At 34.4% G+C, this 72,089-nt stretch overlaps 2 protein-coding genes across 3 annotated transcripts; one reads left to right on the top strand and one right to left on the bottom strand.

Moving 5' to 3' along the window:
• The first annotated feature begins 11,122 nt into the window (after positions 1 to 11,122).
• LOC18430818 (polygalacturonase At1g48100) lies at positions 11,123 to 14,467 on the top strand. Its single transcript, XM_088862158.1, has 8 exons — positions 11,123 to 11,487; positions 11,684 to 11,812; positions 11,913 to 12,070; positions 12,165 to 12,204; positions 12,543 to 12,750; positions 12,936 to 13,017; positions 13,141 to 13,249; positions 13,848 to 14,467. The coding sequence occupies exons 1-8, from the start codon at positions 11,176 to 11,178 to the stop codon at positions 14,253 to 14,255; spliced, it is 1,446 nt and encodes a 481-aa protein (XP_088718284.1). The 5' UTR covers positions 11,123 to 11,175; the 3' UTR covers positions 14,256 to 14,467.
• Positions 14,468 to 38,470: 24,003 nt separating this feature from the next.
• On the bottom strand, positions 38,471 to 54,187 carry LOC18430817 (uncharacterized). Of its 2 annotated transcripts, XM_006840958.4 has the most exons (5): positions 53,668 to 54,187; positions 52,727 to 52,793; positions 52,036 to 52,434; positions 39,143 to 39,483; positions 38,471 to 39,045 (listed from the first exon to the last, which is right to left on the bottom strand). In XM_006840958.4, exons 1-5 carry the CDS (start codon positions 53,782 to 53,784, stop codon positions 38,827 to 38,829), a joined length of 1,143 nt encoding a protein of 380 aa, XP_006841021.2. In that variant the 5' UTR covers positions 53,785 to 54,187; the 3' UTR covers positions 38,471 to 38,826. The 2 variants fall into 2 exon arrangements, with proteins under 2 accessions (XP_006841021.2, XP_088719725.1); XM_088863599.1 differs by lacking the exon at positions 52,036 to 52,434 and having other exon boundaries at positions 53,668 to 54,181.
• Positions 54,188 to 72,089: the final 17,902 nt, after the last annotated feature.

Below are 72,089 nucleotides of genomic sequence, written 5' to 3'. Positions count from 1 at the left end.
CCTCAAACAGATGGTCAGATTGAAATAGTGAATATGAGCCTTGGTAACCTCTTGAGGAGTATTGTTGGTGATAGCATATCTCAGTGGGACCTCGCGTTGTCTCAGGCTGAGTTTGCTTACAACAGTTCAATAAATCGATCTACAGGAAAATGACCATTTGAGATTGTTAATGGGCGGACGCCTAATCATGTGTTGGACCTAGTGCCATTACCCATGCCAGGCAAGATAAGTGATGATGTCAATACTTTTGCTGAGCATATTCGAGATTTGCAAGCCCAAATCAAGAAGAAAATTGATGAGAGTAATGCAAAGTACCGAAAAGCCTCAAATGAGGATAGAAGAGCGAAGATTTTCAAGGAGGGTGACTTAGTAATGGTGTATTTGTGAAAAGAAAGGTTTTCATTGGGAAACCTATAATAAACTCAAGTCCAAGAAAGTGGGTCCCTACCGCATCTTGAAGCAATATGGGAACAATGCATATAAGGTAGAATTACCGAAGGCATTAGATATCTCCCCGATATTTAATCTTGCTGACTTAGTTAATGTTTCATGGAGACCCTCTAGAAGTCGCAGAAGATGTAATTGATATGATGAAGAAATTACCAAGAAAGAAGGATGATGAAATTGAGCAAGTTTTGAAGACTGAAAGCTTTCAAACTCAAACGGGTTCCTATCGTCAATTTCTAGTCTAATGGAAGGGCAGGCCATACTCTGATAGCACGTGGATTTCTGAGCCAGAGTTCAAAAGACTGAAATTGAGCAAGTTTTAAATACTGAAAGCTTTCAAACTAGAAAAGGTTCCTATTGCCTATTTCTAGTCAAATGGAAGGGCAGACCATACTCTGATAGCACGTGGATTTCTGAGCCAGAGTATCCAAACTTATATCGTATATATACTGAAGCCAACTCGCCCGAGTCAAGTTCCTTTCAATTGAGGGGAATGATGCAGCCATGCCCTTTCGTGACTGGGTCAAAGAAGGGTCGCAGAACCCAAGAGGGAAAGAAAGTGCAATGATGTAATAAGGGGAAATTATTAGGGTTATTTATTATGATTATTTTAATTATTCTTTTGTTTAGGGAGTGTGCATGGATAATTAGCAGGGCGACTTTAGAGTTTACATTGTGTTTATCTTGTATCAATTGGATTAGTTTAAGGGATATAATTAGGTTAAGGGTAAATTTATAAAAGAGTTTATCTTTATCAACAATAACCAACTTGGGAGGTCTTTTTTGGGTATAACATGAGAGGGAACATGTGGCTATTTAGAAGCCCGTGGATATGAGAGAGAGAAAATAGGGATAGGTGTAGAGAGAAGCTTTTTATTAGTTATTTTATTTTAGTTAATTTAAAGGGACATCTCCTTTCATTGTAAATCAGTCTATGAATTGAATAAAAATTGGTCTCTTGAAAGAGATTGTTTTGAGGGTAAATTTCTTTGCAGACATTTGAGAGAGGGTATTTTTCTCTTAACTTTCCTTCTTTTTATTATCAATTTTCTGGTTTTATTCTCTCCCTGCATCAGTTTTGTGGCCTTTAAATGCTAAGAATGCTTATAAAAATATTATTTCATAGTTAAATATGTACTTCAATGGGAGTGTGTATATTGACTGACTAAGGATTGGGCAGTTTATGGCCCTAGTCATGTACAAAACCCTTTTACCTGGGCATATGGTACTATCAAGAAAGGTTTATAGTGGGTCATCCCTTGTTGAGGTAGGAGAGATGCTCAGGAATCATATTTATCAGCTAGGAAAACAATGTGGTCCCTTGTGTGTTGTTGTAGTCCCATGAAAGTAAAAACCAAAACCTCAACAAACTTCCGTACGACATGTACATATGACAGACAAGTTACTGAGAAGCAACTCTATAGAATGATATGTGTACTTGTACATGGAGAGATCCCCCTTTGCACTGTAGTGACAAAGTGCTAGACTTTGTTTATGAAAATAGAAAATGCAATCCACATTCCAGGACCATGGTCCCACTGTTTATTTTCTAACTTTGACAAAGTCAATCATGAGCTCTTGCTTTGAGACTATGGGTCATACGTCTTTGTTGGGTTGGATAATAAAACAGTATTGGATCATGATCTCTAGGGCAAGTGGAGTTTCGTTATTGTTGTTATTTTGGACCTATTGGTACCAGTCCACTCTTAGTATATTTTATTTTGGTACTATCAATGTTTTTGTAATTTTAAATATTTTTAAATTTTTAAATTTTTTTGTAGTATATTTTTTAAATGATTATTTTTGAAAATTTTCAGGACTTGTTTAGCAAATGTGGCGACCAAGGATTTAGCTCCCACATGTGTGTGCCACCCATGTGAGACCCCCATAACTTTTAGGGTGGCGCCCAATTTTTTTAGCACAAAGGAAGCACACCACCTTTTTTGCAAAAAGGTGGCACTCTATATTTTTTTTTTTAAACCAAATCCTCCACGCCACTTTTAAAGGTAAATGGCTCCACGCCTTTTTTTGTAGGAAAGGGGCACACCCCACTTTCATGATATAATTTAAAATTTAAAATTAGTTAAAGATAAGATGGGAAATGTTTTATTTCAAATTAGATTTGGTTTCCTATCCTTATAGGAGATCTATGATAAAGATCGATTATAGATCTCTAATAAATATTAATTATATATCAATTTTAAATAGGAGTTGGATTTAAGTCAAAGTCTAAAAGATAAGATTATTATTTTCCACTCAAAATCATGATGGGTGAATTTTTACCTACAAGAGTTTTTCTAATTATCCGAAAAGGTCTAGCTGAAAATTAGATAGGGCATACTAAAGAAATCTTATTCAACTTGAGTTATAGTTTTTCTTCTATTTAAAGAACAAGTTTGAACATCTTTCAAACTAACAAGATCTTTCTCTCCCATAGATAGGATCTCTCTCTCTCTCACACCCATGATCTCTTTCTCCATCAAGCTAAAATTCTCTATCCCTTTTTCTCTTATGCCACTCTCTCTCCTATTTGCCTCCATGTCACACTTTCTCTAGCCTAGAGAGAGTCACGCTACTCTCTCTCTCTTGTTTTATTTTGAGTAGCTTCTATTAAAAAAAAAGAAAAGGACAAACTTTAAAAATTAGGCTTGCTGTGTTTTGGAGAAAAATGAGATAACCCACCTTAGAGAGAGATAAACTCCAAAGATCGGGCCTATTTTATTCACACTGAGTTTTTATAAAGGGTGTGGTTTGTATAAAGTTGTAACCTTAAACAATCCAATTAAGGTACACCTCTAAATTTTATCATAAATGTAATTTTGTTACAAAAAATTCTTAGGATGTCTTGAGAATCTATTTTTATCTCTATATAAATTTTTAAACTCTAAAAATGGTTCAAATCAAGTAGATCTATAAACACATGAAAATCTTGAAAATAGACGGTCCAAATACTGTGTTACAAGATACACTATTTCGCAAACTCTAAATCTTTTTTTATTTTCATATTCATACCTCTTGATGTCGAGATGATCAATTAGAGGGTTTTCTAACATCCAAATAACATTTTATGATGGATTTTTAAGGTGCACCATTAGTTCTACATTTTAAGGTTGCAACCTCATATAAACTTTTTTCCTTAATAAATCCTAGTTTTTTTATAACTCTTTAAAATTCTAGAAAAAGAAGTATTACCTATAAAGCTTTTTTATTTCCGAATTTCTGGCAACACCTAAAGGAGTAAAAGTACGACATCGATCAGGGAATCGGGTGTGGGATGTATCAAGTCCTGGTAGGGTAACGTCAAACATCTTCCAATAAGTCTTTACAGTAGTTTTAATTAATTTTCAGCATTATTTCCTATTTACTGTGAATTTTCAAGCACTTATTTTGTACAAAAAATTACAGTGAAAGTTTGTTTTAAGCTCTTGGATAGTTTATATTTCTCTTGCCAGTTACAATAAAGATCCTAAGTTGTATGTAGGGTATTATCTTAATTTTACAATAACATATTGTAGCCTATATAAATAGAATTCGGGTATTTAGAATAAAAGTAACAAAAAAAAAATTATAATTTAATATCTTGAGTTCTACATAGCCACACTTTTTATGGTTAACATCATTTCAAAACCCAACCATAGTCATCATAGGAGCATCTAAGAAAAAAGCTTCAGATAACAATACCTACAAGTTGTTCCCTAGAATGAATGAGCATAGGGCTATCCGAGTGAAATCTAAGTCTGATCAATGACACAATGTCAGTTGTTGTGGACATGCATTCCTTTTTCTCTTTCGATGTCTTTTTATTGGATGTACATCTAAATAGATTAAGATATAGATTGAATCTTTTTTGTTGTGAATCTCTCTTTATAGTAAGTTTTTAGATTGAGACTTGTTATAAGTGTATTCTACACTATTCTCACATTACCCAAAGAAAAAAACAAAAAAACAATTTCAGTTTTTCAAGAACCTCCAAAGTCAAGAGGGGCACTAGCTCCCAGAGTAAGGAGTGCACAAATTTAATGTGATCACCCTACTGATATTCCTTCCTCCAAGAGCAGCCATATAAGAGTAGCATATAAGAGTAGGACCTCATAGCATGACTCATAACGGTTGGCTCGAGACTTGGTTGAGCATACCAAAACCTGGCCACATGTTAGACTTTTCTAGTTAGGAACCCTAACCCCACCTTGAACCTTACCCTTACATATCTAGGGTAAATTTTCAAACATTTTTTTTAGTGGTGTCTGCCTAGTTAGGAATAGACCTTATATCATGATGTCCCAAGACTAAACCAGGGTGAGGTCCGGTCTAAACACTTCTGTTAACCCACTTCAGAAGAAGCATAAGAACGGTTTCGATGGATATGAAAGTCAATATGGATGTGGGACTGCAATGAGAAGTGAGAGCTGGTTGAATCTAATTACATTTGTAGCAATACCGATTTGCATCTCTACTACATTGTATTGTTAAAATGTCATGGAGTCATGAAGCCATTTTCGACATTGACAGTTATCTCTCTTTAGACTTCAACATGTTTTGTTTTAAGTTTTGGTGGCTAGTTCTCAATGTTGTTAAAAGACCTTGTTCATATGGAACTGGTCGAAAATTATTCACGAGTTTTATTTTTGTTGAAATGGATTAAGGACTATTGAGATATTGAGAGGATGTTGTTTTTCATAATAGTTGCTTACAATTTTGTTTTAAAGGTGTTGATATATCCTTTTACCCTGAACAATTACTTTGCTTTCCGATTTCTCATTAATTCGGAATGGGATTTTGTTGTTCAAAATGCAGACGTGTGAAAATCGCAATGGGAAGACACTGCAATGGACTCACGAACATGATGATGCACTGCTGGAAATCGTTGTAGCATGGATAGAAGTAAGCTCCATTAGGTATGTCCATCATGGTCATGGTTTTAATGAGGATAGGTTAAAAAAATACATTCATATGATTGAGGGTAATCTATAGAGTGACATTACCAAAACCGGTTTTCAATTTGCTGAGAAATGGAGAAGGATGATTAGGACAGTTTGGTAGGAGCATGTAAAGGTTATTTTCTTCTATGAAAGATATTGTGTCATGGCATTATGATCCATTAGGCTTTTCTTTTTCTTTTTTTTGGTACTTGCATAGGAGAACGAATGGGCAGCCAAGAACATGAATAGATGTCTTCCTCCTATATATATCATGGATATTATTTGCGGAGATGGATTGTACAATTAGCATCCTATTGGAGGGAATCAACCAAACAAGGAGAATTAGGTTCAATTTGTGTTTTTAATGAGATTTTATGGAAATATGGATGTGGAGAGTTATCTGAGATGACTTTGGAGAATTTTATACGACAACAAAGTTTAATGTTTATTATTCCTTCAACATTTTCTTTACCATTTTCATTCATCAATTCCTTGAATACCTGCAATCATTCAATATAGAATATTTTTCATCATTTTGAACTATATACTTTAGTAATTATGATGGAAAATGAAAAGGAGAGGAACTATGAAATGAGTAATGGTAAATCTTGAATTACGAAATGTATGACGACCATTTCATTAGCAATTAGAATATTAACTAGGCCATATTTTTCTAAGATGTTGCCCCTTTTTATCTACTTCTCTAAAACAACCATTGGAATGAAAATCATATCAAACAATTCATAAATAATTAACAAGAATGATAAGGGAAAAATAAAATAAAACTTGGATGTAATGAATTTATGAGAGATGTATCTTCTAGATAACCCAAACAATGGAATTAAATCTTTTTTGTTCTTACCATATGCTAACCAATCAGTATATGCCAACCTTCTAGGGTATGCCTATTTTAGGATAGGCCTCTCTTCGGAGAGTAATCTCCTTAGGATAGGCATATCCAAGTATCCTAAAAGTCCCTTATATATTCATTTTCCAATATCAATTAATGTCAATTTCATCATTTAATGTACCACAATCATCAAAAATTGGTAAAATGATTTGGAAGATTGTGAAGTTCGCCGTAAAGTGAGAATTGTGTAAAGAAAGGAGTAGATGTGTTTTTAAAAGTAAAGAAAAATATATAAAGAGACCATTCACTTTTAATACAAGGAGGTCATAATCACATTTGTCCATCAGATTTCAAATTAGGTGGTTGTGATGTTTTATTGACTAGCCTCAAAGTTTAAAAATGAATTTCTCAAATTTTGTGTACACCCCAAGCCATCTAATTCGATATTTAATGATTTTGAGCAATTGTGACCTTCTCATAATAAAGATAAATGGTCTCATAGTTTGCAAGCCCCTAAACTAACATACATGAGTTGTCACGGGTCGAAAAATGGAAGCTAATTGGGCATATGTAAGAAAGGCAGTTTGGGGGGTTCTTAGTGTCAACTTCCTATATAAATTTGGAGAGTTGTTTACAATTAATTCACATTTGAACTCAACCTCTGGAAAGAAGTGTAGAATTTAATTTCGATGGTAGTTCATAAGTGTAAAATATAACTTCAATGACAGTTTATATGGCAATTTTAGCTAAGAAGGTTTGGGTGGTTTGAGAGATAGTTATGGAGTTACTAAATTGTTATTTTCAGGGCCAGTGGGTGATACGACTGCTAGAGAAGTAAGAAATGAAGGATGCTCAAATGTTCTTATAGAAGGTAATTCTATAGATGCAATAAGGTGGTGTAAAAGGGGAGAAGAGGATTCCATGGAATTATACATTAATTTTGGTGGAGACTAAAAGGAAACTTATTTTGTTTTCATTTTATTTTTTTAAAAATCAAGTTACCCTAATAACGGATCATTCCTCTCTCTCCCTCAACATGCATTCATCTCTCTCTCAATAACATGCATATTTCTCACTTAATGGCATGCAATGTGTAATTTTTGACACTCATCATCATTTCACCACAGATTTTGGTTTTACTTTACTTTTTCCGACTTTTTGAAATTTTAATCAATTTTATTAATTTTTATATTTAAGAAAATGGTCCAATTGGATTAACTATCGATCAAACCGTTTCAACTCGACTAGCTCCTTTGTTGTTTAATTGCCAATCTGGTCCTAATAACACAGCCTCAAATTGACCATCTCGATTTCTAGAATTATGGTGTGAAAATTAATGGATTTTAAGCTTTAAAAATAATACATTTTGTAACAAACTATCTGAAGCATCTGTTTTTGAGTGTTCATTGATACGCCATATCAGTACTATTTTGAAGTTTTAGACTTCATAATTAGAAGTGAAAATAGATTTTCAAGCCAGAATAAGCAATGTAGCACAAGAACAACATATTTTAGGTGTTTGGAGGTACAACACTTTCTTTTTCTTTTTTTCTCTTTGTGAGGCCACCCCCTTATATAAACCGCATAATGAATGTAGGCATCATTGCTGCTAATATAGTCCCTATTATTGAAAAATGTAGGCAATATTATCCTTATTATATCGGTTCCTATTTTCGAAATCATCCATTTTTATACAGACATTACGTCTTAAAAATATTATAAAAATATTTCAGCATTTGCTATATCTATACATTCTAGTATATCTATTTTTCTTCAAATGGAAAGTTATCGAAAGTTATATTTAAAATATAAAATAATAATAATAATAAATAAATAATTAAATAAATAAATAAAAAATAATAATAAAACCCTTCTTTTAAGGAGTTTTCTTGGCCAAGTACCAGTCCCCTAAAGGTCACAGATTAATAAGGGTTTCTAAATCTTGCTTCTCAACCAAAAGAAAGAAAGAATGCGTTCGTCCCTGCCTTTTCATTCTAAAGAGATACTAGGATGTGCTTCCTACCCTAACTCCTAGGGTTTTCCCTGGGTCTCACAATTAATTCAGTTTATTAATTTCAATTTTCACATTTATGAGAAAGGGACCAGGGTTGTGGTGCTAGCTCCCCCACACCATAGTCGCCATGTGGTGGTTTGACATTACCCTACTAACACCTTCAAAAACCTAACTCAATTGTTTAAAAAAATGAGTAGCCCCATGTCTTCCCCACTCAATTACCCTAATAATAATAATTCAATTTGGAACGGACTATCTTAATAATAATGAAATTAATATACTCAAGATAATATTATATTGTTTGGTTTGGGATATGCATGTCGTATTATGTATAATATTATTTAAATATTTAAATTTTTATTATATTAGCTATTTCTAGCCAAAAATATGTATTTTTAGCAAATCACTTTGAATAAAATAAAAACAGCTTTTGAAAAAGAAAGACTTATAAAACTACCTATGAATTTATTCTAAATAAATAGATACTACCAAATAATAGATAATTTATCATTTGAATAAATTCTACTAAAGAAATGAGTTCATCCAAATATGTCCCGTTTAAAATGTAAATATTGCCTTCTCATCCTTGAGAGAGAGGGTTGGATTAGGGGTGGTAAATTGGTCACGGACCTGACCTGGAAGCCAACGACTGGACCCAACCTAAGTCCTGGTATGGGTCCAAAACTTGGACCCGACGGGTCCGGGCCTGGGTCCTGGTCCATGTAGACTCACTTGAATAGTGTTAATATTTAAATAACATTTAATATATAATATTTTAATAATATTTAAATAAATATAACTATAAATATTAAGTTATAATATTTAAATAATATATATATATATATATATATATATATATATATATATATATATATATATATATATATATATATATATATATATATATATATATATATATATATATTCAATATAACATTTAAATACATATTTTTTTTGTTTTTGGGTCAGATTCAGTCGGATGGTCCAGTTGGGTCCTGATCCGGGCCGAATAACTTGGCATCGGGTCCAGGTTTGTCGGCCAATGGAGAGTATGTGATGTCATTACAACTGCCGTAACTTCCACACCAGAGGGGCAAACACCTCGTTGTGGTCCACCGCTTGCAATAAAAGAAAGGGAGACAATGGTTGTCAAACATATGAAAATTGGTGTCGTTCTCTCTACATGCATGTGTGAACCATATCCAAAAGATGCCAACCTTTGGTCCCCCTAGGGCCCTATAACCCCTTAAAAAGTGTAATGTATATACACCCATACTCTAATAAAATTACCACATTACCTTTATCACTTTATTTTATAAAATTTGCCAAAAGGGAAATCCCTTTATCTGCTTAATTTTTAAAACTATGCTTCTTTTGATTTGCTGATCCAGCACTTTATCACAATTAAATAACCAAAATGGGTGAAATGGAGTGGCCATTATTAAATACAAATATTTGGGGAAATCTTTTAGTGGAATTGATTGTAATATCTGAAAAGTTAAGGTGTAACTTACAGATTCCTTTTTCTGTGTCTTAGCTTAAGCCCGAACTTGTGTCCCCTTAAATTCCCCACTTCTGCCGAAAGGGAAAAGGGGGCATGGAACACTTGCTTTTTAGGAATAAATATTTGAAATTCTTTGTATTTCATATTTCTCTAGCATTTGTATACTCCTCTCCCTCTCTCTCTCGGTCTCGGATAGCAATGGCCCGTTCCAGCCAGGCCCAGCCCGGCCCTCTTGTTATTTTGTTTTTTTTTTTTTTTTCTTCATTTGGAAATAGCAGAGAGACCAATACCTCATAATTTTTTTAAAGTACATGGTCCGATATCGGAGACTTCAAACACAGTTCCTAAAAAGAAAGCATATACGGCTGTCTGATATCTCTAATATTAGACTGCCCTACTACGAACTAGTAATTCAACTGACAATTATGTTCTAGATGGTATATACTTAAAAAAATAAAAAATAAAATAAATTGGTCTGATGTTTTAAACTTCGAACCCAGAGGTAAAAGTTTTAAAAATAGAAAAGGACTAAAACAAGAAGCACCTATATGATGTTGTAAATATCATTTTGGTGTACCTTTGTGTAAGTTTTCTATAAATTTGGATCAATCCATAATTATTATATTTAAGTATAGTACGAACATATTTTTTCCAAATAAATTAAATAAAAAATTATATTCAAGTTAACATGTTAACCGGCCAAAGGCTGCATCCGAGTAACTAGAAAACTAGCTAGTTCAACCAGCCTAACTGAGCAGGTCCCGACTGGTTCAAAAAGTGTCAAAAAATAAAATATAGAAAACATATTCAAAAATAATGAAAAATATATTTAAAGTAAGATTAAACGAAACACATCCAAATCAAGTTGAAAAGTAGTAAAAAATTTGATTTTAAAAAATTGATTTATGTCCAGGGTTAGTTTCAAAAAAAAATAGGAACATGAAAAATAAGTATTCAAGGCCCGGACACTAAAATATTCAAAAAACACACTATAAATAAATCCCATATTTTTAGGATTTTATATTTTTTTGACCCCTTATTTTCTACCATTTTGTATTTTTTAAAAAAATATTTTTTTAAAATACCTAACCGGACCACTAAAACGAACCAAAACCGGATTGGCCAGTGCCCGGTTCCTGCTTGACCGGCTGGTTCCGAGTTGGACCAACCGAGTTTGCGAACACTGATCTCTTTCTCTCTGCATTTTAAGGAACAAAGGACCACAATCTCGATGTAACTCAGAAGTATAATCGGAAAGTTTGCACTCAAAGTCTTTCACTCATGCTTTTCTGCAGGGATATTCTCAAACAAAACCAGGCCAAGGCTGCAAAAGAGCACAACCACTCTCTCTCTTTCTCTCTAAAAAATGAAAAACTCCAACTTCTGAAGCGCCTTTTCTCTCCTTATATATTCAAACTTGGCCACATTCTCTTCTTCTCACATGACAAGCACATTGCTCTGTCAGAGCTTGAAAACATTGCCAATTCAGAAGGAAATGGTGAAGAAATGCCCATTCCCTTTGGTTTTCTTTGTTCTCATAGGTTTTCTTATATTGGGCTCTTCTCCATTGCTTGTAGAAGCAAGGAGCAAAGCTCATAAACATCATAAGAAAAGAGGGAGTGAGTCTAAGAAGGATTCACCTGTTTCTTTGCCTACTCCTCCTCCATACTATGGTTCTTACCAGCCTACACGCACCATTTTCGACATTCTCTCTTTCGGGGCCAAGGGAGACGGTGTTTCAGACGACTCCAAGGTCTCAAAAGTTTCGCTCTTCGAATAAATATGCTCTTTTTCTCTCAGTTGTACTCATTTGTTATGATTTAAAGTAGAAAAGAGGCTATGACTAAGTTATATAGATAACAAGTCTCTGTATCTCTTATTCATACTGGTTTAAACTTAAATTCTAGCATTATATATGTGAACTCACCAAGGGGAATGCTATAATTCAGTCACTTTTAGCAGCGTGGCGAGCAGCGTGCAAGGTTGGTTCAGCTATTGTTGAAATTCCATCAGAATTCCGGTTTCTCATCAGTGCTGTAACATTACAGGGACCTTGCATGCCTCAACTTGTTCTTCAGGTTGGTCATGGACTTAACTAACCAGTCCTCTCTCTCTGTCATGTTACATAATAACTAGCAAATTCAGTATGCCTAGCTCATTTTCGAAGATTCATAACAGATAGATGGAACAGTTATAGCACCAAGCCAATTGAGCGCATGGCCAAATAATGGTTTGCTACAGTGGATAAATTTCAAATGGGTTCAAAATTTCAGTATCCAAGGAACTGGTACCATTGATGGCCAGGGCTCAGCATGGTGGGGCATACCAGATATCCAGTCTGAGAAGGTATGTTACTGTTTCTAATGAAGTTTTCTATATCAAAATGATAAATGCATTTACCTATTATGATGAGGGGTCAATGCAGTTTAGTGGCAAAAGCTCCAAGTATATTCCATCCACAAAGCCAACAGTGAGTATTATAAACTCTCTCAACTTACACCTGTGAAAGCTCTAGTTATAGTTAGCTGCAAAATTTGAGCTTAGGGACCGTTTAATTTTAATGTAAGGACATCATAATCTCTCTTGTCTTTCAGATTTCAAATCGGGTGACTGTCAATATGTCATTGACTAGACTTCAAAGTATTTTGAGACACCTCATGCCATCTAATTTGACTTCTAATGGCTAAGAGCAATCATAACCTCCTTATAATACACCATCCCTTATTAATTTCTCAACCGATATGCTTCTAATGAACAGTCTAAACTGATTTTTAGTCTTTTTGTTTCTGATTTTACAAAGTTATGCAGGCTGTGAGGTTCTATGCGAGCTATAATGTAACAATTCGTGATGTTGCTATTATAAACAGTCCACTGTGCCACCTGAAGTTCGATAACTGTGGTGGTGTTAAGGTTTTGAATATTACAATTTCTTCTCCTGGTGATAGTCCAAACACTGATGGGATTCACATTCAGAACACCCAAGATGTCGAAGTTGAACACTCCACAATAGGATGTGGTAAAATTCTCTCTCTCTCTATCTGGTAGTTAATTGGGGAAGAGGTCTTCTATTTGTGGTAGGTATTGAACTCAAGACATCATATTGTGACATCCGCTACCCTGCCCACCATGACTTCAGCCCCTCTTTTTCTCCAGACCAGCCATACAGATAGTAGTCTTCTAACATTTTGGAGATCTTGATAGGTGACGATTGTGTATCAATACAAACGGGTTGCTCCAATGTTAACATTCACCACATTAATTGTGGACCTGGTCATGGCATCAGGTGAAACTGAAACTAAAAGTTGTCTTTTATTCTTTCTCCTTTGGAATTTATTTGGTTCCTAAAGTTTTGCTATTATTTGTATGGAACCAAGTTAGTAGGTGCTAAAAAAGGTTGGTGATGCAGCTTAGGAAGTCTGGGAAAAGATAATAGCCTGGCATGTGTTTACAATGTCACTGTCCAAAATATTACCATCCAAGATGCTCTTTCTGGTGTCAGGATAAAAACATGGCAGGTGCGTTGAGAGAGAGAGAGAGATATGTCATTATTTGCATAATCCAACACAGAAACAACTCATAGAACAAATCTTTAAAGCAATGTTTTAAAAAATGGATCGGTAGCCCGGATCGCTCCTCTAGATTTCCAATCTGGTACGGTCAATTAGTAATCCGGATTGGTAGTCTAGAAAAAAATTTAAAAAAAAAATAAGTGGGACCGTTTCTGGTCAGTTTCATCAAAGAACTGACCAAAACCGGCCTTTTCAATGGTAAAGAAAATAAATTGTTTTTTTTAAAAAAAGTGGAACCAGTACTCTAAGAGGATTGGTTGGGGCTGGTTCTATTCCCAGTACGAACTTGCTAGAACCGACCAGTTCATGGGGGAATCCAGTTCAAGATTTTTTGCGGGAACTAGATTGGCCCAACCGATTCCCGATCCGAATCGACCATTTTTTATTTAGCATCGCCAATTTTTTAAACACTGTTTCAAAGACCCAAATCCATAATTACTTATTCACAAGTTACATAAAATAACTTCGAGGAGTCCAAATCCAGAATCACTCCATTTTTCATATGCTAAAATCCTTAATTACTTTTCCAAATCTCTTTTGTCAGGGAGGACTCGGCTCAGTCAAGAATATCTCATTTTCAGGCATTCAGGTGTCGAATGTGAGGATTCCAATAGTTATCGATCAATTCTACTGCGATAAAAAGCGTTGCAAGAACCAGACAGGGGCAGTGGAAATTGAAGGCATAAAATATGACCAGATTACTGGAACATATGCAGCTCAACCCATTCATCTAGCTTGCAGTGACGCTGTTCCATGTACTAACATTGATTTAAATGACATACAGCTTGAGCCATCACAAACCGCAAGGGGAATTCAGCAAGGCCTTTGTTGGAATTCATATGGGAAATCTCAGGCCCCTCTTATTCCATCAAGCATAAATTGTCTGCAAAAGAGTGGTAACCTTGCAAAGAGTATGAGGAAATCATCACACCCAAAGAAACAACCTTGTTGATTCTCTCTCTACATAGGAAATCTTTTAATCTTGATGCTTCCCTTCTGCAATTTATAGTGCAGAGTGGTGATGAAAATGTTTCAGTCTCAGAATGTCAATGTCTTTCAGGTGTGTTAGGTTATCATGTAACTTCTGATCCCACAGTTTTTTTATGGGCAGTGTTTCCCTGTACATTCAGATCCCTTTTTCTAATCCAAACACAAGTATGGGCAGTCCTTTTGGTTCTCTTTAACTGTAGGGTGTTTTTGTATAAGGTGCAAACATTAAACAATTAAGATAAGACAATTATCAAAGGGAAACACTGATATTGAGCCGAGGCTCTAAACAATCAAATTAAATCCCACCTCAAAAATTTCATTAGAAGAGGTTGTTTTGATGCTCAAATATCCTGATCATCTCGACATCAAGATACATGGACGTGAGAAAAAAAAATGGATTTTAAGTTTTGTAAATAGTGAATCTTGTAATGCATTTTGGACCGTCAATTTTCAAGTTTTCATAAATATGCTCGATCTACTCTATTTTTTGTGCTTTAAATTTTATAATTAGAGATGGAAATATATTTTAAGGCTATCACAAAGATTTCCAGTATTAAAACCACATTTGTCAATACTATTTAAAGGTGGGCTTTACTTTGATTGTTTAGATCCTCGACTCTATACAAACTGCACCCATTATCAAATCCTGCCCAAAGGTCCAGTTTTGGTATTGAAAACCTTTTGAATGACCTAAAATCTATTTCTTCCAAATTATAAAATTCAAAAAATTGTATAGATTGAGTGGATCGCTTTTTTTGTCATATATGCATCTCGATTTCAAAATCATCAATTAAAGGGTTTTTTAGCATCAAATCAACCTTTTCTAGTACATTTTTGAGATACACCTTACTTCTATAGTAAAAAGTTGGACCTTATAAAAAGTTGGACCTTATGTAAATGTTTTCTGAAAGTGTATATATGCCATGTGATGGAAATGAAACCGGTCAAATATATGCATATAAAAGTTAGAGAACTAATTAAAAGTTAAAGAAAGGAAAAAATAAGTAATACATTTACGAAACTAAGGGTTGGATCCTGCAACTTTGGTGATCAATAGATCATTATGACATTTAAACTAGTATTGGCTTTGAGATTAATTACAAGGGATTTAGATTTCCAGTCTACATGCAAAAGGAAATAAAATAGAGAGATGAACAAAATAGGATCGGCGTGGGCAAGAAAATATAAAAATATTTGGTCAATGAATAGGTAGATAAACTAGGCAGGGTGTCATACTTACTGGTAAAACTTCGGGATCATTACACAAATATGGAGGTGGGCAGTATGAAAAAGTAAAAATCAATTGAAGCAAGAAAATGCTTGAGAGATCCAGCAAAAAAAGAATCATAGAACTTGTAAAACTGGCCAGTCAAACCAGCATCGTTCGATCAACTGGTAGTTTCCCACAAACAATTTTCTCTCTTTACACCTAAGTTTCCCTTTGGCACTTTCTCTCTACAAATAAACCCAATATAAAGAGAAAAAATAAATCCACAAAAGCAAGTAGGTGAGCGCCTCTCTTACCTTTCCCAACTTTATGGGAAAAACTTAACTTTATCATAAACTTGGTCCACGAGTCCATTCTAAACCAAATTGACTTTATCCAAAACAAAACTCCTACAAATAATAGGATAGTTATTATGAATCCCAATTAAATAGAAGACCCAAAATAAAGAAAAACTAAGCACTTAATTCTAAGAATCCAAGACAAAAGTAACAAATTTTCGCCTTGGTTTGAATTCCAAAATATATGATCATCGACCGTCTGCTGCACATACGCCCGAGGGTGCTCACCTTGACAACACATTAGTCAAGTCCAAGCACAACTTGAACTTTTGTAATAAAATTGGTTTTGTCAATATATTCGCAACATTTTTCTTGATGCCAATCTTCAGTAACAAGATATTACCCTCGACTATTATCTCATAGATAAAATGGTATCAGACATCAATGTACTTCATCCTTGCATGATATACCTGATTCTTTGCTAAATTGTTGCACTCTTACTATCAAAATAAACAATTGTCACATTGTAAGCTCAAATCACTTATACCACCTCCAAGCCAAATAACCTTGTTTATTGCCTCAGTAACAACCATGTAGTCCGCTTTAGTCATAGACAAGTCAACCACACTTTATAGCATCGAACTCCAACTGGTCGAAGTTCTTGTAGGTGTAAACACATAACCTGTATTAGATCTTCTACAGTCCAAATTACCTACAAAACAGCATTAACATAATCAATAACCTTGTCACCAAACTTTCTACTTCCATCTAACACCAAACCCACATATGATGTAACCCATAGGTAATGCAGATTCCATTTTATCGCATGTTAATGTTTCTCTTGGATTAGTCATATACTTGTCAATAACCCTAACAACAGGAGTAATATCTGGATGAGTGCAAACCATTGTATACATGTCGTTTCAAACTTCACTTGCATAGGGAACACAAAACATAAATTTGTTTTCAGCATTTGTCCTAAGAAATAATGATCTCGACAATTTAAAATGTGCAGCAAGAGGAGTACCCACAGGCTTTGAACTTTCCATTCCAAATATAACGGCGACCATAGTTAGCAAATCGGGGAAAAATAATATGTCAGCTAACCAAAATGTCGGTAATAAATTACTGTCATTTCTAAAAATTTGAGAAAAAAATCAGGTAAAAAATACAGATCGCTAAATAAAAACGTAAGCTATAGAATCATGAATAATTCGGATATGGCTTAAAAGAGACGAATTGTATTTATAAAGATAAAATATAGGATTATGATGTGTACTTATTGTATAGATACATTCAAGCTATTGAACAATAATTTTATGGCCTTACCAAGTGTCACTAGAGTAATACTTGACAATTATTATCTAAACTTTCAATAAATCCAACAACCATGCTTATTTTGTTGTCACAATACAAAACTTATCATAGATTTATTGGGAGCATAAAATGAAATAATAATAATATTATTAAATACAAGAACTACGTTACTAAATAACAACAACTGTAAAGTAAGGTATAGGATTATTGTTCAAAGAAAAAAAAAAAAAAAAAAAAGACCCTCAGTATAGGATTGTAGTTAACAAACACAAAGATGTAGTGATATATCTAAAATACTATGTTGTATACACCAATAATATATATATATATATATACATGGAGGAATTTAGCATATCATATTTGGAATATGATTGTTTTTATGTCCATTTAACCTGTCTTAATGCGATGACCTATCCTTGGCCATAGACCAAGTAAATCGAATTCGAACTTGGCTTATCATGATCAAGTTAATTGGGCATATGCAAGTTTGAGTTTTGATGGAGAAAGAGATTGGTCGTGAAGTGTTTGATGTAATTCACAAGTCATGATAAATTTTTGAGAATGTATATCGTATGGTGATGTAAATATGAGTATTTGAGAACTTGGGTATACTCTTTTTTTTTTTATGTATCTTAAATTTAGACTTTTACAAGAGACCAATTAAAGTTGTATTTCTTTTTTTTTAATAAGCATAAAGCCAGGTTTGGTGGCTAGAACTTATATAATCTTGCCAATTTTAATGGAGGATTTATGTATTTAGAACTTTGTTGTTTTACAAATATATATATATATATATATATATATAATTAAACTTCTTTGTGCATAAAGAAAACAACAAAATGCTTAAGAAAATTCGAATCTCACACTGAATTATTAGCTGCCTAAATTAGATTGAATCTCTCTTTTGCTCTTTATAAGGAAGCTAAGGGTTTCAAGAAAAAAAAGTATTTTTATTGGGTTACTCTTCTAGCTCTACCTATTATTTTGAGATATACGACTGGTTTGATATCTTATTTTTTGGGAAATATATTGCTTGTATTTTTTCATACACGTTTTTTAAAGGAACTCAATGGTGAAATTTTGAAGGAATTTTTTTTCCTAAATAAAGATTCTTAATTTTCTCCCACTGTTGATGTACTTTTCTTTAAACCAAAATTCAATAATACTAAGCTAATGAAGAAATAAAATTATAGGGAATAATTTTTTTTGAAAAAAATGAAATACGGATTTGTGTCGGTTCCATTAAAAAAGTGTGATTTTTTTAAGATCTTTTGAAAAAATCGGAGTTCTTAACGGATTTCAAAGAATCAGAGAATTGTTTTTAAAAAAAAAAAAATCGTGTTTTAAGCTGAGACTTGCTTAACTATAGTGGTGGGGACCTTCTTTATATACTCTTTCTGAGATAGCCACAATTTTTCTAAATTTCTATCTCTCGTATCTGCATTACCAACATTTTATTTACTGAACTTAAATCTTTTATCTTGAATTCTCTGACAAGCTTAATCTTCAATTTACTGATTTCTGAGGAATTCTTTGCAGCAATAAGCATATCATCTACGTAGAATAACAAATAGATGAATAAATCTAATATATCTATTAAAATAGATACAATTATCACACTTACTTTTAACATATCCGTGTCCAATCATGAATATATCAAAGCACTCGTACCCCTTTCTAGAAGACTTTTTTAGGTCGTACAACAAATTCTTTAGCTTGCAAACATCGTCCTCCTTGACTTAACAACAAACCTTTCAAACTAAATCATATAAATTTTTCTTCTAACTCTCCGTGAAGGAATACAGTTTTGATATCAAGCTACTCCAACTCCAAATCAAACAATGCAACCATGTTAATAATATTTGAAGAGATTATATTTTTCTAGTCATAGCATCATTCCACTTGCTACTGTCAATATGCTTCCGTAAAAGTAGATGGCTCTAGGCTTGTGACATAAACTACTATATCCTCAAAACCATACAGTACTATTGCCTTTTTGGTTATTTTTCTCCTTCCAATTTAAAGCTCTTCCTCATATGGAGTAGGTTTAATGACCTTGTCATAGTCATTATCCTCCTCCACTCTTTCATAAGGAATTTCTAATACATATCTTGGAGTATTTTCTGAAGCCAACAACTCTATCTCAACTGTATTACCACTACTACTCTTTCCCTTTCTCACACCCTTCTGAATGTGCTTCAATATGGAAGACTCATCATAAAATCACAACTGATAATAAACTTAGGCGGCTTAAGATTCAGGCAATACAATCTGTAGCCCTTAACTCCATCCACATAACTAAGGAAAAATACACATGTATAATCTTAGACTTAATCTATCATCATTCAAATGAACATCAACAGGACAACAAAAAATCTTAAGAGAGAATAATTAGCAGGTTTACCAAATCATACCTCTTGCAGTATTTTGTACTCAGTTGATATAGATGGTGACTTGTTGGCGAGATAACATGCTAATATTGACTATCTCTACCCAAAAGTCCTTTGACAAGTCAACAATGCTTAATATGTTGTAGAACTTCTCAAGAAGTATCATGTTCATGTGGTTAACAACTCCATTTTGTTACAACATCCTTGGAGAGGTATAGTAATGAACAATTATTTTGTTTTTGCAAAAATTCACAAACTTTGTATTCTTTACCATTATCAATCCTCATTCACTTGACTTTCTTCTTCCCAGTTTATCTTTCGATTTTGGCTTTTTAATACTTGAATGTGTTAAATACATATGCCTTCTTCTTTAATTTATAAATCCACACTTTTTTAAGAAATCATCTATAAAGGAAACAAAGTACAAAGATCTACCTTTTGAGATAACCGATACATGACCCATACATCTGATTGAACATAATAAAAAATTCCTTTTGTGTTATGCTTTGGAATATGAAACTGCACCCCACACTACATTCGATAGACACGGAGCTCATAGAAGTCTAACTTGCGCATCCAAGTTCTATTAAAGCACTCTCACCCATATGGACCAGTCGCATATGCCACAACTGAGTCAAGTCATAATTACCACCATCAAATATGAAACCAATGCTCTATTTGTGACAATATTTCCAAGCAGGATATATAAATTTGATTTGATCTTTTTACCTTTCATAACAACCAGGGCACCTTTTAGAACTTTTAAGACTTTACCTTCTCCAACAAATTTGCAATCATTGGAGTCTAAGGCATCCAAAGAGATAAGATTCTTTTTCAAATCTTGAACATGTCTCACATCAATCAAAGTTCTCTCGACTCTATCATAAATCTTGATAGCAATCATCCCAGTTTCAATGGTCTTATTTCCTATCAAAACATATCCATTATCGGCACTCATGTATGTGGTGAACCAATCCCCATGAGAACACATGTGATAAAAGCATCTCACATCAATAACCCAAGAATCTTTAGAGTAATTACTATTTGTCGAAACTGATAACACATTATATATTCCGCTTACCAAGCTTTCATCAACAATTTTGATTGTATCAGATATTTTTAAAATCACCAGGTACTAAAGCCACCTTTCATAGATAGAGTAAGTTCATTGTTTTTATCACCATTGTGATTGTATGAATGGTGGATTTTTGCATTCTGCCTATTTGGTGTTCTAAAACTGCAACAGATTATTTACTAGGTAAATAGTATAGTTCACTAATAAAATATGGGATTGTATATAATGAAATCATTTACCTTTGGTACAAGGAGATCACAATTGCTTATAATAATTTGATGTGCAATCTGATAGCTTGGGTGTATCACCAAATTTGAGAAATAGTTTTTAGAACTTGTTCAATGGAATAAATGTTGCCGCTCAATTTCACATCCAAGGGTCAAGATTGATTGTGACAACCTTGTACTAAAGATAAATGGTCTCATTGTATTCTTTTCCTTAAATATTACCCGACACACTTGATGAAATTAGAGTATAGAGACTCAATTGTTTATATTGTGCAAATTGGAGATTTGAGTTTGAGTCCTAAGGAAATGTGAGATTACAAAAAAATATCGTATCGGTAACGTCCCCTGCAAAGTTGAGCCCGCACCTGCAAAACAAAGTGTGTTAAACGTTTGTCATCTTACCACCAACAAAGCCTAGGTGTTTTTGGAGGGTCTAATTACCGAAAGCCTCTATTAGATTGTTTGCCTAACTAGGTGTTTATAGATAAGGTGTGCTCTTTATACTATATATTTGAAATTTAGTTGAGATGTAGGTAGTTCTGGTGTCGAAGATCTTATGGTGGCTTTAAAATCAATTTTTACCCCTAGTTATGAAATTTAAAATCTTGAAAATGTTTTAAACAGTCTAGATAACTTGTTACTAGATGTACTATTTTTATGACTGAAATTTTTTTTTTCTTCACATCTACACATCTCGAAGTCAAGATAGTTAATTGAAGGGTACTTCAATATCGTAACACTCTATTCTAGAGGACTTTTAGGGGGTACCTTACTTCAATTGTATAAAGTTGCAATCTTATATAAGCTTTTTCCTTTTCAGAATTGAATGAAATATCTTGTGGTAGAAGTTGGGGTTAATTTAGTTTTGAATAAAATAAGTTTGTAGTGGATGTTGATAAAAAGGCAAGCTCATGGGGTTACAAGAGTTGGGGGTTGTTTTTGGTTCCCTTTTATGGTGGGGTCCAGGGTGGGCGTTTAGTTTGGTCCCCTCCCTCTTCTTTACATGACGGGGTCAAGGGGTGGTGCATTGACTTCCCTTCTTAAGGAGGAGAGATGACCTCAGTCCTTGTGGCGGGCCCCACCCCTTAATAAATTTTTGAAAAAGGAGAAGCTCTAAACTACCCTATACTAGCAAACAAAGAAGAGGGAAAGGCTACTCCTTGATAAGTATTATTTAGGTAGGGACCATACTCTAACCTTCTCTCCCCATATTAGAGGAGAACACATTGTTTGATAGGGACCCATATCTAAGTTGTTTATTTTTTGAAGAAAAAGTCGGGCGAGTTCGCTCGGACATGCTTGAGTCATTTTGACACACCTTGCCAAGCTGTTAACCATGCACATTGGAACAGGTGTTTTGGATAGGGTTGAGAATGGGTCGGATCGTGTCCAAATCTGCCAGGATCCACGTTCGGATCCAAAAAGTATATTTAGGATCCCGATCTGGACCTGGATCCGAAAAGCATACATGGGATCTAGATCCGGATCCACACCCGATCCGATCCAAAAAACTTATTTTATATATTATTATATATCTATAAAATAATATATAATATTTTAATAACTGGGTAGAATCCGGATGAAATCTACCTATATCAAGATCTGATGATCTAAATTTTAGATCTAGATCCAACCCATCAGATCCAAATCTTAGATCCATACCTGGATCCAGATAAGGTCCGAATTTCAGGTTGGGATCTAAACCGAGTAAATTCTTAGCACTGATTTGGGATCTATTTTTGGTATTTTATTATTTGTTTTGATAGATTCAACCGAGTCCCAGACATTGTCAACGAGTATGTCAGGTTCAACTCGGGACACTTCCAAGTTCGTTCATGTTTTAAAGCTTTTTGAGAAAATAGGAGAGGAATAATAAGCACCACTTGCATGTAGTAGTAAGCAAGGCAATCGTTTGGTCCAGGGAATTGGGGAACTGATTTTCCAACACCTGCTTGAAATCAATCTATGACCTACAAATCAAGGAATAGTGGGAGTCCACATTCCTCAATGGATATAGGAAATTGGAGATTATCTATAATCCTCTTGGCCTCATCTGAAATTAATTTTCAGGAAGTAGGAATCTCAAAGATTGATGTCTAGGGAAGAAATATTTTCATCATCCCTGTTTTTACTTCTTTTTTTGGAAAATAAAAAAAAGGGAAAAGTTTATATAGAGCCTAGGCTCTAAACATTCAAATTATTGCCTACTTCAAAAATTTCACTAGAAGAGATTGTTTTGATGCCCAAATATCCTCAAATTGATCATCTCGACATCAAGATGCATGGACTTGAAAATAAAATGGATTTCAAGTTTTGGAAATAGTACTATTACACATTTTTGGACTGCCAATTTTTAAGTCATTCAAGTTCTCATAGATCTGCTTGATCTACTCTATTTTTTAAGCTTTAAATTTTATAATTAATGATAAAAATATATTTTAAGGTTAGTCAAAGATTTCTAGTATTGAAACCATATTTCTCGATACTATTTGAAGTTGGGCTCTAATTTGATTGTTGATAGCCTCGACTCTATACAAATTGCACCCAAAAAAAAAATCTCTCAATAAAAAGACTAAATTTATTCTTTGAGAATGAATCTTCTTCACTCCAAATTATTTTTCATACAAACCCCATGACCCTCAATCATCTCTCTTAGGATTTTCAAGAGAGGTTTTTTCAAGGAGCTAAACATACCATTATTCACACACACACGTGCCCGGATACATATGTAGATACCTTTTTAAAAGGAATATAGGCAATAAAGCTATTTCACAATTACTAGTGATCGTTAGATGTTAAATCAGATAGTTGGCGATATATCATTGATTGGGCACAAAGCTCAAAATGAATCTTATTGAATAGTTTGATGAACAGTCTAATACACCCAAGTTATAGGATTTCATATCCAATGGCTAATAGTAATTGTGACTTCTTTGTACTAAAAGTGAATGGTCTTATAAAATATAATCTTTTTTAAAAAAAATATGATCCTTTAGTGAGGGGCATCCACAAAGAAGCATTTAATTTCCCCGTTAGGTGGTTGAGATCAATGTTGTCAAATTCGCTTCGCTTTGCTTCAGCCAAGCCTTCGGATTTTCGGCATAGACCGAAGCAAAGCGAAGAATGCATCCTCTTTGGCTTGCTTCGGCCCACTTCGGTCTAATTTGGCCTCTTCGGTCGAAGATTTGGCCAAAGCACAAAATTGTTATTTAAAAAGCAATTATGTGCTTTGGCCCGCTTCGTTGTGATTCGGCCTCTTCGGCTTAAGCTTCGATCCCATCAGCCAAAGCATAGAATTGTATTTTTTTATTGATTTTTTATTTTTAATTTTTGTATTAGTTTTATATATAAATATATACTTTGTTAATATTATTTTTTCTTTCAGTCCGAAGTCTTCCTCCGAATCAACCGAAGCAACGCATTGCTTCATATTTTTGACCAAACCAAAAAAAGAATCTGAAACTAATCTGACAACACCATTATTGGGTATGTTGGTAATTTATTTTATAGCACCGTTAGTCAAGCCAACCAAAATCAAGCGAACGAGCATAAAATAGAGGAAAGAGGTTATTGGATACTATGCTCAATGTTATCGTTTTGAAACCTTTTTCGGTTTGGTCCAAAAAATAAAATAATTTGTTGGCTTGGCTAATTCTGAGGAAGACTTCGAATTTTTTAAAAAATAATTAATATAAATAAAATGTATATTTATATATTAAAATAATAAAAATAAAAATATCATAAAAATAAAAAAGTCATTCAATTAATTTCATCACGACATATTTATTTTAGGGAAAATATCTTCGTACTCCCTATTTTTGGTTTTCATATCTAAATAGACCCAAAAATTCAAAATGTATCTCTTAACCCTTGACTAACTTTGCCCACTTTTGACTATTTTTTTAGTCCTAACAAATATAAAAAAAATATGTTTATTCTAACCTTTTACATGATATATTCTTCCAATTTCTCTCTCTAACATTTCCCCTTTTTGTCTCTCTAAGGGGGAGAGAGAGAGTGAGAGATACGGGAGAGGAGAAAGAGAGTGGGAAAATAAGTCGAGAGAGAGATTTAAGAAAAAATCATGTGAAAAGAGAGAAATGATGGTGTTTAGAAAAGATATATCTTTCTTATATTTGTTTAGGAAAAAAATAGGTTTAAAGGGGATAAAGTTAGTTTAGGAGGTTAAAAAATATAAAATTTAAAACTTTTTTGACTAAAGATTTGTTTTGAAATATTGGGTTTATTGATATATAAAACTTAAAAATGAGACATATAGAGATTTTTTTTTTTTATTTTTTATGTATTCTATCCACATGACAAAGAAGTGTTAAAAATCAATTTATTATTCGAGTGAAAATAAAGCACACTAAAGACAAGAAAGCTTGGGGAAGTTGGTAATTGTTGATATGAAGGGATAGGGCCATTGGAGCTCGCCCTCACTCACGAAATATCTCACCGAAATGTTTTATTTTTCGTTTCGCAGTGGTTGGGGAAATCGGAATTCTTCGGGAAGCGAACCTAATTCAATAACACTGACCATGCCCTTTAGGGCGTATAACCTAAAATGCTCCCTCGTGAGTTAAAACTCCAAGTACAGCACCCGAGAGTATGAGAAATAATAAATAAATAATACAATTGCTAAAATGCGAGGAATTATAATCAATATTAAAATTAATGTCTGTATCAGTAACAATGTAATAGTACCTATCAAACAGTGTGGCCCACATACAAAACAAAGATTCATATTGTACTCCTCCCTTTAAACCAAACTCTACCTCCCGGTAATTGTATGGAAAAGTATACAAAGGGATGATTTTTTTTTTTTTGTACAAAGAAGCCACCATCAATATTGTCCATCACATTTTACATTAGCTTACTGTAATGTTACTCAAAGTTCAAAAAAAAAATGTGTTCTTTGTGACATACTTCAAACTTTGACATCTGAAAACTAGAATTGATTGTAAACTCCATGTGACAAAAGTAAATAGTCTTATAGTATGCAATCCCTAATTATATCGTTTCAATTGCTGCATACTAAAATATGAGGTAGAACGGAGATCGAATGTTCTATTGCAGAAAATCACTGAACACTACTGAAACACTCACTGGTTCTATTCAATTTTTTTTTAAAAAAAATGTCTTGAATCTTAAACTAACATCATTTGATCTATAGTAGTCCTAAATTGCCACAAATCCAATATTTAATGTTTCGAAAACGTGCAAGTCGCCTCGAAATTGGCCGCACCAGGTCAGAATTGGTGTGCGGGTAGTCTGGTTCTAAATATTTTCTAGACCAACCTAGTTCCCACTTATTATTTCATGTTTTCTTTTTACCATAGAAAAAATTCCCTAAACAATAAGTAAGCCGGACAAAGATAAGCTGAGCTAGCAAGTTGACGAGCTCAGCCCATCAGTTCAGTTTTCAAAACACTACCTAATTAGGGTCCTATTCCCAAATATTGTGTGATTCTTTGCAGTGTTTTTAAGATCGGACTGGCTACTAAAGCAGTGAGGGATTTGGTTTAGTCAAAATCGATCCAACTGCTGGTCGAACTAGTTGGATTGTATTTTATAAAAAAATAAAGCAAAGCATATATAATCATTAAATAATATAAGATGTAGTAAAAATTTGCCTATTTATTTACCTAGTCGAATTGATTAAAACCAGTTAGTTTGACTAGTCAAGAACCAATCAAACATTGATTTTCACTTCTTCTTTTTTCTGTTAAGCCAATATTTATCCTGGACTAAACCGACTAAGGCACAATCTAACTTGTCGGATCACCAGTTTGGTCCGGTCTTGATAATCACGGTTCTTTGTATCAGTGAAGGAAAAAGTAGTTCAAAGAGACGGCCCTTTGTAGTAGGCCTGGCTGCAATTTTCAAGACATAAAGATTAGTCGTTGATAATTGATTTGAGGAAAATTATTTCATGCGGCCTGGACCACATTTTTACATATGCGGTCTAGAAAGTGTAAAGCATCCATCTTAAAGATGGATGCAAGTACGTATTCCATCTAAAAGCAATGATAACTAACGATCCAAATATTTTCTAACTCGAATTATTATTTTTAGTTTTTAAAATTTATTTATTTATTCATATTCATGATCTCCATGTTAGAGATTACATGTCCTTAAAAATAAAGTCTTAAAATCTATCTCAAAAATAGATTTATTAAGAGGCCCGCATTTCTACATATACGGGCTTGGCCGCATAGAATCGGGTGATTGATTGAAAGGCGGTATTTCCTTATCAGCATTCCCTCTCACCGTTATTTAAACTTTGCATGACAAAAAACATGTCCATTATGAAGACAAATAAATGACAAGTTTGTTGCATTCCAAAAATAAATGATAACTTCCTTATGGTATGCAATTGATTATTGTCGAGATCTAAATTTTTTTTTTTTTTTATAAGAGAAATTAGGTCTGCACTATATCTAAAGGGATGGTATATAACGAGACTATTTATTTTTGATACAAGGATATCACAATTACTTACAACAATCCGATATGAAATCTGATAGTTTTGGTGTATTATAAAGTTCGAAAAAATTTCTTTTGAAGTTTGAACATGGTCAATAGAATTAATGCCATCTAATTTCACATCCACTAGTCAAAATTAATTGTGACTATCTTGTACCAAAGATAAATGGTAAATTTATGGAAACTTTTTTACCTTTTTTTTATTTTTAATTAAATTTACCCTTCAATTTAATTTTTGAAATATTGAACTATTTTTTATTTTGTTTTTAAATTTTCCTGAAATTGCATGGATCAAACTGATGATGAAAACTTCAGACTGCCCAATACCTTTTCTTTTTTTTTAAGTACATAGAAACACCGGAGTTTTTTAAAAAGAAAAGCAAAACAAGCTAGTCCATATCGGACTAACCCAACGAATCCTAGTTGGTCCACCACAAAGGTGTCAGTTTACCACACGAAACTTTAAAATTTAGCACAATATCGTGAAGTTGAAGTCTAAGAGTTTCAGATAGACAGGTCATTTTGAAAAAGTAAGAGTGATCATGGGATCTAGGAAATGGGAAAAAAGTTTAAAAAATTTGGGGTTCAGTGGATCACCTGGTACATAATTGGACATAAGTGAAAGCATCAGGCGGAAGTTGGTTAGATCTTAGAGATGTCGGACCACCCTATTTATGTTCTTTTTGAAAATTTCGGTCCGACATTTCTGACATCAAACCGTGTATTTTAAAAAAATTATGAGGTAGTAGGCAGTCCAGTGTTTCTAACAGCAAAATAATCCATACACTTCAAAAAAATAAATAAATAAATAAGGGGTCCAATTTTTCCAACACTCTGACAAAAGGGCAAAATTAAAAATATATACAAATGAACCGCTACATAAATTTTCTATAAATTTGGACCAGTCTATGTCATATTACATAATTTTTCCTTTTCTTTTTCTTCTTTTTAAAACATTCATATACATAAAATAGAATAACCTTAACTTCATCCATACATTGAAATAAGAATAACAAAAACACAAATATAAAGTGAAAATATGATGTTGGATTTTGCTTTTTGTGATTTGGCTCGTGCACCGGCCACTGCTTTATTATGATCTCGCGCATGCGAAATGGAGAGGAGGATAGTGGAAGGAGAGATGCACAAAATTGATAATAAAAAGAGAAAGCATCCAAACCGCCCATGGTCGCTTTCGACCTTTATTCATCAATCATTTAACGCTTTTTCCATGCCATAAGTTTATTTCATTCTTTATTAATCAATAATTTACTCCTTATTTTGAAGAGTATGGATGGTGTTTGGAAATGAGGGGTGAAATGAACTATTTATTTTCTACATAAGCTCAAGAATAAAAGAATAATAATAAAAAAAAAAGAACTCTGTGACATACTCCAATGCGATAGAATTTAAATTTTACAGCTACAGGTGATTATAACTGTAAAAAATAATAAGCTTGTGAAATACAGTTCCAGGTAAAATCTCTACCCAAATTCAATGGCATGTTGGACATGGAAAAGGGAGTAGGCAGAAGTTATGGGTTCCACGTTGAAAAGCAACTTCGTGCTTGTACACCCTCTCTTTCTACGGGTTCAGGAAATTCGTCTTTGGGGGGGAGGGGGGGAGTAAGTTTTAGTTATCTTGTTCTCTCTTAATACCTGTTCAGAAAGAGTTTTTTTCCCAATTCCTAGGGGTCGGTGACGAAAGAATTATATCTGTACTGAGAAATAAAATAGAGAATTATGTAGAGGTCTAAGTTTTTGCTAATTTTACAGAAAGGTCTATTTGTTTTAGTTTTTTTTTTTTTCTAATTTTACCCCTCTGTTTTATGTTCCAAGCATTGTATCATTGTTCTATTTTATTTTATTTTTATTTTTATTGAAGTATAGGGATTGATATGAATTACATACCACTTCACTTCTATGAAGATTGTGCAAGCCAATGCTCTGCAACTTAGCTCAGGCCAAGTATTTGGCCCTAGCCCGTGTCAAGTTACTTGAGCGAGTCCAAGTTGACTTGCTCGAGCAGTAGCCATTTCAGCTAATGAAAAAAAGAAAGATGGTCAAGCAATCTGAGGTCAGTAACCTCGGACTGGTTCCCGAAATAAAATAATTCCATCTAGGGATTGGTTTGAGGTTGTAGACCTTGGCATGCTTGACTTGCGAGATCATTGTGTAAGCCAAGCAGTTTGAGGTTCCAGACCTCAACCTTATATTTGCCAATTCCAATAGTCATGGACCAGTCCAAGGTCAAGACTGACCTCTTGGCTTCTTCTACAATATTCGCACAATCCAAGCACTCCGAGGTCTAGAATCTCAACCCGTCCCTACACTTCAAACAAAATTTTTAAAAATAAAATAAAAAAGATGTCTGATTTTTAAAACATCGAACCGAGGGACAAAATTGAAAAAATAAAATAAGATAAAAAAATCAGCAGCCTGGATGTTTGGAATATTGGGCCTATAATACTTTCATAAGAGCATATTGTATACTTACTCCCTCGTGCAAAAAACTAACTTGAGAATATGTTTTTGATATAAATTTTTGGGAACCACCTATAAATCACTAGAAAATATATTCAAAAGAAACAAAAATGAATTTTGACTTTTTGTAACAATCAGATCTCAACCTTAAAAAATTTAACGATTTTTATTTGATCAGGAGGCTTTTTTTTCCAAGGATATAGAGAATGTAATTTGAAATTTTCTTTTATTTAGTTTGGCATATTAGTAGAAGAGGTTTTATTTTCAGAATTTGGGGTCCTAGAAATACTTTTAGATTGGATTTTGCCCGAGGGAATAGATGGATGGCATGTTTCATTGGTAGCATGAAATGTTTTGGCAATACCATAACAAACCAAGTCACCAAACTTTGGGTATTGTTGATTTCCATATGGAAAAAACCAAAATGATCTTAGGAAATAAATAATGGCCAACACATACCAAGGGACTTTGGTATTTAATATTCTATGAGCACAAGCTGACCAGACCCGAGTAGGCCGGGCTTGACAGTAAAAGTACCTGAAACTCCAACCAAACCCAATAAAGAGCTCCTAGGCCAGCCCCACCTCTACAGGCTAGATATTTGGGCTGGATCAGGGCCTGTTGGATTGGGCTGGCCTAGGACTCAATAGAATCTCCAAAACCTTGATTCACTTTCAATTTTCAACAGTACAATAGGTTCATGTAGTTCTAGAATGCAACAAATAGTGTTGCAAACTAAAAGCATATGTTTTTCTCTCATCTTTTTCAAATTTGTGGTTTGTCACTAAATTTGGCAACAGAGAAGGTTAAGATCTATGGATAACAAATCAGTATTGAAATGGTCGGCACAATAGTCAAAGCTCGGGCACAGCGAGTAATTTAAATGACATCCGAGAAATAAATAGGAAATGCATACAAATAGACCGTTTACTTTAAGTACAAAGATGTCACAAATGCTCATGTCCTTCAGATTTCAATTCGGGGGGATTGTAACAGTGTCATTTACTAGACTCAAAGTTCAAAAAAAAAATTCTTGAACTTCACGACACACCCCAATCCATTTAATTTGACCCCTAACGGTTATGATTAGTTGTGACCTCCTTATAACAAAAGATAAACAGTCTCATAGTACGCAATCCCAAATGAAGTTCCAGGAAGGCAAGGTTTAGATGTCATTAAGAGGTGAACTTCAAACAGAAAGATCGAAAATCAACATCTAATCCAGAAGTAATCAAACACCATGCTAATCAATCTTGTTGTAATCCGTGTTACAAGAACACTGACAAGTCTTGTGTCAGAGAGTGCCATGTCCTTCAACCACGAGAAATGACACTGATCTAGAAAACCAAATTCCCCAGTGATCAGAAAATATGCCAAATTCAAGCCCCATAATGTGGAGTTCTCAATTTTCAGGCGAACCCCACCACCCCTTCTGTTCCCACACAATACCCAAAGAAGAGAAGGATGAAACATCTCTTTACTGCAAGTGAATTAATTAACAAAGAGATCGGTGAAAGCGCAAATTACCAGGGACTTGGTTGCCAAAATCTCAAAATTCTGGCAAATTTGCTAGCAAATTCCGGCCAGATATCTGCCTAAAACAGCCATTATTTGTCGAAAAAAAGAAGCGGTGATCGCCTCGCCTTTATGTGAACCAGCATCACCGAAGTCTTAGGAGCTAAAAACTTCCGGCAAGCCAAAACATATTGTGTGAAAAAAGTAGCTTTACCTCCTCTTCCTCCAACTAAAAAGCAAACTAGGGAGGGTTTTATTGGATAATTTCCCTAATTTCTTTGCCATATACTACCGCATATTATTTTTTGCCTTGTACCACAGATCTACATGTCACAAAGATGTGCGAAAAGGCACACCGGTTTTTTATTGGGTGCGGTTTGTATAGAGCCGAAGCTCTAAACATTCAACGTAAAGCGACCTTCAAATAGCAACAAGAAATGTAGTTTCAATACGAGAAATCTCTCTGATAGCCTTAAAATACATTTTCATCTTTAATTATAAACTTTAAAGCTTTAAAAATAGTGTAGAACGAGCAGATCTAGCCGGTGTATATATATATATATATATATATATATATATATATATATATATATATATATATATATGCCCATATGCAAATGGGCCAAATTGAATCTGGATAATTCTGTGGCCGATCTGACGCTCACGGATGATCGATAATATTTGAATTTTAATTTGTCTTCTACATATCCAAATCACTTGAAATTTTAAGCGTGTGTTCTTTACATCAAGACGCACCTAATAAAAATATATAAATAAAAAAAAATTCACAAAAAATAATTGACCAAAATACCCCCCAAAACTTTTAGAGGATATTTTAGACATTTATTTCATTTAAAAAATATTTTGATATTTTTCGTAGATTCGCTTGTTTTTGTAAAACACATGCTTCAAATTTCAAGTGATTTGAATTTGTAAAAAAAAAAAAAAAATTCATGTTATATCGGGCATTTACTGTAGCAGTACGTACCTAGGCGCACATGATATATATATATATATATATATATATATATATATATAATTCACAAAACAAATTGACCAAAATACCTCTTGAAACTTTTTAGGGGTATTTTAATAAATTTATTTCATGTAAAAAAACATTTAGATATTTTTTGTAGATTCACCTATTTTTGAAAAACAGACACCTAAAATTTCAAGTAATTTGGATTTGTAGAAAAAATATTAAAATTCAAATACTATCGGGCCTTTGTGATCGTCAGATCGGCCCATATTCAATTTGGGTCATGAGCGTTTATTGTAACAGTACGCACCTGCACGAACATGATCTTTTCCCATATATATATATAGTCACTGCTGTATGCCCATATGTGAATGGCCCAGATTGAATCTGGACCATTATGTGGCCGATCTAACACTCACATATGTCCGATAGTGTTTGAATTTAATTTTTTTTTCTACAGATATAAATCATTTGAAATTTTAGGAGTGTGTTCTTCTCGTCAAGGCGCACCTAATAAAAATATTAAAATAATAATAATAATTTGTAAAAAAATTGACCAAAATACCCCCGAAGTTTTTTAGGGGTATTTTGGTCAATTTATTTCACGTAAAAAATAATTTTGATATTTTTCGTAGATTCACCTATTTTTGAAGAGCACACGTCTAAAATTTTAAGTGATTTGATTTGTAAAAAAAAAATTAAAATTCAAACACTATCGGACATCCGTGATCGTCAGATCGTCCCAGATTCAATCTGGGCTATGGGTGTTTATTGTAGCAGTACGCACCTAGGAGCACAGCATATATATATATATATATATATATATATATATATATATATATATATATATATATATATATATATATATATATATATATATATATATATATATATATATATATATATATATATATATATATATATATATATTATGTATATACATATATACATACATATATACATATACGTATATACGTATATACATATATATACATATATACATATACATATATATATATTATTTTTTCTTTTTTCTTTTTCTTTTCCTTTTTCTTTTTTTCTTTTCTTGCTATTTCTTTTCTTTTCCTTTTTCGGCTTAAATCACTCACAAAATAAATTGATTTGAAAAGAAATAAAAGAAACAAATCTAGGATCTAAAACTTGATGTCACTAAAACGTCTCTTTATTTAATAAAAAAAAACCAAAATAATATGCTTCGGAATAACAAAAAACATAAGAAATAAATATGTCAAGAAACAAAAAAGAGATGCCAGAAATTGCCTCAACCGGGTTATTACACCTCATATCGAGTCAACCTTCAATCTCAAATATAGGAAAGCAAATAGGCCACCCTCCAATGTAACAAGCTCCTTACAAGTCTTACAACTCAAACTAAGGTTTTAACCCTTTGTGACCTAGTTGAGAGATATAACATCTTATTACTAAACCCTTAACCCTTTAGGCTATGTGAGAAATGGGAGATGAGCGAGATAACCAAAGTAAGTGGGGCATACCCCTTCATGAGAAGAGAGAGAGAGAGAGAGAGAGAGAGAGAGAGAGAGTATCTATGGCTGGGGCGTGCCCCTCTATAATCTTATAGGAGAGAGAGAGAGAGAGAGAGAGAGAGAGAGAGAATATAGATTTTGGTGTTTGAGATATGGGAGAGGGCACCCTTTTATATAGTGTTTAAATGGGGTTAAGGTTTTTTAGGGTTTTCTCATGGTTTGCCTTTTTATTGAGATTGAATATGCACCATTGAACTTAAGTAACTTGTGAGGTGAGAGATATGAGTCATCCATTCCATAAACTAGCTATCAAAAACATATCGAAGGTATTAGAACTTTTAACCCTCATTTCTAAAATCATTTTTCCATAAATTAATTTAAATATTAATATATCAATAATAATATTATTTCATATGCAAACCACCACACACTTTCCATTGTTTGATTTAAACCTCCTTATTTCTTAAAACACATTGTCTTAGCCTCAAGCCATCAAACTTGATATAATAGAATAAAAAGTGAATGGGGTGGGGCATGCCACCCTATGGTGGCTTCCATGGGCCCCACCAAATTGTCATGGTAGGCCTTATATGTACTATTGGCCCCCCATGCAATAAATTTATTTTTAAATTAATATATGATTTTTAAAAATTCATAAAATCTCATTTGAATAAATAAAACAATGTAAAATGAATATCTATGTTTTTATAAATCCAAATTTCATAAATAAAATATTCAAATATTCAAAAAATTTTAAATAACATTTTTAAAAATCAAATAACATTAAAACAAATATAAGTAATACTTTTGATGGGAAATAGATCCATGTGGTCTAGAAATAAACACTAGGGCATTCCACCTTCTACTGTGGACTATGGTCCACACTTTCTTTTTCATATTGACCCAGTGTTTCTTATGACCCACAGTTTATTGCAGGGGCTCATTAGTATGTCACCAAAGTCAGCCAATGGGCAAGTGGTCGTAATCCCAGTATGTGGATTTCAAGTTCTCCCCTAGAGACGAACCAAGGTCACTTAGACCTAATACAACCACAGCTCTATGGTGCATAGCGGTAATCTCTCGCACATGCACATACTTCACCCTGAAAGGTGGTTCGCTTCCCGAAACAGCTATCATATGTACACGTCATGTGATGATATACAGATAAATTTTTGGCCTCCGTCTCTGAAGACCTCTATCACACACAAGGGTCACACAATTCATTGGCTCACTCATCCGAGCATAATTTGATCTCATCAAGAAATGACCCATTATAACCCCTATTGATTTAATCTTTATGCCACGTAACATAGGTTTTTTTCAACCTACTGGCTTAGCTCATCAAGCTCAGTCTGATATCAACAAATATCATTTGCTTAATATGGTCCACACATGACCACACTCCCACTAAGTTCATATTCCATTATATCAAAAGTTTAATTACAAGCACTCCGTTAATGGCTATATATACCCAACATATACCACTTGGCCTCTGAATGCTTTATATTCTCTCTTCATCGCTTTCTCTCATCCCTATCTCTCTCATATGTCTTACAAAAACATTAGGTGCAAACCCCTTTGTAAGAGGGTTTAATATTATTACCTTTGTGAGCATATAGCTAATCTTGATCTTTCTCAATCTCACCTCATTCTGCATGTGATAAAAGCAAAATTTCATGTGCTTAGAGTTTTTATGGAAACATGGCTCTTTTGACACACAAATCACAACCGTGTTGTCGCAAAAAATCCTCAGTGCCTCACAACATACGGGGTTAAAGTCAAGTCAATTAGAAAAAAAATTTAATCCATATGGCCTCCTTGGCTACCAAACAGCACACCACATATTCAGCATCCCTAGTGGACGGCGCCACTACATCATGTTTTTTGACTTCCAAGAAACAATCCCTCCTCCACGCATGAACACATATCCAGATGTGGATTTCGCACATCTTGATCACCTAGGTAGCTTGCATCCGTGTAACCTTGAACAGATCCTCCTTCACATGTAAGCACGTAGTTTACAGTCCCTTCAAATATATGAGGATTCTCTTAACCGTCTTCCAATGCTCAACTCTAGGGTTGCATTGGAATCGGCTAATCTTGCTCATGACGAAAGACAAATCAAGTCTTGTTCCTATCATGTCGTACATAAGGAATCCCACCGCATTTCAATATGGTTGTCTCTCCATGGCTTTTATAACATCATCTCTTGTAAGACATATCTTATTGCCGAGCTTTGTCTTTTTGTCTATTGGGGTAAACATGGGCTTGCATTTATCCATCTTAAACTTTTCCAATATCCTCTTGTAATAGGTTGTCTAGAAAAGTTGTATAGTTCTCTTGCTTTTGTTTTTTATTATTTCGATGCCCAACACATATGAAGCTTCTCCAAAATCTTTCATATCAAAGTATTGTGTGAGGAATGTTTTTGTCTTTACTACTAGGGCAATCGATCTACTAACGATTAGCATATCATCCATATACAAGGAGATGAATATCACATCACTCCCACTGACCATTTTATAGATATAGTAATTCTCTTCATTTGAAAAAACCCTTGCAAGAGTTAGGGTCTCTTGAAATTTGATGCATCACTGTCATGATACTTGTTTTAAGCCATAGAGTTACTTGTTAAGTTTGTATACTAGATTTTCCTTTGCTTTTTTTTCAAATCACACGAGTTGTTTCATAGATTTCTTCTTCCAAATCTCCTTTTAAGAATGTTGTTTTCACATCCATTTGATGGACCTCAAAATCAAAATGGGAAGGTATGGCTATTAGGATTTGGATATATAGAAACTTGACAATTGAGGAAAAGATTTCATCATTGTCTATCTCTTCTCTTTGGGTGAATCCCTTGGCTACAAATCTGGCTTTATATTTTTTTATTTCCCCCTCTGAGTTTAACTTCTTTTTGAAGATCCAATTACATCCTATAGCCTTATGGTTATGAGGCAGAGGTATTAATTTCCAAACATAGTTTTGGTTTATGGAGGCATATTCATCATTTATGGCTTCTACCCAATAATCTTTTTCAAAGACAGATTAAGACTTCATATTAAGTTTTAGGCTCAACATCTGGTTCATCCCTAACCCTATCATAGTGTTCTCCCAAATAGACAAAGTGTTCAAGGTATTGAGGTGGTCTACTAGTTTGGTTGCTTCTTCTTGGTGCAAATTCATATTCAAGTTGGTTTGAGGATTAGGGTTCAGGTTTAAGTCCATTCGAGGTTTCAGATTCGGGTTCTTGAAACAAGAGATCGGCTTGTTTGTCACTCAATCTGGCTTCAAGGAATTCTTCCTCGAAGAAGTGAGCATCGCGACTTTCAGTAACCACCCCGGTTTCAAGGTTGTAGAAGCAATACCCTTATCATGGTCTAGGTAGCCAATGAATATTAGATTTCACAATTTGGGTTGAAGTTTAGTCTTGTTTTGGTGTGGGATTAGAACATGGGTTGAGCATCCCCATACTCTTAGATCGTCAAGGGAAGGAGTACGACCAGTGAATATTTTGTGATGAGTAAGTAAGGCAGCTTTTATGGGGAGGAAATTCATACAGACCCCTAATTCCCCATCGTATTTCACGGTAGTCCCTCCTTCTATTTTCCTTTTAAGCGGCATAAAAAAACCCTTATGTATTTCACCGTACCCCCTCATCTTTTCTCTCCCACGTTTATTCACTTTTGGTCACAAAAACTAACCTTAACAAATTATTTATTCTATCTCAATCCAAAAGCTTTTTAAAAAAGTGTAAAATAGGGTTAAAAAGGCTTTTGGATTGAGATGGAATAAAACAATTTGTTGGGGCTAGTTTTTGTAGTAAAAAGTGAATAAACGTGGGAGAGAAGAGATGAGGGGGTACGACGAAATACTCGAAGGTTTTTTTTATACCGCTTGAAAGAAAAATGGAATGAGGGATTACCATGAAATACGATGGGGAATTAGGGGTTTGTACGATATTTTTCCAAAATTCTAATTAAGGTAATAACATACCATCAACACGGCTTCTCCCCAAAATTCTAGAGAAAGCATAGTATGTTTCATCATACTCATTACCATTTCAACCAGGGTTTTATTATGTCTCTCAGCTACTCCAATTTGTTTCGAGGTGTAATACATACGTTATTGATGGATAACTCCACTATCTACACATAGGTCTTTGAAAAGTTCAAATGAATATTCCCGCCCTTCTATCCGTTCTTAGGACTTTAATTTTAAAATTCGTTAGGTTCTCTGGTAGTTTATGTATCACAACCACATATATCATAAGGTAGCATCTAAACCACTTGAGGATAAAACATAAATAATATTTTTTTTCATTTCAATAGTATAAAGACCATCCAGAAGACGTCAAGTCGTAACATAATTATTTCCATTTTTTACGACCAACTCTAACCGTCTTGAAAACCGAAACCAAATACTTCCTCATATCAAGATTTCAAGAACGTAAAGTACTTGCTTGAGTATTTGCTTGGCCCACTCCTAATCTAATAGCTACTATGGCTTAGCTTATACACATACATGGAGGGTAAATGTTAATAGAATGCTTGTTTGGCTAAATTTGGCGCGAGGAGACAGATTCTTTGCCCTCTTTCGGTTGAGACAGTGTAATGGTTTAATGGAGGGTGGCATTTTTTTTTCTTTTGTTTCAGTTTATAATATGAAAGAGAGAGGAGAAGTACACAGAAATATGGAAAAGTATTGTAATCATGCCGACAGACTTTTAGTCACGAGGTTGACTACAACAAATCTGTGGTCATCAGGTCATGGACATCCAATACTCCAATCAATGGCATAAGCCCATCGCACATATACCCTGTAATTATGAGAACTACATTATAATTCACATACAACTCATGGCATAATTTGCACAGTTACCCTCTTCCATGAAAGAAAAAAGAGAAAAACACCCATGGCTCTAGCGCATGGACTTCAACTCAGTCGAGAGAACTCCCAATCAGAAAGCTCATCTGTAGCTTTTATGAGTAAGACCCAGTTCTGACATCAGTATAAATATGGCAGTCAAGGCCTATGGAATTTGATGGTGCTATGGATCAGGTTGGGAGGCCCAACAAGGACCGGACCTCATTAAGAAGCTTGCTAGAGACCAAATGCATATAATCCCAAGGAATTGGAGGACATTAAGTAGGGCACCCAAAGAGCTGTTTATGGCCAATGTCTGTGAATTTGCCTCTGCCCCTCTAACTGAATAGGATAGTGCTGTTACCAACTGTGCTGCTCTGTTCAACTGGTGCAGCCTATAAACCTGCAAATAAAACCCGAAAAAAAGATAAGAAAAAAGGATTAAACACTTGAATCAGGCCCGCCTGTGGGGGAAGAGAGAGAGAGAGAGAGAGTTGCACCTGAAAGATGATGGGAATGGATGGCCAAGCAGGTGACTTAGTATATCTGACATAACGCTCAAATGCAAACTGAACAACAAGACCAACAAGGTATGGAGCTAGCGTGGCTGAAGCTGCTGGCCCAGTCCAAGGCCAAACCAAACCCATTGTCACAAGAGGAATGATGAGACTAAGCACCAAGGTCACTACTGAAAATATTCGTTGTCCAAAGTGTGGGGTAATTTCAGCACTGTATTTAACCATAGAATGAAGATAGGGTCTTTGCATGTGGTGTGTTAAAAGAACGAAGACAGCTACACCACCGTAGAAAAGCGCTTCAGTGAAGAACAATATGAGGAAATCTGCATGCACAAAGGACAGTTATGCATTGGCAGATATCAAGTCAAGGCCAGATCCCAAAAGAAAAAATAAACTAAGTATATAAGTAAGCACCAATAATGGCTCGTTCTGGTTTTATGGAGTAAATTTTTAGCATGTATTCCAGTAGTCCTTGTATCCAGATTAGTTTAAAACTTATACAACTTCTTAATTTGTTTGTTCCTTCTCTTTTGATGCATTTTCACAAACAATATTTTTTTTTCCCAAGAGTTAAACTATGCAGAGAAGAAGCATGACAATTTGCGCCAAAAGAAAAAAAAAAAACTATAGAAATTTATACAACACTCCGATCCACACATTCCATCACAGATAAGTCATGCGTGAGTTAAATATTTTTTATCATGTTCACATACTAGACTCAGAAGTAACAGTGTCAGACTTGCAAATACACAAAGCCAAACCATATAGAACGATAGGAAGAGAGACATCCACAAGGAATCTGATGCTAAAAAGCCTCATAATTAAAACCTCAAAGGCCAATAGGAAAAGACATAAGGATATGACATAATATCTCTCCAGATTGTTTCTCAGGCCTTTGAACACCATTTCATAATAATCTTTTAAAGGTAAAAGGAAAATTTGGAAATGAAATCAAAATAATGAATTAAATTTTGAAAAAATTAATCACAGAAACCTCCTGTATCTAACAGGTGACAGAAACAAAGCAAACAAAAGAAAGCTTAAAACCGATGGGTGTATTTTCTGAACAAAGTAGAGGAATTCTCAAAGCCAGCACAGAGAAACTTGCAACTTAAATGTAAATTTTTAAATCACAAAGAATGACAAAAAGATAAAACATTTAAATGTAAATGTTTGGGCAATTTTTCCTTTAAAACAATGAAATTACTGATTGAATAGAAGTTTTCTTAGTGCGATTATTGCATATCTGATATGAAGACTAAATAACTTAAAAAAAAACTCACTTCTAGTACCAAAAGAAAAACTCAACAAGATGGAACTAGGAATCTTTAAAAAGAAAAATGTCCTTATGGAGAAACCCTGTATCAATCTTTGAACCCAGAAAAATACCTTATTCAAACACTAAGAAGAAACAAAATCAACTGGTAGTTACCAGAAGTATCAGAGATTCAGGAAGAAGATTCTTCTTTACCTTTGGAACATAATAAGAATTGGATAAGAACAAGGAGATGAGAGGAATTATAAGTACCCATGTTTGTCGAAGATGAGAGATAAAGTATATCCTAACTACGCATTACATTTCTTCAAGTGAAGAAAAGAAACAAAAGAAATTGCATTTCGTATGGTTTCAGGCTCTGAAATCAATCATCTGAATTTGGATGAATATTAGCAAGAGAAAGCCCTAGATTACCCCACAGAGAACTAATTATAATGGGATATAACTAAAAATCTACTTGCATGAGATCAGTAACTTATTGATGAAGCATTTGACATCACCAACATCACCATAAAAAATACAAGAGGATGTGTACGTTATTTTCTAACTACGCATCACATTTCTTCAAGTGAAGAAAAGAAACAGAAGACATTGCATTTCATACGGTTTCAGGCTCTGAAATCAATCATCTTAATTTGGTAGAATATTAGCAAGAGAAAGCTCTAGATTACCCCACATGGAACTAATTATAATGGGATATATCTAAAAATCTACTTGCATGAGATCAGTAACTATTGATGAAGCATTTGACATTACCAACATCACCATAAAAAGTTCAAGAGGATCCATACACATCATGCAGACCTCATGAACCCATCCCAATCTAATTTCATGCAAAAGAAAGAATCCAGCGCTTAAAATAAATTGAGTTGATTTGCAATTGACCACAATAATACTTAGGATCTTCTATTCCTGGCTTTGACATAAATATAAACAAGATACAGACACAGCATATACAATTATGTTTATTCAGGTTGGTACTAATAACTACATTGAATCCAGCAGAATTAAGATCATCAACAAGGGAAGGTCCAGATTAAAAGAATGCTAAGAAGAAAAATGATCCAGTCACTTGGAAAGAGACTCTTAATCAGTGTATGACAGTTACAGAACAAAAACAAAATAGAGTATATAATGTTTGGCTGGAAATAGAACAACTCCATCAACTCAAGGCCACAACCAAATCAGTCAAAGAAAACAAATATGAGGTCTGAACCTACTTTAGATTTCTTTAGCACAAAGATCAACTCTCTTCCAACCAGAAATAATTGCTCAAAAGTTCGAAAAGGACACATAATCATATGAAAGAATGTAGGGATCATAGTGCGTCCGAAACCCAACAAATCAAAGAACATGAGATCACTAACACCACAAATCCTATTAAGTTCAAGTTTGGGAAGCCGAGGTAGTTCAAATGGGAAAAAGGAGAAACAATCAACTAAGAATTCATATTCTTCAACTACCCAAAAAAGGAATTCATTTTCTTCAATAGATAACTAAGAACCCAACTAAATATGGACATCGGGGACAATCAAACATAGCCAAAAAAAATGGGAGACTTAGACTCCACTATAACATTCTCCAACATATACTCAGGTTCGAATTGAGCAGCATTTTTTGTCACACTATGACTCAGCAAATTTAATAACCACAGAAGCCTCAGGGTCATGCATGCAGGAAAGGGAAAAGATAAAAGAGACAATTTTCCATTAAGGATCATGTATAAATTTTCATGGGAATGCTGGTTTTGAGAATGAGAAGCCACCCAATTACAAAACTTCTCTGAGGACAACTAACATGAGTAAGTTAATATGGTGCTCTCATCTGCAATTCAATCGGTTTCAGTCCCACCCAGAGTTCAATGCTACGTAGTTTATTTAGTCTATGCAACTTGCATGAACTTTTGCAAATCTGATCATCATTTCTATTAATTATTTTTTGTTTTGCTAAATTGGGAAACACGATTATGCAACTGATTTTTTTCCCCCATTTCCAGTACGATGTTTATTAAGCTGGTTCTCCAAATGATAGTCAATCTCCTATCAGTTCATAGGGAAATTTATCAAAATACCCATAAGGGATGAACTATTCAACATTTTATCCATTTGCAACTATTCCAACTCATGATCATGTGTCTTTTGATGCATACTTTGAAATAAAATCAAAAGACATGGGTAGAATGTTAAATAGTTGATCTCTCATGGTTATTTAGATCAATTTCCCTAGTTTATATTACGTCCTAGTTCCTAGGATAACCTGTGCTACCTTGGAAGATAAAGAAACGACCCACGGTTTCAAATTTTCACTGATTCTAACATGGATCCACATCTTTTACATACATTTCGATTTTTAAGGTTCAATAATTATATTCGGACTTGGCTATTCATAGATCTTCAGCCAATCGGCCATAGCATTTTAAATGTCTTCTAAAACAGCATTCTGTGAATGGACAGATCATATAGAGATTTGACTGTCATTTCACTGTTGGGAAATTAGCCCACAGTATGACTTTATACCGGAATTCATATACCATCTAACCAAGCATAACATGTTCACCAAAAAGAATGATGAAATTTACTTATCAAGCCAGCTGTCACTTGAAGACTTGTATAGCCCTATGCATAGTTTGAGGGATGGTGAATCAGCCACAAACCATTTTCTATTAATTGTTACTCTCTAGATTCTTTGTAATACTTTCAGAAGCCATAATAGCATTCCATAGGACCCTTATGGCAAATACTCAATCAATTAAGAGACCAGTCAATACTCCAAGGGCTACAATGATCTGGTATGACACATCCTCTTCTTTCTTTGTTGGTAGTACTGTATATTCAATGAAGAAGCCTAACTAATTATTAAAACTAGTTCTTTTAATAAAAAACATTTCTTGATGTCTACAGCAGGAAACCACAGAGAAATTACTAAGTATTCCATTAATGTCCATTTCAATATTCACATTCATCCCTTCAAATAATGCTATGTCAAAAAGATTCATAAAATAGAAGGAGTCCAAACTATTGAACCCAATGCAAATGATCAACCTTCATAAGGCATTCCCCAAAATTCCAAAAATAGATAAAGTAAATAAAAATAAATATTAAATAAAAATATAATTGAATTTCAACTCATAAAGAAAGAAGTATCAAAATGTCAGCTTTTGAGATGCAATCATCCATACATGTTTAACAATTAAGACAATTTCCGCAATGTGAGAGACATGCATAAAACTACATATGTCGTATTATAACCAATGTCCTTAGATAATTACATTCTTAATAAAAGCATGAAAAGTCATAGATAGTATAAGGTGTAACCCTAATGACAAAATACAAAATTCTACTATACAGCATTTTCTGTCTTCTTTTGATGGATAATATAATGAACAAAATCAATATTCCCTTCATAATAAAGAGCAATAGAAGCACGACAACGGTGCCTCTAACATTGTGAAATTGTACAAATAACACACAAAAAAATCATACTGAAGACGTCACCAATTTGAGCATTAAATCAATTAACTTTCGTTATAGGTAAGACTTAAATATTTTTTAAAACCTGAACTTATAGAATATAAGACAATTCAAGGTTTTTCCAAGCTGAACTTGGCAGTCATGGCACTAGGTTAAACCACTTTCATTTTTAAACAAATTAACCAACATAGGACAAGTTACTCACAAAAATAGCTATTGGAAAACCAGCGTTTTAAAATGCGGGATGCGGGCCAAAAGCGTTGGAGAGTGGGGGGGGGGGGGAGGGGGGGCGATGCCGCTCGATGCGGTCCGAATGGCAGGTGCATCGTGGCGATGCGGTCAATAAATATAAAAATATTCTAAAAAATCTAAAAAATAGATTAATGGATAGAAAAAATATGGAGGTGATATATGTGATAGTAGGTATTTAGATTATTCATTAACTCCAAAAATATTAGCTGTCAGAGATTTAGCATTCACTATCCCCTGATAGAAACTAGAAACTAACATTCAACAATCAACAACCAACAACCATAAGCACAAATCTGAAACCAAAAAATTTTAAAGTCACAAATTTTATAAACTCTTTAATCTTGAAAAGAGTCCATGAAGTTCTTCAACTTGATTTGTATACTTTTTATAAACTTTATAAATTTACAAAAATGTTGTAACTTTACGATATCAGAGCATTTATAAAGTTCAACAAATTTTATGAACTCATTAATTTGTAACTTTACTGTATTAGTCCACGAAACTCGTTAAAGTTACAAATTTTATTTCAAAAGTACTGTGAAAAGTTCTTCAATTTGTAACTTTTAATATGCATGGACTTTTAGTTTGTAGTATCTTGTATTACAAATCGAAGAACTTCAACAAATAAAATTTCTACCCAAAATTTTTTTTTTATTCAATCAATCCAATAAAAGCCACAGATGTGGCTTAAAAATGTCGTTTGGGTGGTTTAATACCCCCCCAAAAAACCCTTTCCCCCCAGTTTCAAAGGTCAAAATGACCTTATTGTCCCTGCCCGAGTGGTACAGTTTTGAAAAACATGGCAGACAGATTATGCAGCTTGATGCAGTCGATGCGGGATGCAACTCTGATGCAGAGGGATGCGGCTCTAACGCGGGCGCATCTCTCCAAACCGCATATGCAGGAAAGTGTGATGCGCTGGGTGCGCTAGGTGGCGCATCTCTCCAAACTGCATATGCGGCGATGCAACAGCATTTTAAAACACTGCGAAAAACAAGTTAATTATTTTCGATGTCTTCATTTTGATATCACTACTACAAAGACAAGTCCATCGCCAATCTTCATTTGATCAAATCATGGTCCAAATGCTTACTACATTAACCCAAAACTTGATCAGATTAACCTAACCTGCCATGTCAACAATTTTTGAAGCATATATTTACTCCCTTGCTCTTAACTTTAAATAGGTCACACATTTTCCAATCTTGTAGACTCTTGAATATTTCTTCATCAATAGTGGTTGGTCGTTAATCATAATCATCTCTCGAGGTATGGCCCTTGATAGAGCAGAATGGAATAACAAGATTCGTGTAGCGGACCCGAAATAATTAGGATAAGGCTTAAATGATGATGATGATTTTGTACATACTTTGAATCCTGCGGGGCAATATTCCTATGTTAACCATTTTGTTTGCATCAATACCTAGTGTTTCAGTTTTGCAACCCAAGACAAAAGTGGGACTGTCAAGAACAGCTGTAGGAAGAAATTACACCTGTGCGCATGTACATTCACAGCAAAAATCATGGATATGATAACCAAAATCCCTCACTCCCTCCCTCCCTACTCCCCTCCCTCTCTCCACACACACACACACACACACACACACACACATGTACCGTATAGAGACACACATATGCCCACTCCCCACCCCCAACAAACACACATATCTACTCCTCCATGCATGCAACTGCCGAGTAATTGCAGATGATTTGAGTCTGGGTCATCAAGCCAAGTGGACTAAAATGTAGTCCAAGTCCTGAGTTTTTCAACCATAGTTCATATGGCCAATCTAGTCAGTTTTGGATTAGAAAGTACATTCTATCTTGCACAGCGGATTTGTCTAGGAAGTAAAAATCTTCCAAACTAGATAGGTCAAGGGATGGCTGACATCCAAATCTGTTAAGTACCTTGTCCATAGTCCAATGGGACATTACATTTATTATAGTCACAATAGCAAGACAAATGCACTAATTATGGTCACCATTGCCTCAAGGGTGTTCTCATTGAGTGTATGCGAATACAATATAGTCTCTTATGAATTCTTTACCCATTACACATATCATGTTATCCATTACTTTTAATCCTAGAGCCCAAGAGCAGCATTTTTTGCAAACCTTGATGATGGAAGCAACAAGGTAAGAACCATACAAAGACAAGCAAAGATAGTGACAAAGACAATATGTCTATATTAACTATGAGTTTGGGATTTATGTAGGAAGGAACCAACAGGAAAACAAAGAGAAACTCTGTTTCTCTCTATGATAAAATTTTATTTCATTCACCAAAAGGTATCCCAAATTTGACATCCAACCTTTTAATTATAACTCTATGAAACCCCAAAAGTAAACATTTAAGACTCTAAAATACACTTGAATAATACTAACATTTCAGAAATACTCCTATATCAGTAGCACATGAACAGTAATGCATGAACAGTATCCATGCATGAGCGGTACCCATGAATAGTACATAAAAATAAAAAAATATAAAAAAACCTCTAGAAAAGTTAAACTCTTAAAAGTAAGTCCTAAAACTAAAATTGAAATATACAATTCTTGAAATTGAGCAAAAATTAAAAATTAGAATTAATTTGTCCCGCATCACACTTCTCTAGTTGGAGAAAACTCGTCCTCAAGTATTGAAGTGTGCTAAAATGAATTCAGCATCAAAACCACCTTCTTCAACCTTCTTCTTCTTGGTTGGCTCAAAGATTATTCGTGGTGAGAAAAAATCCTTTATAAAATTATCTCCATGTGTGTATTGAGGAATCAATGTAAATTTATCAAGTATGTCTATCCTTGAACTCTCATTAAAAATCATATAAGATACTCTAAACTCAATTTTCTGGTTTAAAAAGGTTTTTTCAGCATTTATTCATAACTCTCTGAATCCAGGGCCACAATTTGCAAATTCTGAGTCGACCATACTTCCACTGCACCACTTTGATTCTAATGCCCTAAATCTCCTAAATGTTCCACTTCTTTGATATCCGTAAGATCTCTATCTTTTTCTTTGTCACAGATTGAAATTTACCCACAATAAGTTTTTCTTTATCATAGATCAAATATTTTGCAAGATTTTGTTCTGAGCATGCTTCGACGCTTGGAGAGGTGAATCCCAATCTACAACTTGCTGATTTTAGAAATCAATACTATCCTCCTTCAAATAGAAAACCCTAGAGTGATGTCCCCCACATATAGGTCTTCTATCACTTTCCTCTTCACTCAACTCTTCACGCGGAGCAAAAAGGTGAAAAGGGTTGTACTCGAGTTCCTCTTCAAAATTATGCACCGGTCAATGCCATTGCGCGTATTACCCATTTATGGAACTTGACACGTTATTATCTCACTCTCACTCGGAATTGGACTCCAATTCATGTCATTCTCCATAAAAACCCTCACGATTTGGATCTATCCCGATAGATTCCTCTTTGTTTAGGGCACACAATTGTTGGCCATGCTTGCGCAATAACTTTCTAACCCTCTCCATCAAGTTGTTGATTTTCTTGTGTAGTTAGATTAGATCGGCATCCCTACAACTAAGACCTCCATGACCAGACATCGCAATCTCCAGCTGTCTTTGAACCATACTTTGATACCGCTTGATGCAGGAAGAAACCAATAGGAAAAACAAAGAGAAGATGCTCTCTTTTCTCTATGATAACATTTTATTTCATTCACCAAAAGCCACCCAAAAATTTGACATCCAACCTTTAATAAGCCTATGAAACCATAAAATTAACTTGAGGCCTAAGTAAATATTTAAGACTCTAAAATACCCCCAAATAATACTAAAATTCCAGAAATACCCCTATAAACAATAACACAAACAGTAACACATGAACAGTACCCATTCGTGAACGGTACCCGTAAATAGTAAATAAAAAATATAAAATACGAAAAAACCCTGGAACCCCTAGAAAACTTAAAAACCTTAAACGTAAATACTAAACTAAAATATGCAACTCTTGAAATTAAACAAAAATTTAAAATTAAAATAATTTTGTCCCTCATCAGGAACCCTTCCATATGCGAAACCTTCTTTTGCATATCTAGGTTTCGATGGCCTAAGGTTGTTTGGATGTATTTTTGGAGATCATATCCAGGATATCTACATCCTCAAAACCTCTCACATCCAACATTTGCTAATATTCCAGAAAAATAAAATAAAAAGGTATATATATTCAAGCTTTTGGTAAAAGTAGCTTTTTGCATTAAAGCGCACACCACCCGCTTATTCTTTGTAACTCCACTTCAAGATATTAATTTTTTAATTATAGTGTATTTCATTTCAATATTTATTAATATTAAAATAATATATTAATACTAATAAATGATATTATATTTTTATACGGTTATTATAGCAATGATATACAGTAATGATATTACTATATAATTATATATTTTTTTTGAAGGAACTATATAATTATAATATTGATATGTACATTTATTATTATTATTATTATTAAAATAGTGATTATTTAAATATTTTCTTAAATAAATATCTCTATAAATAATAATATTTAAGTAGAATTTATTTCATTGGTCTTGTGTCACTCGTAATTTAATATTATTATTTTTTAAGAATAACATATTTAATAAAAATGCCCTAATGACTATGTTCGAATAAGCAATATGTTCAAAACCATTCTAGAGAGAGAGAGAGAAAAGTTGTAAATCAAAATTTGACCAACAAATATTCTACAAAATAAGATCTGAATTGTATAATTTGTTTCGCATATTATAGATGGCTTATTTCAAAGAAATTGTTTTAATTGAAGAGATACCAATATGTAATCTTCAAACCATGAAATGAAAGGCTAAACTTTAATAGCAAACTGCCAAAACCTGTTTTACATTTAGATGAGTCAAACAGGGATTTGTTATGCAATGGGTTATCCAAAAGCTACCCAAATGATATTGTTCCTCGAACCAGGGTTTACATATACTAGAATCTGCATACCTAGGATTTGATGCATGATTGGTTTCTAGAAATTTGCATACGTTATAATATCATATACCAAATACATTTTTCATGACTTATCCACTATATAAGACATCCATACAAATATACTACATATAATATATTCTATACTATATATAGATACTATACTGCACCAAATGTATGTCGAATATACCATTGTGTATCCATGTCTATAGGATATTGTACAAATTAATTATGTCTGCTTACAGCATGTATTTCTTTCTCCCTCTCATTCTAATCATTGTATTATTGACACAGAAATATTAGATTTTTTTATCAACTATCTATATATGTGTGTGTATGCATGTGAATGTACCTATGAAAAATTTGGTCCACCTAAGGGCTGATCGCTACAGTCTAATCCCTAGCCCAAAACCATAGCTAGGACCCCTTGGACCCCAAATAGTGGGGGATAACTCCTAATCTTCTTAGCAACCAAGCATAAAATAATAATAATCATAATAATATCATCAGCAGCAGCAGCACTAATTGCAATTTATTATTATCATCACCATCATTATTACTCGTACTACTAATACTACCACCCCACCACCACTACTACTACAAGTATGACTATTATTACGCACCCAAGAAGTGCCTAAAGACACCCAACCAAATATGAATGAACACAAACAATACATCTAGTATAAAAATTCAGATTTGGGGTCACCAAATCCCCCTAAAGGCTCAATCTAACAGCATTTATGACACCTGAAATAGACGACCCATGTTCTCTGAATTTTGTCTCTAAAACATTTCTAGTTTTCTTTTTTCGAAAAAATTTTCAAAATCATATTCTCGGGATCCAAGAGAGTGTGAATGAAACATTTTCACCTGAACAAATGTTTCTAAGGGTATATAAGAGCAAGAGAGAGAGAGAGAGAGAGAGAGAGAGAGTGAGAGAGAGTATATTTCGAACACAGCAGAATAAGCAAACCACAGTTCAATGGCAACAAACAGAGTACTAGGAAAGAACAGAAAATGATTCCCCTTGGCTCCCATTCTGGAACTGTGAGACCAAATGGGGAGAATTATTAAAGGAAAGAGATTCCCACTTCAAACATTCATAATAGAGCTGCAATCATGAGGGCGCTCATATTTGCATACAAGGGGGTTCAAGTGAAATAACCCTTTGCAAATATTTTTTATTTATACTCATACCATTTCAAAGAAAGCATTCCTTGCTCTGTTTCATCCCATTCATTAATGATAAGCTTTTCTATTCTCATGTGAACTTGCCTGCCAGAGCTTGCATCTGCCTCCCTGAAACAGCACTTCTGATTGAAACACACAAAATGAATATCCTCAAATGGACATTGTAGTCATCAGTCAGTATTGTTTCTTGAACAGTTTGTGTGCTCTTCAAACTCTATAATGGAGGATCCTACCCAGGAACTTAGACAATCACACGTTCATTTCTGTGCTACTCCACTATATGCAGTCACACTTCTCTGGCACACATTTATCTTCTTGAGTATAGCTTTAAATTAAGCAAGTCACAGGCTTTCAAGAAGATGAATTCCAATTTTCAAGTATTTATTTTCTTGATGAGATCTGCATGTCTCCTCTCACTCTGCTAAAAGGACTAGCTCCAATTTACTTTGTATTCAAATTTTATTCAACTATAAGCATCTAACCATCCCTAAATCTGCACGTCAAACTTTAGGAACAAGAAATTGAAGTATACATTAATGGTTCTAAATTAAAATCAATCATATGTACTTTATGACACTAATGGATATATTAATGCCTGCAGTTCAAAACGAATCTGAAGCTTTGTTTCTGGTCAATATGTTTTAAGCTGTGAATGGATCTACTGGACAAAAGCTACAGAAGAAAATCAATGGAAATTTAGAAATCATGCCTGGTGAACAAAAATTATTTGTGAAAATCAATTCAAGATTATGAAGAAATAATAGCATCAGCTATCAAAAATTGCATACTATATGACTATGACAATTTGTCCCCTCCAAGAGGTAGGGAGCCTTGGTTGGGGTCCCCTCTAGGAAGCATGCCTAGGTGGTCAAGGTGCTTCCTAGGCCGCCAAGTGTCCAATCCAAACCACCCTCCCCACCAACTGTTTTGGACCACCTCAATCACAGGGCACCCACCTAGGGGTCGCCTTCTGCCTTTTAAAAACAAATTACCGATATATTGATCGATACAAACTCCATGTGTGTGCTGTCTTTGATAATCGTTCATGGAAGTGGAAGTCTGGTTTCAGAAAAGTTTCTCATATGCATACACATTCATTCATGTTTCAACTAAGGTTCCTCTAGTCTATGATAGTATACAAAGACAACTTTCTCTGCATTAAAATAGTTCAAAGTCTCATTAGCTAGAGTTTCCATGTCAATTGAACTCAGCTTTTCCAATCAACGTATCCTACTGTCGTTTTTGTGCATATTGCACAGGTGTTTTCAAAGACAACTTTATCTGCATTAAAATAGTTCAAAAGTCTCATTAACTAGAGCTTCCATGCCAATTGAACTCAGCTTTTCCAATCAACGTATCCTACTGTCGTTTTTGTGCGTATTGCACATGTGTTTTCATCTTTTAGAAGATCAAAACCTAATCCCAAGTTTCTCATGAATGAGTACCAAGTCATTGATTTTGTATAATGTTTAGTGGGCATCAGTTGTAAAATTGCAAAAGAAGTTAAAAAACTCTTCTTATAGAGTAATTATAAATTTCATATGCAACCCAGACAAAAATAAATCAAAAAATAAATAAATAAATAAAAGATTCATCTTAGTCATGTTCATGTGTTTCACTTCCACACAAGATGTTAAATTGAAGTTCCCAAGGAAATAAATTTTAATAAATACCAATTTCTCACATTCTCACTGGAACATATAATTTGAAAGCTCAAAGAAGCATCAAGTGACCCTACCAGTCAAGAGAGAATCTTCAAACACAGTGGAAAGGACGCGCCTTAGGTAAAGTGATGGAATAACCAAGGAGGCCACAAGTACAGAAGGGCCCAAAACCCACAAAACGTTTGGCCGTTTGTTGACAGTTGTGTGTAAGAAAGTATTATCATGTCTTGTGTATGGAATACCATAAAATGATACAAAACCCACTTGTCCTTTACTTCTCTGAGTGTCTGTATACAACTCTCCCTCTTCATTGCTTCCTTCATGAGTATCTTGGACTGCTTCTCGATTAACAACTTCAGTGTTGAGCTCACTGTGTTTTGATTGATCTTGAGAAGCAGCAAGAACGATTAGCTTCTTATTCAAAACTCCTCCCAGTCTGTTATACGTGCCAAATGAAAACTGTTTTGATTGGCCTGCTTGCAATGCACAAACATATGAAAAGAAGGAACTAAAAACAAAAGCGCCATATTCACAGACCTCAGTAAACAATAAAGAAATAAAAATAGATTAATGCACACATGCATACAGATGGATATAGCAATGTATGTATCTAAGCATCGTAGCTTCAACTTTCAAGTTAATTATTTTTTTATACACAAAAAAATAAACGTATGTATCTAAGCAACTCTAAATAAGCATAAGTGCACAGACTTAATTTCAAAGAAGAAAACACAGTCTTGTAAAGTATGAATATGAGAGACATACATTTTCCATTCATGAGGGGCCTGAATTTATATCTGTGGCTCTCAAATAAGCTCTGCAAAGAATGAAGCTGGAACCAAAGAATATGATCAACTGTCAAATATTAGCTTAAACCTCTTGCATCCAAATCCACATTTCCCGACCCACAATAAATCAAAGAAAAATATATATTTATCAATCAAGACATAATTTGTTCATGCTCGACGAATTTATGAGAGACTCTCATGCAGTTGTGATCTTTACATGAGAACAGAAACTAAACCCGAAGAAGAAAATAAAGGAGAAAAGAAATGTGACTCTAGTGTTTACATGAAGCCCATGTAACCTGCAAACATTGACACTCTTTTTATTTTGACTTGCAAAACATTGCCATTCATTCATCCCCAAAAAAAAAACAAGGGAAATTTATCAAGATACACCTCACTTTTCAACTATTTAACATTTTTCACTTTTCTACTGCTCCAACTCAAACTCATGTGTATTTTGACAAGCATTTTGAAGTTAAATTAAAGAATACTTGTAAAATGTTAAATACTCAATAACTTAGGTGCACTTTTTAAAATTGTAAACAAAAACTTTCAATTAAAAATAAAAGATCAACAAAAGGGTTCCTACCCGTTCTCTATAATGACTAAATTATCTAAAATAAAGGGTTTTCCAGTATTCTCAAAAAAAGGATTTACCCAGCATCATCCAGGAAAAGAAGTCAAACCCAATAACACAAGAAAGGACTCGTTTAAAGAACCAGTACTGAGTCTGCAAAAGAAGCGAAATATTATACCACCTTTTTTTGCGATTCAATTACAGGAAGGAAATAGCAGCCATAGCGACACACTACAGAAAAACCCAAAAACAGTCTCCCTCTCTCTCTCTCTCTCTCTCTCTCTCTCTCTCTCCTGAATTATCTGAACTGCCATGAATGAGTATCTGAAAAAGAAGCATACCTTGGAATTATGGGGAAGAGAATGCGCAAAAAGTGAGGTGGATGCACTTGAGGAGGAAGACCCAATTAGAGGCACCATTTCTACCATGGGCAAAAACCCTAATTGGAACTCTGCCATTGTGATAGACAGGGACCTAAAGGATGATGACCCATTTCAAATTGGTTGAAAAACACACACTCAACTGATTCTCTCTATTACATGAACAAATACGAGAGAAGTGGAGTGGAGTGGAGTGAGGAGTACAGAGGCTTTGGGATAGTTAAGAATTGAAAGAGATATGGGTGCGGGTGATTTGATGATGTATTCGTCTATGGAAGAGATTTGGAGGTCAATGATTAAGACAAACAAAGAGATGAACGAGGGGCTGCATTGCTTGTGAACTAAGGCATAGGCCGTGGACTGACAATTTTATAATCCTTTTTAGGAGGAAAACGGTTTCATTGGGCGGCAGTCCTATCAAAACAAAGTAAGTACGGCCTTACTTCATATCTCATTGAAATTTACAATTCAAGAATGAAATGAAGTTTTTTATTGGGGAAAGTTTATATAGAGCAGAAGTTATAAACAATCAAACTTAGGTTTATCTAAAAAAATTTTACTAAAAAAAGTTGTTTTTGTGTTTAAATATCCTCAAAGTGATTATCTCAACATCAAAATGCATGGACATCAGAAAAAATTGGATTTTAAGTTTTGAAAATAGTGTATTTTATAACGTATTTTTTTATTATCAATCTTCGATCAAGCTTCAAGATTTTCAAGTTCTCATAGATATGTCGATCTACATTATTTTTTAGGCTTTAAATTTTATAAATAAATATAAAAATATATTTTAAGGCTATCACAAAGATTTCGAGTATTGAAACTATATTTCTCGACACCATTTGAAGCTAGGCTCCAATTTGATTGTTTTGTGCCTAGGCTCTATACAAACCGCACCTTTTTTTATAAGGCCTACATTTTATGAAAACAAAGTAAAGCTTCACATAAAATTCTCGTCTAAAAAATATGTTTTTTCTTTTTTTTGAAATGATAAGATTTGATTAAGCTAATGAAATGTAACTTACATGGTGAAAAGGGGAGGGGAGAAAGAGAAAGATAGTAAGTAGAAAAACATATAACAGAGATAGTAAGTAGAAAAACATCTAACAGAGGCATATAATTTGTTTTTTTTTTTTTTTTACGCCCACCATTGCCTTCTTAGATAAACTTGCAGTGTAGAAAGAGAGTTAGAGAGGAGAGATCAATTCAATGGTCTTTTGACTAACTCAATTTGTCAGAGAAAATGGGGGATTTTGGTTACTGTGAGACGGGAGAAATCCCTTCTATTATTCTTAATAAAGAATAAATTAGTGAATATTGCCGACAAGTTTCTTATACTTTGATTGGTTCTTTCTCCCATCCTTAATATCTCTTTGGTTTGGGAGATTGAGCTAGACATGCTTGGAGATTATCTCATGAACCAAAAGTAAAATGGTTGGGTAGTAATAGGTTTTGTTTCCAATTGCTTTTGGATCTTGAGATCAAACGTATTCTTCAAGTCCGCTTTTGGAGAGTATAAGGAAGATTATTGGCAATCGATGTTTGGAAAAGTGGTGATCATACATCTTTGGTTCCAAAACAGGTCTATTGGTAAAATTTTGGGGATCCCTTTACATGGTTGGAATTTGGTTGTTTCTCAACAATTAGGTAATCATTGTGGAGATGTTTTGGGAATTGAATGGGATGTTGTTAATGGTTGTGATAATTCATTTACACGGATTACGGTGAATATAAATAAATTGTCACCCTTCCCAAAACAAATTTGTTTGATTGTCAATTCTAAAGATTTTTTTATTGATGTTATTATTGAAGGATTGAAAGTGACAGAAAGGCTGTATTTTGAGGCTTTAATTTCCAAAAATGTATCTAATAATATTAAGGTAACATATTATGTTAAGGATTTGATTTTCTTTCCCATAATGGTTTATCAAAGGGTTCCAGCCTACCTACTCATAGACAGTGGACAGAGAGACTTCTAATAGTGGGTAAACACCATTCCGTATCTCGAGAACAGGGATGGACACATGGCAATCGTAGAGGACATCATAGGCCCATGTCGATTTATCCAAAGAAGGTTACAAAGATTCAAAAATGGGCATTGGACAAACAACCATATATCCATTTTCTCCAATTTTAACCAAAACCCATATAGTTTAAAATTTCATCAACAATAACCCATTCTACCCTATCATATGCCTTCTTCACATCTAACTTTATGAGCACACTTGGCATATCATTCTCTTTTCGTGTATGAATATACTCCTAAGCTATCAAGACACCATCCATTATCAACCTTCCCTTAATAAAAGCACTTTGAGTACCAAAAATCACATTTGGAAGGACTGTTTTGAGTCTCTCAGCCAAAACTTTGGAAATAATTTTATACAACCTAGTCAACAGACTTATTGGTTTGAGATCATTAATGCCTGCAATAGTTGATTTCTTAAGAATGAACGCAATAAAAGTTGTGTTGATCCCTTTATCCAACTTTCCACTCTGCATAAAGTCATTAATCATCAATAAAAGTTCAGACTTAACAAGTAGCCAAAACTTATGAAAAAACGTAAGTGGAAAACATTTGGCCCTGATGCTTAATGCAAAAAGTGCGGTTTTTAATTCCTCAATATCCACCTTCCGTTCCAAATAAGAAGCAATATGCAAAGGTAGTATTTTTAATTTTAAAAGGAACTCCGTCCAAGTCAACTCTACAGAGTAGTTCACTGGAGAAAGCCTTTTGAAAATGCTTAACAAATGATACTCTTCTATTTTGTAGGGCAGAGGTACAACAAATTCTGTGTATCAAGAGGTTTCTTAGATGTTATAAATTTGCATTGGTTCTAAAAGTAAATTTTTATTGGGTTTTGTTGTAGTGAGTGGTTCTATCGTATTTGGTTGATTTTATGAAATGCAAGACTGAGGTGTTTCCAATTACATATTTGGGAATGTCTTTGTCAGATCGTATATTACCAAAGGCAGTATGGGATCCTGTGGTGAAAAGGGCCAATTAGAAATTAGATATTTTGAAGTCAAAGCACTTATCTCTTGGAGGAAGAGTTACATTGATAAAATCATCCTTATCGCATTTGCCATTTTATCAAATGTCATTACTTAGCATACCGGGTGATATAATCAACAATTAGAAAAACTAATGAGGAATTTTTTATGGGTTTCAGATAAGGATGTTAAAAAATATCATTCGGTGAGTTGGGATAGGGTGTGTACACCAAAAATTGAAGGGGAATGGGTATCAAAAAATTAAAATTTGTCAATTATGCTTTGTTGACAAAGTGGTGGTGGCGTGCGATGCAATCTGATGGGGCCCTTTGGAATGATGTACTTAAGGCAAAATATCGTTATGATTGTTGCAATAATATTGTGCCACATGGACATCGGAGGGATCGGTCATACGAATGGAAGGCTATATCTTCAATGAGATTATTTTTCCTGGCAATTCTCGGCGAACAGTTGGGAAAGATGATCGGTCATTATTTTGGCATTCAAAATGGGCTACAAATATACTTTTCAAATGGATATATCCAGATTTGTGAGTTCAAATCTGATGGCCAAGATAAATTAAGTTGGAGTCAAAATAGGGAATTCGGTTGTTGGAATATCAATTGTACTTATCAGCGTATACCTCATAGAGTTTCGGATCAATATGTAGCTTTGTTGAATACGTTGGATGGTTATCATCTTTCAAATTCGGCAAGTGATGAGGGCTTATGGGAATTGGAAATGAATGGTCAGTATTATGTGAAATCTTCATATCACCTATTTTCCATGATTGTATAAGATGGAAGAACCAATCAGATTTAAAGGGCATATGGAAATGGAAAATTCCAAATAAAGTGCAAGTTTTTATTTGGGTATTGTCACAAAAGAAAATTTTAACTTTGGATAGTTTAAGAAAAAGATGAAAGATAATTGTGAATGTGTGCCTTTTCTGCAAACAAGATGAGGAGACTGCTGATCACCGTTTTTACATTGCCCCTATACGTATCAGTTATGGTGTTGGGCAATGCAAAGGGTGGCTGTTGTTATGTCCTTACCTTGTTTTGTTCTATCTTGGTTGGAAAATTTGAAATTATGTGGAATTCCAAAAATTGGGGGGATTTTATGGGATATCTTAAGCGGTGCAATGATATGGAAGCTTTGGCTTGAAAGAAACATAATGACTTTTGATGGGGTGGCCTTAGGAATGAATGAGTTAAAAAACAAAATCCAATTTTGTGTTTGGAGTTGGTTTAAAGTAATAAAGGAAGGTTGGGGTACTTCAAAGTATGATATTGATGACAATTTGGATAAGCTTATTTCGCAAAGATTTCGCACGATCAGGCCGAGATATACATGGAAGCCACCAGGTACAAATTGTATGAAATTGAATTTTGATGGGTCTTCCTTTGGAGATCATGGAAATTCAAGAGTGGGAGGTGTTTGTCGAGGTAGTGAAGGTGAAATTATCTTTTGCTATGCATGCCCTTTTGGTATAACGACTGGCAATCATGCTGAATTAGCAGCCTTATTACAAGGTTTGGAGATTTATCATGATAAGGGTCTCCAGGAAGATTTGATCATTGAAGGTGACTCTCATAATGCCATTAATTGGTGTACAGGTTCGTTGAGACCTCCTTGACAGCTTCGCTCATAATGACATAAAGTTCACCTTTGCTCATATTTACAAAGAGGCCAATAGCGTTGTGGATGATCTGATTAAGAAAGAGGTTTCTGTGAGCTCTGTTATTATTTCTCCTTCATTATTTTAGTACCTTCATTATAATTATGTTATTTCTTTAACAATATCTTTTGCTCTTTTAAAAAAAAAAAAAATTTCCTCACCTTGAATATATGTTGAAAGCTGACATCTCTAACAGATCGAGCAGAGAATAATATTCCTAGAAGAGGTCAAGGCCCAAGTCCCAAGGCACAAGCATAAGATCTTTGCATCAAACTATAACATTAGTTGAGTCGCTTTCAAAGATGATCCTATAAATATTAGGTTGAAGCTTCAAAACCCCTTTTTTAAGCGCCCACATAGTTGATACCGTAGAAAGGCATTGACTCATTAAAATTCCAGAGAACATCCCCTCTGTGATATCTTTGGAACCCACCAAAATCAGTATGTTATTCTTCCAAAAGAACACTGCCATCAAAGCTCAGTTTGAACCACCCAAAGGGTGGACTTACTGAAAGCGTCGAAGAGGCCTATATTTTTTCCTAAAGAAAATCATATTGAAGAAGTATGAGAAGAAAAATCTTTTGGCAAGGAGTTAAAAGGTGGGGAAGCACGCGGCCAAAAGATAACCCAAGATTTGATGGCAGAGATCAAAATGTTTGTTTCTAGATTTGCCTTCAAAGGTCCTTAGGTTACACTCTTTTCATATATCCAAAATCACCACAACAAGAAGGATCCTCCATAAGATTAGACTTGAAGCTAAGAAATTGGGGGACCAAATCTGCATCAGAGTAATGTTAATACTTTGGTAGGGCACTCAGATCTAGCTAGAGAAAAGTCGAACCCACATCAAAATCTCTTATGCAAAGGGGCAGTATACCAAACTATGGTCCAAAGTTTGCTCATCAATTTTGTAAAAAAGGCAAATCAAAGTGAGCACCACTCCCCACTTTTGAACTTGATCAATAATCGGTAGTCGGTGATGAACTACCAACTAGAGGAAAGCTCGAACTTTGAGGGGGACCCTATAAAACCAGTACTTATTCACATAAGGTTTAGTTCAATAGCCATATCATGGCATAAGATCTCATAGAGAGAGGCCACCGAGAATATCCATTTAGACTCTAAATTCCAAGCAAGCCTATCTTCTCTCTTAGGACAGTATTAGAAATCATAAAGATGAGCCAAAAGGGCAAAAATTCTAGCCCAGCTTTAAAGTTGACCCTTCTCACTTCAAAGTTAACATTCCAAAGGAAATTATGACCACTAGAAGAATTGAAAGACTGCACAGAGGCATTCTTTTGAGAAGACTTGCATAAAAGCTGCAGGAATGAAAGCTTAAGGGGGTATTCATGTAGTCATTCATTGTGTCAAAACCTCGTAGAGGCACCATCACCCACTACCATCCTCGAGTAGGCAAGGAAAAGGGGACTAATAGAAAGGATCCCCTTTCAAACCCATGAGGTTGGGAATCTAGCAACGGTTTGCCTCGCTATGAACTTCCCAAGGTCATGACCATACTTTTGAAGAATCTCATGCTCCCATAATTGACCATGTTATCTAGATAGCCTCGATCATCACTTGGTAAGGAGAGCGTCATTAATTGCCGATATTCTCTTAATACCCAAACCATCTTCTTTCTTTGGGAGGCATATCATGGCCCATCGCAAATGATGAACCTTCTCCTTGTGCTGACTCCCACTCCACAGAAAATTCCACATTAAAGTTTCAAGCTTAATAATAATAACCCACTTAGGAGCTCTAAACAAGGAAAGGTAATAATAAATGGGCAAATTGGCTAGGGAGGCTTTACTAAGGGTGATACGACGCCCAAAAGGCAAAAATATAGACTTCTAACCATCAACTTTAACCTGATAGTGTTGAATGAGTGGATCCTAAAGCTCCCTTGGAAGTCAAGAGATAGAAAGGGGTAGGGCCAAATACAATGTATGAAAAGTGTTAGTGGAACATTCCATCCAATGGGCTTAAAGAGAAGTCTCGCCATCATCACAGTTGATTCCCAACAACCTAGTTTCAGACATATTAATTCTGGCCCCTGAAACTTGTTCTTATCACTTCAGAAACAGCCAAGCATTATAAATATTCTCTTCAGAGCCCTCCAACAACATAAGGGTCTCGTCAGCATACTGAAGGTGAGACGTCGAGGGACTCTCTTGCCACCAGTGATTCAAAAAGCGGACCGCCCAGCGCCTAGGCGGTCCAGAAGGCCTGAGCGCATTGCCTAGCCCTACGCGGCCAATCTAGGCGGTCCATCCCTGGGCATCCGCCCAGGGCCTGCACCCTGCCCAAGGGCAGAAAAACATTCAGTGAGGGCATTTTTTGACCCTTTTTTTTTATTTTTAAGGGTTAAAATTAGGGTTTTAGGTTCATTTGAAACCTAAAACTTGTTGGAGCCAAATTTAGAGAGAGAAAGCCCCCAAAAAACTAGATTGTGGTGAATTTTTTAGGATCGAAGGGTTACTCAAAGTTAACAAAAATTGATCAAAACATCATCCATTGGTATTATATTTACTTTTTGATATTTTACAAATTTATTAGGGGGTTTTTTAGAAGATTTTGAGTATTTAGAAGCATCTTTGAGGTGGAAGTTTGAAAATTAAGAAATCAAACTCAAAGGAAATGATTGTTTTTTATTGCTTTAGTAATTTGCATTATTTTTTAGATGTCTTCTTCGAGATCTAATAGAAGTGGTGATCCACATTGAAAATATGGCTATAACCCAGATGCTAATGATAAAAATTGCATAAGATGCAAGTTTTGTAAAAATGATACAAAAGGGGGCATATTATTTGGATATAACTGATACTGACATAACTGCAGAATGCCAAAATCCTTATTTGGATTCAACTGGGCCACTCAAGTTCTGGGCACCCGCCTAAGCGCTGGGCAGCCTGGACCGCCCAGGCCGCCTAAGACCTGCCTAGCACTTTTTGAAACTATGCTTGTCATGCTGAAAGACCATTCACCAAACAAATACAAACATCACCACCCAACATTTTGTTGAAAGACTCCCCACCAGAGTAAAGAGAAAAGTATAAACGTCTCCTTGCTTGAGGCCCAGAGAAGCTCTAAAGTACTTGCATGATTTGCCATTGATGAGAATTAGGAAATGGGTCATAGCCAAAACAACCCTTAATCCACATTCTCCCTCTTTCTTCAAACCTCATTAGTCTCAAGATCACATGAAGACAATCACATTCAACCCGATCGTAGGCACTTTTTGTGTTGTAAGAACCACATTCATAATTTGTCTATCCTTAATAAAAGCAAATTGAGGTCCCTTAACAACCAAATGCAGCACATTCCTCAGCCTATTTGCCAATACTTTAGCTAGAATCTTGTATAAGGTTGAGAGGAGATTGATGGGTCGAGCATCTTGTAAAGATTCCAGAGTGGGTTTTTTTAGGGATAAGGGCTATAAAAGTGTAGTTGAACAAGTTACTAATGAAACCATCCCCAAAGAACTGCTCGAACCAACAGAAGATGTCAGATTTGACCACATCCCAAAAGTCATGGAAAAAAGACAATGGAAAACCATTTGGGCCAGGGGATTTATCCTTGGGAAGGCCAAAAACCACATCCTTAATCTCCTCCCTAGAGAAGAGTTGATCCAAAGGTAAAAAACACTTAGCAAGCAAGGATTTAAACTCTTCAAGCATAATAGCTGGTAAATCTCGAATATCTCACGAAGCCCTGCGGGAAGCGCCTTGCCCCTACTGGACGCTTCCCGAAGATAACATCATTCTGGGGGACGAACTTGTCATATATTATACCCAGCATTAGCAGACCCCCTGTGCAGTGGAGATTAAGAAGGGAGAACTCGACTTCCCCATAATCCAAGAGTCATGAGTTACTCACATAACTCCAATTCTCCAGAAGCACCCTTATCATGTTCGTGGAGCAGTAGTAATACCCTGCAGAACACTGCATAGCTGCTAGCAGAGAAGTCGACTTGAGCCGTTCCTCATAAATTCAAATAACATCAAGGTCCATGAGACATAGCCCTTCAAGTACTGATGTATCGGGAGACCGTTGGGAGACCATGCAACCCCCTCAATGTTCATCATCCTCTTCCCCAAATTAAGTAGATTCAAGATAAAGTCGTAATTGCGGTGTAAAAAATGGAACATGGGCACTCCACCATCTTAAACTATAGACGTCCCCCCAACCCGGTCTTCATTCTCACAAAGATGCACTGTCACTCACAAATGTGAGGCCATTCTAGCTCACAATCAGGGTCTATGAGCCCAAGGGACAGCCCTCTGATGAGGCTGATCCCAATAAAGGAGCTAGTTGCAACCTCTCCAGGTCTAGGAAGATTCCTGCCATGAGGTATCTTTCTTACAAATTGCAAGAAAAGAGATAAGAACGAGTCCATGTCATACTATGAGCTTCATGGAGAATGAGAACCCCTAGCCTAATAAAATTTCGGCGGCATCTCCCCTAAAAATGGAGATTTACCAAAAAGGTGATTGGCTAGCCCTAGTCACCCTGGGCGATTCACTAGTCACTATATTGTGGGTCAAGCTCAATCAAGATGCGATCTAGAAGAGTCCCCTTCTATCAAGGTAGCAAGAGCAAGCAAAAAACTAAATCAAGAAAGAAGGCATGGAAAGAGTACGAAAAATATGGAAAAAATACAAAAATTTCCTAAAATTCTACTTAAAAATGAAAGAAGCAAATAGGCTAAGCTTACCACTTTCGGGTACTCTAGAAGAGCTCTCCATCTAGCTCAAGGGCCTTAAAACTCTATCTGATCCCTTGAGGCCACACTTTCTCACTCTAGGAAGCTCTCTCCCACTTTATCTCTAACCTAACAATCATAAAAATATATAAACAAGTTCAATAACACTCCCTTTTAGAAATAACATACTCCCTTTTAGAAATAACATAAAATAAAATAAAATTCTAATTAGCTCAATTCTTTAACATCCCATTTGTGATTTGCATCATATTTTTTGAGTTGGAAAAAAAAACATCTCGAGTTTTTGTTGTGGTATCATCATGCTCCCTTAGCTGATTGTGAAGTCATACATCCCCACACAATTCTTCTTTGTAAGGCATGAGACTAAGCAATTGTGATGCACCTAAAAGGTTCATCCATCTGGCATATATAGTGGAGAACACATTGCAGATTGAGGGATCTAAACGACTAGCCTCACTGAAGGAAAAAACATCATTTCTAGCCAAAGAAGTTTGACTTCGCATCAAGGAAGTCTTTTCCCAAGCGCGGTTCAAATCCACTAGAGAATAGAACTCGGTGTTATTTCAAAATGATCCTTGTGCCCTAGATCGGAAACTTCATTACGTACGATTGATCTTCTATGGCCAATCCTGTTAAAACTAGAAATTCTCCTTAGTTCAAAATAATGACACACAATATGGAGAGGACTCATCAAAGTCATGCTGAAGCCGAGCATGAGGTTGAGAACTTGTGGACATAGGCTTGGTGGAGCACTTGTGCATATAGTCTCAGTTGAGGACTTGTGCACAAAATGGGGCTTTTAATACAATAGTACGCAATGATTAGAACTTTAAAAAATATCTCGTTACCTTGAAACATTGATTATATCTTCCATCAGCACAAAATTAGCAAACCATTGACCCTTGCACTCCACTTGATCATGCTCCTATCAAGGTTTTGGCCTAACAAGCCCCTCCACAATGAATTAATAAGCATAACAATAGTAGAAGACTCACAATCTCCATCTCCATACAAAAATATAGGCATTTGCTGAGTGGGATTATTGAGGACGCTCTGCTTGCTGCACATATTAGGTGCATCACATTGGCTTGTCAACATTGTTGCAGTAATAAAAACAACCTGACATAATCCTTCATCTCTATAGCTGGCAATTTCGAGAACTGAATCTGTGAATAGGAGGTAATCAGCTTTGGTAAAAGTTGATGAGAGTGCACTGGCAGCACAAATGCCTTCACTAAACTGATTTCTCTAAGCATTGGTATGTGTTTGCTTTATTGCTTCTATATCCTTCTTGCTTTTGATATGCAATTCTAATACTACAGGATGCCCAAATACTATGCATTATAACAAATAACATTTTGTGCATACCAAAAAATATTACATCCTTGGTATGTATGTTACATCTTCTCTCACAATGCTAGAACAAAGTATTTGACCTATTTGTAAGTGCTCAAGTCTTGCATAATTTTGCATAATTGAGGTGTTGATATTGGGCTTCTTGGTTTAAGTTTTGGGGGAAGAAGAGAGGGAATAGAGTTCGTTGCTTCATCAAAACAAAGTACCGACCTATCCTTAGCCCATTAATGGTGGACATAACATCCACTACTTGATGAGCATCCCCTATATTAAACCGCTAGCTAAGACCTCAAAGTGAATTATCATTAATTCCTTGATGTTCGTCTCCCGTAGCCTCCCAAACTCATAAAAGACATTGAGAGATGTAATATCCTTACTAGCAACGTCTTCAACATCTATTTCCTTTGTATGTTGTTAGATTGAGAGTAGAGCCACACCTTCCTGTTCAAAAGACTTGGGTAGAATCTCTTCACTCAATAACAACAAAGATGGTTCATGTTTAACAATCAACGTTTTGCTTTGATCAGAAACCACTATCTTTAATTTCTCATCCAATCTAAATCCCCTTTGATTACAGTTATGGGTTGCTCTTCCATGTTCATTAAGAGTGATCCACTTGGAAATTCAAAATTGTCTTCAATAGAAATAATGTTAAAAGTTAACATTTACTTCTAATTGATACAATATTGAGTTTCTTCATTATCAAATTTAGAATAATCCATACTTCCATGAATAAAAATGTTAGTCATATCCTCAAATATCTATTCTTTTTCAGTAGATTGATCTACAAATACATCTACCCTATTCTCATCAAATTCAAGGGGTTTTGTATCTTTCAATGCATTAAATTCTCCAAATGAAAAAATTTAGGATTTTCTTTGTTCAGGTCACAATTTTATTGGAGGGATAGCAACTTCCCGGGTTTTAGGTGTCAGTCTCCTAGCCTAGGACAATCATGTTCCAAGGGTAGATCTAGATGTGGTAAAATTCTTTCTATGCTCGTCTCTAACTGATTTCGGTCTATTCCTTACACCAATCCCATCAACTTTGGGGTTGTTAGTTACCAAACTTTTCTCTATAATCATGCTCATGTCAATTAATCATGCATCATACCGATAAGTGCGATCAAGCATATTCCCATTCAGACAGGCTCTTTGATTTACACCAATCTCTACAAGAACTCACACAATATGGATCTAAAACCACATATCACATCTTGTTCGATGTGTGAAGTTGCAATTTTTTTTTTTGCAATAACTTTTTAACCATCTTCGTTAAGCTATCGATTTTCTTGTATATTTGGTATGGCTTGGCATTCCTACAGCTGTGACCTCCACGACTAGCCATCGTAGTCGCTAAACCTTTTTGAACCTGGCTCTAATACCAAATTATGTGAAAGGAGCTCGAGAAATTAAATCCGGTCTTTTTTCAATCTTAAACAAGCAAACATTTGACAATAATAAGGGAAATAAGGTGGTTGTAAATCAAACAATGGTGAAGAAGAAACTCTCTTTCTTAATTCATAACACTTTCTATAATTCAAGATCCTAACATAAGCATATCTCTTATATGCCCCCTTAAACACTCTCTTTATCTTTGAATCTCGTGCCCCACTAACTCTCATATGAATAGTGCTTTTATTTCTAAATTAACAAATCTCACTAACTCCCATACCAATAATGTTTTTCCCTCTAGGTCAACAAATCAAACTAACTCTCATCCCAAGAGTGTTTTCCCCTCTTAATCAATAAATTACACTAACTCTTATCTCAAGAACGATTTATCCCTCTAAGTCAACAAATCCTATTAACTCCTATTCCAAAAATGTTTTATCCTCTAAGTCAACAAATCCCATGACTCACGTACCAAAAATGATCCAAATCTATCCCATATTACTAAATCCCTTTCTATCTAAGTCAATAAGTCCCATAACACACATCCCAAGAATGACACAAATCTATCTCAAGTTAATAAATCCCTCAAATTTAAACCAACAATTAAATAAATAAATAAACAGGTTCAACCACACCGCTATAAAAAATAAATAAACAAATAAATTAAATAAAATTTTAATTAGCCATATTCTTGAGCATTCTAGATATGATTTGCATCAGGGTCCCACTCTCAAATATATCATTAATGCATCGATTTCTCATGCTATTGCTATGTAAGCCATTCATGGCCCATATAGCTATATTGGCATGTAGATTACATTATATTTTTTTTATAGAAACAATTTATTTCAATTAATTTAGTAGTGATGACCCATAGACTCCAATTGACTATATGGTATCATATCATATTTTCTTAGTAAAACTTATTAAACTACCTAGATCAATTATTTAACATTTTATCTATTTACAACTATTCTAACTCAAGATATAGGTATATTAAAAACAATTTCATGTCAATTACATTAATGGTGATAACCCATCAGTGTTCGCAAAACCAGTCGGTTAGAACCGGAACCGGCTGGTTAGATTGTTACCGGTGGGGTGGCGAGTCCAGTTAGGGCCGGTTTTACGGCACACCTCATAAGACGGTAGTCTCCAAACAAAATCGGCACCAAAACTGGCCGATTTGAGGTCGAACCAGCGGTTTTTAGCATAAACCAGCCGTTTTTTCTAACTGGTCCAGTTTATCGTTTTAATGCCCGATATAACGACGTTTTCAACGCATCAAATAATGGCCATTATTTGATATATGCCCATTATTTTTCCGCTTTTTTTGTATATTTTTTGTTTTTTTCGGTCAACTATTGATGTTATACATCAGAAAGTTTCTATAAATTGTGGATTATTGAATCAAAATTCAAAAAACAAAGAGTTCTTAGCGGATTGAAATCGGGTTTTTTGAAAATTAGAAATTTCCACCATTCTATCAAATGCAGCTTCAATACCTCATAGATTTTTATAAAAATGGAGGACTTTGATTCATTGTTGAAGGATTCAACGTTCACATACTTCAAATTTTCCAAAATGAAGAAGATTTGAGGTCTTTTTGGGCCGGAAGTACTGCTGCTCGAAGAACTGTTTTTTATCCAAACAAATTGATTTCTGATCAATCAATTGATTTCTGATCAATCAATTGATTGATTTTTATCCAATTGATCGCTGAAGTTTGATCATAAAGGCGTCATGTATCAAATAAACTAATTATTTTGATTTACTATTGATTAAATGTTTTTATATCGATTTTTTTTTGGAGCTTTTTTTTTTTGAAAGTTTCGTGAAGTGAAAAATCCGCAATTTTTTGAATAACGATCTCAATAGTGAATGAATCTTTATGAAATTTGGGCCATTTGAATCTTAATTAAAGTATCTATCATATCCCCATGTCAATTTGTTCAAAAAATGAAAGATTTGGGGTTGATTTTGACTCTAAAGTTTCTGTGTTATTTGGCTCGATCTTAGGGCTCTTAAAAAAAATTAGTTTTTTTAATAAAATTATGTTTTGTTTTTATAAAAATATGTTCTTTGTGATGAATATGAGAATACAAGAATATATTCTTTATATATATATATATATATATATATATATATATATATATATATATATATATATATATATATATATATATATATATATATATATATATTTGGTGAGCTTTTTGGATCGTTTTTTATGTTATTTATGTTTTTTACAAAAATGTCTTTTTTTTTTTATTAATATGAGAAAAAAATATTTCCTTCTTTTTAATGTTATATATTTTTGGTGAGCTTGTTGGATTGCTTTTAATGTTATATTTTTTTTTTATAAAAATATTTTTTTTTGTGATGAATATGATAAAAATTTTTATTTCTTTTTAAAATTATTTTTGGTGCATGTTATTGTTGTCTTAGTTTTCAACTTCTTGTTTAGTTGTGACTCTTTATTCCAATTTGTTTTTTATTTGTTACAAGCTACCTATCTTTTTTTGCAACTTCATACTCCTTAAATCTGTTTATTAGCCTCTATAAAGAAAAGAGGTAGAAACTAAAAAGTGTTTTACTCGTCTCTCATGTTTCCACATGCCGAAATGGATAAAAAATTAACCTTTATTATTATTATTATTATTATTATGCATCTTAATTCTACATTTTAAAGTTGCTATCTTATATAATTTTATTTTTTTTCATGTTAAAACCTAACTCAAAGGGTTACTGAGTAAATAAGGTTTGGCCATTTTAAAATCGATTTGGCGATTTGAAAATTGACTTAGCCATATTTTTTAAAAAATGCGATTTGGCAATTTGAAGCAACACTTAACACCTTGACCCTCACCTTGGATTTGATAACCAAGTTACTGAGTAAATCAGATGCTCTCTCTTACTACCTTGACTCACAACCCTTGTAAAAACTGGGAACATCATGCTACAAAAAAATACGCTCTGAAATCCAATTCTAAACCGTATTAAAAGGTTTTTCAACATTAAAACAACCTTTTCCAACATCAACATTAAAAAAAATATAGAAGCATATATTGTTGCATCATCCATAGTTAGTTGGACTTTGTAACTTCATCAATTGAATTTATGTGAAATTATAAATTGTTTCGCATATCTCCATAATATTCAAATATTAAAGTATATAAAAAGTTGTTTCAATTTTTTTTTATAAGATAAATGTATGTAATATGATAGTGTATAGTTAATCTAAGTTTTTCTATTTTTTTTGAGGGGCTTTGACCCATTTTTTTTAAAAAAATCTACTTAACCGGTTAGTCCGGTTCCAGTTCTAACCGCTCCCAGCCTCATGACCTATTAACCGTTCCGGTTCGATTTTACGAACACTGTAACCTACATATCACATTGACCATATGGGTTATATTATGGGGAAAACAATGGAAACCCTACCCCGACCCCAAAAAAAAAAAAAAAAAAACTTTCAATACTATGCTATTAATCCCAACACTATTTTACAATGCAATCACCCCGAATTTAAAAAAAAATAAAATTTGGACCCCTCCTTCCTCCCTCCCCCCCCCCCCTCCCCTCTTTTTTAAACAATATATTTAAAAACATCATGCCACAAATGTGTCAGTCTGGTACAAAGTGTATTAGATTGGAATAGTTTGGTCTGGAACAAAATTGTGCCGGACCAGCCCAAGTTGAATATCGAGAAGGTCTAATGCCAAAAATGGGCCATCTCTATACAAGTTGTGTCGGACAGTCTCTATACAAGTTATGTAGGGTTGTCTCCAAAAAATGTGCCAGACTGTCTCTACACAAGTTGAGTTGGTTTGACACATTTTTTTGTACCAGATCGGCACAAGTTAAAATAGAGGGTATCCATATTTTTTGCTATATTATATTTTCTTTAAAGGGGTGGTTTGTTGCAATTAATCCATATATGTTGGACCATCTCTACAAAATGTGCCTGACCGTCTCTACTCAAATTGTGCTGGTTCATGAATATTTTTTTGTGCCAAACCAACACAAGTTGAAATAGAGGTTATTCATAATTTTGGCTATATTATATTGGGAAAATATCTCCATAGTCCTTATTTTTAAGTTTCATTTCACAGCAGACTCAAGGTTTTAAAAGATATCTTAGAGCATTAAATTGTAGATTTTATTTATTCTAGCCCCCTGATCTAATTTAAACTTGTTTTTTTAGGCCAAACAAATCTAAAAAGACATGTATTTTGCCCATCAATGTCCAAAACATTATGTGTCTGTGTTTTCTATAGGTAGTTATACAATGTATTTATATGTAGTTATACAATGTATTTATATTGTAGGTGCTTCAAGAATGCTAGTGGAAAATGGAAGGTATCCATAGACACAAACACAATATCCCATGGGGCAATGGGGGTTTACTCGACCATAGCCATGTTCTTGGCCGATTTTATTTTCGTGGCCCTTCACGTAGACATGTCTGAATGGTATAGTACCCACACTCTAATCAATGAACTGCGCCCATCTCACATGGAAAAAATAGGTACATTCTAATCTTTATCGATGATTATAGTAGCAAAACATGGGCTTATTTCCTTAAAAAAAAATGGCAAGTTTTTGAAGTGTTTAAGGAATTCAAAGCTTTTGTGAAGAAACAAAGTGGTTTTCAAATTAAAGTGATAAGATCAGATAGAGGTGGAGAATATAATTTTAATGCTTTCCAAAAATTTTGTAAAGAACATGGAATTTGCCACCAAATGACCACATCCTACACACCACAACAAAATGGTATGGCGGAAAGAAAGAATAGAACTATTTTGAATATGGCAAGATGCATGTTAAAAGAAAAAGAAATGCCAACGGAATTTTGGGCCAAGGCTGTTGCTTGTGCCGTATATTTGTTGAATAGGTGTCTCATAAAAGGTTTATGGTATAAGCCACCCGAAGAAGCTTGGAGTTCCCACAAGCCAAATGTAGGGCATCTAAGAATATTTGGGTGTGTGGCTTTTGCTAAAATTCCTGAAGAGAAAAGGGTAAAACTTGATGACAAAAGAGAAAATGTGTATTCATTGGTTATGGAGAAAATACAAAGGGTTACAAGCTGTACAATCCCATTACTAAAAAGGTGTTCTTGACTAGAGATGTGATCTTTGATGAAAATGAAGTATGGGATTGGAAAAATAATCAAGAAAAGAAAACTATTGAGGTTGATGAAGTGGAAGAAACGAGACAAGTTAAGCATCAAGAAGGCTATTTGAATCCTATTCATGATGCTTCTTCTAGTATCCAATCTACTTTACCTAGTAGTTCATCTCATAGGCCCATGAAAATAAAAAGCCTTCAAGAAATTTATTCGGTTACTCGTAGGCTTGATGTTGAAAATGAAGATCTCACATTGCTTTGTCTTTATGCAGATTTAGATCTTATTTATTTAATGAAACATGTAAAAGTAAAGTGTGGAAAAAGGCCATGGATGAAGAAATTGAAGCAATTGAGAGAAATGACACATGGGATCTTACAACACTTCCTAAGGGCCACAAATCAATTGGTATGAAATAGATTAACAAGACAAAGTGAAATGCTAATGGGGATATCAAAAGGTATATAGCAAGGTTAGTTGCTAAAGGGTACAAGCAACGACTCAGAATTGACTATGATGAGGTATTTGCCCCTGTTGCCCGTTTGGAAACTATTAGATTAATCATTTCTCTTGCAGCTCAAATGAAATGGAAATTTTTTCAAATGGATGTGAAATCGGCATTTTTTAATGGTGTTATTGAAGTAGATGTGTATATTGAACAACCAATTGGTTATATGAAAAAAGGGCAAGAAACTAAAGTTTACAAATTGAAAAAGGCTTTGTATGATTTAAAACAAGCACCTAGGGCATGGAACAGTAGAATTGATAAATATTTTCTTGAAAATGGTCTTTCTAGGTGCCCATATGAACATGCCCTATACATAAATAAAAATGAAAATGGAGATATTTTGCTTGTTTGTTTATATGTTGATGACTTGATCTATACGGGAAATAATCCGGGCACGTTTAAAGAATTCAAAGAATCCATGATTAAGGAGTTTGAAATGATTGACATTTAGCTCATGTCTTATTTTCTTGGCATTGAAGTTAAATAAATGGATGATAGAATTTTTGTGTCACAAAAATCTTATGCAAAAGAGATTCTCAAGAAATTTAAATTGGATATTTATAATCGTGTAAATACACCGGTAGAAAGTAGTCTCAAATTGA

Source organism: Amborella trichopoda, chromosome 3 (genome assembly GCF_054954075.1).
Source record: "Amborella trichopoda isolate Santa Cruz 75 chromosome 3, AtrichopodaSantaCruz75HAP2 v2.0, whole genome shotgun sequence".
NCBI classification, from domain to species: Eukaryota; Viridiplantae; Streptophyta; class Magnoliopsida; order Amborellales; family Amborellaceae; genus Amborella; species Amborella trichopoda.
Note: the sequence above shows the minus strand (reverse complement) of the source record. Positions and strands in the feature narration are given on the sequence as shown.

Bases quoted from the DNA above. Each gene is read 5' to 3' on its own strand.
- LOC18430818 (XM_088862158.1), top strand. From the start codon at position 11,176: ATGACAAGCACATTGCTCTGTCAGAGCTTGAAAACATTGCCAATTCAG. The intron at 11,488-11,683 runs GTCTCAAAAGTT...GCTATAATTCAG, and splicing joins GTGTTTCAGACGACTCCAAG to TCACTTTTAGCAGCGTGGCG. The intron at 12,751-12,935 runs GTAAAATTCTCT...AGATCTTGATAG, and splicing joins ACACTCCACAATAGGATGTG to GTGACGATTGTGTATCAATA.
- LOC18430817 (XM_006840958.4), bottom strand. From the start codon at position 53,784: ATGGCAGAGTTCCAATTAGGGTTTTTGCCCATGGTAGAAATGGTGCCT. The intron at 52,794-53,667 runs GTATGCTTCTTT...CTTTGGTTCCAG, and splicing joins CTCTTCCCCATAATTCCAAG to CTTCATTCTTTGCAGAGCTT. The intron at 39,484-52,035 runs GTAGGGTCACTT...TTGTGCATGCAG, and splicing joins TGAAGATTCTCTCTTGACTG to ATTTCCTCATATTGTTCTTC.